At 42.7% G+C, this 72,089-nt stretch overlaps 1 protein-coding gene and 5 long non-coding RNA genes across 10 annotated transcripts; 2 read left to right on the top strand and 4 right to left on the bottom strand.

The window, feature by feature from the left end:
• Positions 1 to 2,118: 2,118 nt before the first annotated feature.
• LOC114881538 lies at positions 2,119 to 4,550 on the top strand. Of its 2 annotated transcripts, none has more exons than XR_006830453.1 (4): positions 2,119 to 2,480; positions 2,545 to 2,876; positions 2,955 to 3,127; positions 3,197 to 4,550. It is a non-coding gene; the product is annotated as an uncharacterized LOC114881538 (long non-coding RNA). The 2 variants fall into 2 exon arrangements; XR_006830454.1 differs by having other exon boundaries at positions 2,120 to 2,480; positions 2,545 to 2,852.
• Positions 4,551 to 12,671: 8,121 nt separating this feature from the next.
• On the bottom strand, positions 12,672 to 14,705 carry LOC114882049. Its single transcript, XM_029198928.2, has 3 exons — positions 13,572 to 14,705; positions 13,341 to 13,466; positions 12,672 to 12,719 (listed from the first exon to the last, which is right to left on the bottom strand). The coding sequence occupies exons 1-3, from the start codon at positions 14,703 to 14,705 to the stop codon at positions 12,672 to 12,674; spliced, it is 1,308 nt and encodes a 435-aa protein (XP_029054761.2).
• Positions 14,706 to 16,897: 2,192 nt separating this feature from the next.
• On the bottom strand, positions 16,898 to 26,382 carry LOC114881841. Of its 4 annotated transcripts, none has more exons than XR_006830460.1 (5): positions 26,265 to 26,382; positions 24,771 to 24,962; positions 22,728 to 23,933; positions 21,615 to 21,803; positions 16,898 to 18,457 (listed from the first exon to the last, which is right to left on the bottom strand). It is a non-coding gene; the product is annotated as an uncharacterized LOC114881841 (long non-coding RNA). The 4 variants fall into 4 exon arrangements; XR_006830458.1 differs by having other exon boundaries at positions 22,728 to 22,923; positions 23,722 to 23,933; positions 24,771 to 26,382; XR_006830459.1 differs by having other exon boundaries at positions 21,708 to 21,803; positions 24,771 to 26,382.
• Positions 26,383 to 40,848: 14,466 nt separating this feature from the next.
• LOC123989120 lies at positions 40,849 to 42,857 on the top strand. Its single transcript, XR_006830456.1, has 4 exons — positions 40,849 to 41,192; positions 41,282 to 42,367; positions 42,441 to 42,562; positions 42,639 to 42,857. It is a non-coding gene; the product is annotated as an uncharacterized LOC123989120 (long non-coding RNA).
• A 25,721-nt stretch (positions 42,858 to 68,578) lies between these two features.
• Positions 68,579 to 69,174, bottom strand: LOC123989121. The gene is made up of 3 exons (XR_006830461.1): positions 69,121 to 69,174; positions 68,839 to 69,035; positions 68,579 to 68,612 (listed from the first exon to the last, which is right to left on the bottom strand). It is a non-coding gene; the product is annotated as an uncharacterized LOC123989121 (long non-coding RNA).
• Positions 69,175 to 70,401: 1,227 nt separating this feature from the next.
• On the bottom strand, positions 70,402 to 71,053 carry LOC123989124. The gene is made up of 3 exons (XR_006830462.1): positions 71,016 to 71,053; positions 70,689 to 70,759; positions 70,402 to 70,621 (listed from the first exon to the last, which is right to left on the bottom strand). It is a non-coding gene; the product is annotated as an uncharacterized LOC123989124 (long non-coding RNA).
• Positions 71,054 to 72,089: the final 1,036 nt, after the last annotated feature.

Below are 72,089 nucleotides of genomic sequence, written 5' to 3' on the forward strand. Positions count from 1 at the left end.
AGCGGCTAATATCACAGGGACAAGGGGTAGCTGATTTCCGCCAAGACAAGATTGGCAACACATGGTTGCGGATCCCAACGCTCCTGAAGCCCTCCAGGTTTATCGACGCACTCAAATTAAGGACGAATACGTTTGGAAACAAGACAACCATGAAGCGAGCACAGCAGTGCGACGATGTAGCATGCAGAAGATGTCGCGCCCAACCAGAAACTCTGGGTCACATTATAGGAGGCTGTATGCATGTCAAGCCAATGCGTATCAGACGACATGACGAAATCAGGGACTTCATCGCAAACAAAGTAAGTCCAGGCCGTACTGTATTTGTAGAACCGACTGTTAATGTTCTAGGTGAGCTTAAAAAGCCGGACCTGGTGATCAAAGACCAGCGAAGGCTCCTCGGCCAGATCATTAACATAAACGGGTTAAACTAACCCATAGGATCAAAATTAAATTCAACAATAAAATAAGCTAGGGCAACAGGCCAACAGGCCAATAGGCTGGCAGCCGAGCTCAAGGTCAAGGTCAATCATAACCAACGCACAATCGTAAACACAATCAAAATCAGCTCAAGATCACATTAAGCCGAATCAAATCGTACGGTACCGAATGAATCAGATCACCATATCGCAGCAAGCAAGATGAATAGGAGAATAGGCAGCAATAATTGAATTGAGATCACATCCACAATTCCACCTAGATTAAATTGTAATAAACCAAGCTAAATCAAATCAAATTAAAGAAAGTAAAGTCTACCGTTGCCAAAGCCAATTCAAGCAGATGCAGTAGCTATCAAAAGTCTTAGCAAATTACCATAGCCATAGTTCCAAGTCATAGCCTTAAACAGCCTAAAACAGCCGTAAGTAATACCCGTAATACTCCAACTCCCAATGTCAGCCCTTCGTTTAAATCATTGCAGCAGCTAGACGCCGTAATTTCGGGATCGGTGGACAGAGCGGTGTCCGCCCACGTCGAGAGGATCCAGCGCGAGACCATGCGCCACGCGGCCGCGGTGGTGCACTTAAGCCAAGCATCATCAGGGCAACGTAACCCGTACCGATGGTCCCGCCGGAGCCAAGGACGCCCATGGCACCCGAGAGCAACCCCGGCAGCACCGCGGCCGCGCAACCCGCGATCACGCAACCAACGGCCACGCAACCGACCACCACCCCCATTGATGGGATTACCGACACATCCTCCAGTCCACCAGTTACCGCAGAACATAAATTATAACAATTCAGCCCATCTCCAACAATACTCCCAACAGCCATCTTACCCACACATATCACATCCACCCCCCATCCATACTCCATATCAACCCGCATCATATTCTTATAACCCCCCATTTACAATTACCTATCCAGCCTCGTACACTCCTCTACCACCCTCACATCCACCACATCCATATCGCAACCAATAATAATAGTTAGGCTAGTATTAAGTTTGTATTGTGTGCTTAGGTTATAAGTTAATAATAATAATGATAGATAGATTGCTAAATTATTAGATTGTAGCTTGTCAATGCAAGTAAGCATAAGACGTAGGTGTAAGCTAGAATGTAAGAAAAGAATAATTATAATTGTTATTGTAAGCAAATCAAATATACATATACATCAATGCATGATCAATTCAGTCAATTAACAATTGCAGTCCCCAGTCATATCACCGCATTATCGCGCATTATTATGCGTTATCGCGTCCCACCACTACTCAAGATATATTACGCATTGCCAATATGATGAAGATCAAGATCAATCATCCATAATCCAGATCCGACTCCGAGTCTGCGTCCACATTGATCATCCCAACAAATCAACGAATAGCCAGATGGACAGATAGCAACTAAGAAGTGATAAATTATTTAGTAAGATACTCGGCCATATCATTCAGACCAGTCAATCACTCGAACCAAGGGGAAAACGTATTACCTCCTACTGCCCCATGAAAACATGACGCATGATCAACAAGCAATAAACGTCACAGTATAACTATCAAACAGCCTAATTTTCAAGCAGTTTATGAATTCCAAACAGTTAATTGGATATGAATATGCAAGTGAATCACCATGCCGATATTCTCTGGGACATTATTATTATAATAATTATATTGTGTTAATAAAGAGCGAATATGTAGGTTGAGAAAAGAAGTAAAGAAAGAACCCGATTTACCAGTTGAAACAATCAATAAACCAGATCCCAGACAATCGCATCAAACTTACTTAGTCGAACGATCGAATAATCGAATAATCGAATAATCGAATTATATTTCCGAAAACAACCGATAGAGCGCACGTCCAACATTAAATCAATCAATTAAGGCGCGTTAAGGAGCGATGTGCAAAACCAATAGTTGTCATATAAACGTAATAGCCATTCAACACCAATCGAGCATTAAACAAACAACAAATGATACTAGCCATAGAAGCTTAAAACAGACAGAAGAAAACATACCAACAAGAAGGCCCCGATTAGGTCTGAAAATAGGTTAGCGTAGGGTAGATTATGCTCAATCATAGATTCAGATTAATTAAATTAAATTAAATTTAAGGGCTGAAGAATAATTAAGGGCTGAAGAACAACCCGTGCAACCCATGCAACCGTCACCCCGGTATATTATCGGCAAGAAAACAGGAAAACAGGGAAACATCAAGAAAAACATCAAACCCAGCCTAATGCAGCCTAATGGTGACAATTGCAGCAACCTTGTTCACCTTGGTAATTTCAATATATATTAAGAAATTAAGAGGATAATTGAAGCGTTGAGGCACCCAGTAATGGCAATAAGCTGGTCAACCAATTATACCATGCGGAATCGAGTGGAGAAAGGCCCCACAATTCGGCCGGCATCTGTAGCAGGTCAGGGGTATGTATAAAATATAGGTATGTAACGTATATAACGGTGCTCAGCGAAAAATAAAATACAAGGGTGTTTATCACAAACAAGAATGTTTATCACAGAAATCATGACCGACTCTGTGTCCAACGTGACTTAATGCAAACACATCAGGAATGAAGACTGCCATGACAACTCGGCCCCCATCAGCAAAACAGAAGACAGGAGACTACAAAACGAGAGCCTGATATAACAGTTGTAACGCCCATGGAGGCAAACATCAAGATCACATAGGAAGGTATAGCTCACTGTGTTCCATTAACAAGCACTGCGAGCCGCAGCCAATAACTAAATCAAATCATTAAAGGAAAGAGGAAAGCTAACATGAAATTGATATGACTCAACTGGACCATGATGCTGCTGGCGTCAGTCCAGGGATCCAGCAGCGGCCAAAGGATTTCATCCAGACAAGCAGAAATGCTACTTACTGAAAATTTATGAAGTTTACAAGACTAAGGGTAGCAGGCACATTGACTGGCAACCTGAGTCCGACCGAGCCGCCAGATGGGCATATCAGTTTGCAAGAAATAATCAATAATGTCAATATTTCAGCGCGATACTTGAAATGGAGTGCAACAAAATGTTTAACCATTATAAATAAAATAAAGCTAAATAGATAGATAACTAATGGACAAGGAATCATTAAATACTCAGCCGCAATGAATGACCAAACCTAGGCCTCGTATGGGATTCCGCCAAGAAATGTACCCATCAAGAGGACCAAAGGTCGACAACACAAAGTAGGATAATAATAGGACATTAATATAACAGTAACACTGATGATGCCGACCGTTAACAGAACACGTCATAGGCATTACTCATGGGGTGAACTTAACTTAAAACCATATACTAAACCACCACTTATCACCAACTAACAATCAATCAGTTACAGAGAATGCCCGCGACAGCCAAAAGAACGAAGTGAAACCATAAAGGATGGCCGATTACCCGTTCATAGATGCAGGAAGACGCACTGCCAGCTGCAAGAAGTCCCCTGTCAGCGACAGAACGCCACCGGTACACCATGAAATATAAGTTCAAGAAATTTAAGAGAGATAGATGGATCAGACCAAAAGCAGCAACCTTGCCCGTTTGCGTCCCCAACCAACCGAGAGACACTCATACGAGTCCGCATTATGACGATAACAGCTCGCATAACAATTAATCCGACAAAATCGAACTCACAACCCAAAAGCTCATGCACTTATGGACCCATAAACCTATAATTAATAAATTAATAAATCAAAATTAACAAGTTCGCAGATTCAGTGCACTAATCGCATTGCAGCAGGCAGCACACTGATACCAAGCTGTAACCCCGCTTGTTACATTTAGTAATGAAATAAATAAATAAATAAATAACAGACCAGGCAAGCAACTGACTATTCGAAATTAAATACAGTACAATGGCAGGAAGAGCCAAGCCGCACACTCCCAAGACCAGCGACAAGCTACAATCAACGATGCCTCAAGCGCATCATCAAATACGCAACACATATCACACATCCAATAACACAATGCATACAAACATGCAGCACGCGCGCGAACATAAGCATGCACACCCGTACGCATAGGGCCAGCAAGGAGAGGGTACCCAACTGAGATGTCACAGCAGGTAATCCCAGGCTGGCATAGAAAGTGACAGATAAACCATGGCAAACTCAGGTGGCAATGAAGTCAGTCAACCAGACCGTCAAGGTAACCAACTCAGTCAGGCTCAAAACGAATCATATTACTATCCGCGGTCCGAAACCCAAGTCTAGAATCTTGACCCATGAATCCCGACCACGAGAACCGAAATCAACTCCGAATTACAGCTAGAAATCACGAACTACAGGCCTTAAATTTCCATATGGACTTAAATTTTAATTTGAACCTTAACTTACCCGCCGCCAGTGAACAGTGCCCGCTGCCAGCGAACAGTGCCCGTCGCCAGCGAACAGTGAACAGTGAGCAACGTAAGCAAGTAGCGTAAGCCATGTTATCGTTACAGGGTTGAAGGCCCCGGAGAGCGCAGAAAACGCAGAAACAAAAGCCGCCTTAATCACGCAAGCAGCGCCGGCGATAACACACCTCTAAATATCGACAGCCAAGGAATCCACTGCAACAGAATCACCCATGATGCAGTGCATCAAGAGACGGCAATAGATACCTGCAGAAGCAAGCACCTATCCACTATTGTATCCCCTAATATCTTGCCTTCTAACAAGTAAATTAAATAAATTACGCTAAAATTAAATTACATAATTAACAACCTTAACGATCTTAGCAATTTAACAATCCTACAGACAATCTTGTGAACACAGTGAGCAATTAAATATCAGCAAAAGACATGTTATTTATTTTGTTGAAGTTGTTAAATCCGAGCAATCTGGGCAGAATCCATTCGTCTGCAAACTACAACCGGCCGCCATATAAATAAATATAAATGTGAAAAGTAACTGTAAGATGTAAGATGTAGCAGCATTAATAAAATGTAAAACGCAAATGCGATAATGCGATAGCGATCATGATAATTGGATAACAGTTGAGAAGGGAGAAACGCACTCAACATATCAGGATCATAATCCCGCCTACAGCATTTGTCGCTCCCCACCCATACTTCCCACCACCATAACTGAGCTTAATACAGCAGCCAATCCCGTCTCAGAAACAAGGACCGAGCTGCGTCGCCTAACCATCTTATACAGCCTCAATGGTTGATAATCCATCGATCAGCCATAACAGAAATCAAACGTACCGAATTGAACAACCCAAAAAATTTATCTCAGGTAAGAAAATCAATAATAGTGATAATCACGTCTACTGATTATGATTAGCATCCGTAAATCACAATCAGTAGCCAGCAAATTGGACTGCACACACTGCATCCCTAGCGTTCAATTTCCAACCTCAATTACCCCACAACCCGCCCATCCAATCGTGGCCAGTAAAGCACTCACCAAACCCCAAACCCTAAAATGCAGAATGCAAATCGCTAATAACCAATATGCAAATTGCCCACAAGCGCACAACGGGAACGAGATTACTGACAAAAAACGAGATTACTATAAAGAAGACAAAGACAGAGACGAAGGGAAGAGAGAGGAAAGCAGGAGAAGAGAAAGCCGGAGAAGAAGAAAGAGCAGAAGAAGAGACAGGGCGACGAAGAAGCACAAGAGCAAGAGAGCAGAGGATAACAGACAAATTCTGGTCCCTATTTAAAGTAAGCAATTTCAAGTTACCTAGATAATTAGTCCGTTAGTCGTCAATCATATTAGAATAATCATCGCGACCATCTTGATGGCAACTAATGTCATTGTTCGGCTGAAAGCAAATTGCAACAATCTTGCAACAACAGAGCCAACCTAGTAAAGCAGACATAGAATACACAGTCAACCAATCCGCCGAAACTAATACCATAATTCGCTCAACAGGAACAGCCATGTCCGCCTTCACGGTACTACAAGCAAACCTGAACCACTGCCGCGCCGCCCAGGACATTCTTTGGCAGGCCGTGCACGACTTTCGAGCCGACATTGTGGTAATAAGTGAGCCCCACAATCCACGACCCGAGTGGTACACCGATCCCAGCGGGACCCTTAGCATATGGCACGTGCAGGGACCATCGCCGGCCGCCGAACTCGGGACAATCCGTAAGATACATAGCTCTGATGGCTGCATAGGCCTAGAAACTCGGGACTTTGTCATTTTTGGGTGCTATTTTTCCCCCTCACTTACAATGGCCACCTATGGTGGCCAATTAGACAATTTGTTAACCGGGATCGTTTCATCTAGCAAGCCCTCGATCATAGCCGGAGATTTCAACGCGCGTTCCGTGCAATGGGGGTCCGACCGAACCGACGCGCGCGGATATCGATTGCTTCGCATCTGCGAGCAAACCGGCTTAATACCTGTTAATAGCAGAGGCGGCCCCTCCTTTATCCGCAATCGCCAGCAGTCCCGCATTGATTTAATGGCGTGCCATCGTGAATTAAGAACCCGCCTAAGTCGCTCAGTTGTATCAACAAAGTATACCGGCTCTGATCACAACTACCTAATACACCGCTTCACCGCCACCACCGCCTTCACCAATTCTTCCATGAATTCAGAATGGAATATCCAAAGCAGCCCGCCCAGCATGGAAGAGTGGGCTACCATAATAACCACTAATTTAGCCCTACCGCCAGAAACACCCTCCTGGATTCGTGAACGGACCATTTTTATATTCGAAAGCCGGAACGATATAGACAATGCCATATCTGAATTAGAATCATGGTATGAAACCGCGCGGGTACCAAGGACATTAAAGAAAAGAAAATTTGTTTCCTGGTGGAACAAAGAATTAACAAAGCTTAGACTGGCCGCGGCACGGTCTCGCATAAAATGGCAACACGCGGTCCCGCATGTAACGAACGTTCTCGAGCACCCCCTCCGCAGACGCATGTTATCCGATCGTCGTGCATTAGTCAAGGCCATTCGTAAAAGCAAGGACACTTCCTGGTCCGAAATGATCAGTGAAGTGGCCCGATATCCATGGAGCAAGCCTTACAAAGCCGTGATGAAACGATTAAAAGGAGGCTCCCAACAAATACGTCTCAACGAAACTGAATTTAGAGCAGCCGTGTCACAGTTGTTTATAACTGAACCCCCAGTAGTCGAAAGGAACGAGCCAGCCTCCCCCCTCGCGCCTGCCAGTCCCGACAATGCACCTGCCACCATCATTGTACAGGATAGGCCTTCCAGCCCCCAACCCGGGCCCAGCAACGCCCATCCGAAGCGTCGAGCTACTGCTCCGCCCAATAATGAACCCACCGCAACAACGAGAATGAACCCCATTTCACGCGACGATGTACCGAATCAACAAAGAGTCCCAGAAGACCCACATGAACCCTATCCATTCAGTGTCCTTGACGTTACCATGGCCCTCGGTAAAGTATCTAGGGGGAAAGCACCCGGACGCGACGGGATAACCGGGGAGGCCCTTCGCCCCATTTACAAACTGGCACCAGAATGGGTTCGTGACCTATTTAATGCATGCTATAGATTATCATATTTTCCCGCCTCCTGGAAAGTCGGCCGATTGGTGTTAATACCGAAGCCCGGGAAGCCCTTTAATACGTATTCAGACCTGCGCCCCCTCTGCATGCTATCAAACCTCGGCAAAGGCTTCGAGTACGCCCTAAAAGAACATTTGGAGGATGCCCTAAAGGATTCTGGGGATTTGTCCCCTCGCCAATACGGTTTCCGTCGGAAGCGGTCAACGTTACAGGCAATGAAAGTAGTAATATCGGAGTGGGATCGCGCACGTAACTCCGGATACCATTGCCTATTAATTGGGCTAGACGTGAAGAACGCCTTTAACACCGTTCAATGGAGAAATATCATCTCTGCCGCTCGCCGTCGCAATTTCCCGCCCCCACTGATAGCGATGCTGGAAGATTACTTAGACAACAGATTTATAGGTACCACGATGCCCGACGGCACGTGGATAGAACAAGCGGTGTACGCCGGAGTTCCACAAGGATCAGTCCTGGGACCACTCCTATGGAACTTGGCATACGACTCGATACTAGAAGTCACATTACCCCGGAACGTAATGACCATTGCATTTGCAGACGATCTAGCCCTAATTATACTAGGCCCCCTGAGCAGTTTACGCGAAATAGCTGAGCTAGCATTACGACAGCTAAGCGAATGGTATCGTCAGAATAGCCTAACCCTAGCCACCCAGAAAACCGAAGCCGTCCTCCTGACAGGTCGACGAGTTCGCGGCGGTCTGACCCTTCAGCATGAAACCTCCGTGATCCAGACTGTTTCCTCAATGCGATATCTAGGTGTAATGTTCAGCAACACCCGAAGCTTCCGCAGTCACATAGTGAAGGTTACCGACAAAGCCTGCAGGGTCGCCCAGCACCTAGCCTGGCTTCTGCCGAATCTACGCGGAGGAGGACGTAAACCTCGAATGCTCTATTACCGTGTCACTGAATCAATTGTACTATACGCTGCACCGGTTTGGCACGAGACCGTGAAGTTCAAAACCGTGACTCGCATTATGTTATCAACTCAAAAACTAGGTTTAATACGCGTAGCCTATTCCTATTATACAGTCTCGCACGATGCCCTAACCGTCCTGACCGGTTGTATGCCCTGGAACTTGCTAATACAGATCCGTCAACAGTTATTTGGGCTTGAAATCGACAATGTGGACGAATACAACAGGTATGTAGCCGCCATACGAGAACAAGCCCAGGCCAGCTGGCAACACCATTGGGAAAACACACGCTATGGCGCGTGGACCCGACGCCTGATACCCGATATAGGACATTGGATAAAGAAAAACGGTCCCCTACATTTAAACTACTATTTAACCCAGATTTTAACCAATCACGGGTGTTTCAACTCATTCTTGCATCGAATCAAGCGCAGCAGCACACCAAACTGCTGGTTCTGTGACCCACCCGTAGTTGACGACGCAGAACACACCATGTTCCATTGCCCTAGATGGGCAGCCGAGCGCACACGCGTAATAATGGAAGTAGGGGTATTATATCCGGAAACCTTGGTGGACTGCGTCCTTGATGAAAATCGCCGAGCCCCTTTACTGACATTCATTACAGAGATTCTAAAGAAAAAGGAAAGTATAGAGCGCGCACGACAGCGCGGTGGACTAGCTCCAGTCCGACAATAGGTCCGACGCCGAGTTAGACGGCGACTAGCATAATTAGCATAACTAGCACAATTCAACAATCAAGTCAGCGCAAAGTACCTATGGCCGCACGAAATAGAGCAGACATACCTCGCACGACATGCATTTGAGCGAAAGAAGGAGTCTGCAATCAACTTAAATTATGCTAAATCAATCAAATTAGATCAATAAATGCGATTATTAACTCTCCCACAAATAGTCAATTATTTATCACCTCCTAGCCGAAGCCGAAGACCCCATCTCCTCTCCAAGGTCCTATCCCCACACATCAAGCTAGATCGGTCAGTGGACAACAACCAGAGCCCCGGAAGAAACAAGCAGGAAACAGACAGTGAGCATGTACAGATGAAAAAAAGGGGGGGGTGAGGAACATAACAGAGATGGCTAAATGATTGCTGTATTAAATAAATAATAATAAAATAAATTAGACAAATTGAATGAATTGAATGAAATGAATAGGTAGGTATGCAGGTAAGTAGTCAGGCACATGTATTGTACCCGTAAGCTTAAAACGTAGACAAAGTAGGAAAAGCAAGAAACTATAATAACTATAATAGATTAATAGACTAGCAGTTAATAGACAGCAACCTGCAACAGTGGATAACTAGCAGCTATATAAGGTCAGCCTCAGTCAACCCCGGTCGGAATCCAACCGGCTAATAACGCTGACAGACAAAGCGGGGCAAATCAAATAAACCGAACTCAGTGATCGAGTAAGGATTGGGAGGCAGACAGCCAGGAAAACGTAGCGGCCAGAGACGAATGCAAATCAGAAACGAATGCAAATCAGTGATATTTACTGGTAAAGTCTTCCAAGCATAACAGTCAACGTAATTGAAACAGTGAGTAAGTCGTTCAGTTAGCCCAACAACAGCCCACAGACCTGCTGCGGATAGATAGGACAAGCAGGGTAGCAGAAATTATGCCCCGACACAGACCACCCAAGGCCTACTCCCAATCGTCCAGAGCAATCTGAGTTATTCCAGGTAAAGAGGAGCAAAAACCCAACTCGCCCAGGCCAGTTAAATATCTGATGGAATAAGATGAAATCAGCAACAAATGGGAGCAGCACCCAATCAAACACCAGACCACCAACAACCCTGGTACTGATTCTAAATAAATAAATAAATAAATAAATAAATAAATAATTAATAATTTAATAAATAATAAATAATAAATAAGAAGACAAAGTGCAGGTAAGTTAATTAAGTACTAATTAAGTGATAATAATAATTCAGCAAAAGATAATTACAGGCAGATTGACCGACAAACAACACAGAGTGGACAGGAGCAAATTCCCATCGAATTCTTAACCCGCCCGTCCTATTGAATTGAGATGAAATGATAACCAGACCACAAACCACACCCGTCCAGCCTCCTTGGTGACCATGGTGGAGGATACATTAGAATTATGTAGTCAATGAAGCTGCTGTGAGGTGAGAAATCAAAGGCCCGAAGTGAGAACGACGAGATTAACTGAATTAGGAACGATGAAAGTAAGGTAAGGTAGGTTGTAATGAATTATGTCAAGTTGGGATAACAGCACGGGCACCAGCCCGAGCTGAATCAAATGCTGACTAAATCAAAGAATGTTTCAGTCAACCGTTAACAGTGCGGTCAAATGAGGATAGAAGGTAGATGATAGTCACCCAAATTGAATTCACGCCAGTTGCCAATCAAATCAAGAGGCACAAGGCCACTGCAAGATTAAATCAGTCCGTGTCAGGGTGGGAAAGCTGCAATTAATGTCAAGAGTAACAGTCCACCGTCAAAGCAGAACCAACTTAACCAGTTTCAACCGTTGCTAGTATAAAATTAGGTTCATAAGTGAACAAGCAGTAAGTCAGTGATTGAGTCAATCAATATTAAGTCATTTAAGAATAAACGCAACGCTATAACGGTTACCACCCCAATGTCTCAATACTTTTAGTCCCAGCCCAGGGAACCCAAATGAGAAGGGAAGAGAAGATGATGATGTGTCACTTAGCACCCTTATCACAGTCAATATGAAAGGCAAGGAGGAATGATATTTAGTGGGATGGTAATCAATAAAGAGCTTGGAATCAATGGCAACCGTAATTGATGGTCAGTAGTTAGCCATGAGGCAGTAAAATAACTAAATAACTGTAATAACTGTTGCTGTTGTTTGCTTAGCATTCAATGGTACAGTGCCGCTCGTCTGTGCGTCGCACCGATAAGTGTCTAGGAGAGGACATGTAATGCGTGTAATGTGTTGTCAAGGGCGTGGAATGCAGAAGGAACAGGGGTGTCAATCAGAATTGGATCGTCAGGCGGGGCTGCAGCGCTAACGTTTAACTTCCCTCGCCCAGATGGGCAAGGAGTGGCAAAGTGGCAGAGTTGCATGTTCGGGCCAGGCACAAGCACTCAAAGTGAGGATAAAACGGTAATGACGGAGAAGATAATAACGGTTAATACGATCAATATTTATGATATGCAATAGCGACCCAAGGGCACATAGTTTATTAGCCAACGAGCCCGGCATTAAGGCGGGACTGTAACACAGAACCAATACACAGACGCCGCAAGTAAGACAAGCGCAGTATAACAAGTAACACCAGGCCGGAGTGCACTGGCAGAAATCATCGGCGTTACCCGTAATATAGTAGCGTAAAATATAACAAATATAGTCTATAATAATGAAATAATAAAATGATAAAGTAAGGACAATGTAATACAATTGCAACGCAATGCGCCAATAGTGTAACAACGATAAAATATCATATGATAACAATTAGGAAAAAATAGAATACGAATATACTAATATAACAAATATAATATAGCAATAATTAGCAGTAAAATTAACAAAAAGTAAAATGGCAAGAAGCTATAACATGATATGTAGCAATAAGTGTCAGATAAGATAAAATAAAATAGATAAAATACAATAAAAGAAGTAAATGAAGTAAATGAAGTAAATGAAGTAAATGAGTAAATGAGTAAATGAGACAGCCAAAATACTCAAGATAGTTATATAATCCTAACAGCCACCAGCAACAAGAAACCAGAACCACCCAGCGTTGGACATATCACGCTAATCCCCCCTAAGCATCCTGTATCAAATTAGCATCCTGTATCAAATTATCAAACTATCAAAGCCACCGAACTCCATACAGATGGCAAACTGTAATTGACAAAACAAAACAGTTAGCCGGCTTCCGGTTGTATTGCCGGTAGTTAACCCTCAAACCGACCCATACCTATACCTCATCGCCCCCCCCCTTCTCGGGCCCGTCGCAGCCCCTACGTCATTCTCCCCCCTGTACCGATCGCAAATCCGCAACCGCGCCATGCTCCACCCAATCTGGAGCTTATCCAGGCCAGAGACCTGGCTGTATAGCTCAGTCGAGCACTCCAACTTGGCCCGAAGCCTGCCGACCCGGTCCATTCCCGAAGAAATGAGTCGGATGGCATGGTTGTCATTGTCAGCCTCAGCGCCGATCGCACGACTAACAGCCCGAACCACTTCATTGGCCCCGACCGTGGGGTCAATTTCAGAAACATCTATGATCATAGATTTTCTAACTATCCAGGCTCTCCACCCTGTACCGAGCCGAGTATTAATCCGGTTGGCAAAAACCTCGGCCAGATCCCTTTTACCATCCGCAAAAACAAAAAGAATTGACCCGTCCTGCATACGGCGAATACCCACTACCTGGTTTTCCCCCACACACCCACCGACCTGCCCCTTTATCCTTCTCACAGATTCAATATAGTTATATCCCCCAGTGCAAACGACCTGTACCTCAGTTTCCCCCCCGTAACCGCGACGCAGCTGCTGTCGTTGTTGTTGCTGTGACTGCAGCGATAGCGGCTGTTGTTGTTGTCGTTGTTGCTGTTGATCTTGTTGTTCTTGTTGTTGTTGCTGCTGCTGTTGTTGTTGTTGTTGTTGTTGTTGCTGCAGCTCCTCCTGCTGCTGCTGCTCCACAACTGCTCGGCCCTCAGTAGGATTAGTAGGATTAGGTGATACCGCTACCCGAGGAAGAATGGGTGCAGGCTTCTTGTTGAGCGCAGGCTTCTTCTTGTTGCTAGGCCTCTTCTTCTTAATAATGCTTACTGCATTTGTATTTGCAATTGTACTTGCATTTGCATCCCTATCTTCGTCATCGGAAATCTCTACAATGAGAGTAGATTCGTCAGCCGATTCATATACTACCTGCCCCTTTTGTGCCCTGATCCGTCTAAGGCCTCGGTTCGTCTGCCCACCAGAGCCTGCAGCCAGCAAGCCACCGGCTGGGCCAACCTGAACGTAGGGCTCCTGAACATGAGGCTCCTGAGTCTCCGGGGTCTCCGGGATCACGACTGAATCAGCATTAGTGAGGGTCCTTGATGCTCTAGCCAAGGCAGGCGCCAACACCCCCGGGGTCGGCACCATCGCGGGATTCGTCGACGGCGCGGCTCCAGGTATCACGTATCCCGGCAGAGTCCTCAACTCCCTCAGAATGGATTCCGTCAGCACTGGCCGCGGGCGTGCTACGGTCCCTGTTTGGCCGCTTTTGGTACCGGTTTGGCCGCTTCCACGCTTGCCGGCTGCATTGTCAGAGGTTCCAGGTCGCCACAAGGTTTGCAGCGCATCGCACCTCCGTACCAGCGGGCCAAAGATTCTCTTCTCTCCTTTGGGGAACGTAGGAGTCCTGGCCAGCCCCCGCGGTTCATCCCGAGAGGACACGCTATGTCCAGCATTCACCTTGACCTCACGGGGCCGGGCCTGAGCATGAACATGCCCAGCTGCTCCGAGCATTCCATGTCCATTCTTGCTATTAGTCTTACTCTCGAGCTTAGGCCTAGGCTTAGGCTTAGGTTGTCTACCGCCTCCCTCCGAGCTGCCATAGCCACGGCGAAGAGCCGAGGGCCCCGAGGTAGCCGGGCAGGGAACATTACTTATCGCTTCCTTTGTATCAATTGGCCCGGACGCCTTTGCGCTTTCAGTACATCTAATGCCTCCAGTATTGCCGATAATCCCACTGGGTATATTAGTGGCAGGCTGGGGGGAGCAAGGAATTATTCCAGCCCCTGAGTCACTTCCACTTCCACTTCCAGACCCTGACCATTCTGTCGTACAGATCTCTAGGAGATCCCTCTTTAATTGCTCGGTGAGCTGGACGGCCATACTAACGATGCTGTTGTTGTTGGACGTCAATCATTAATTATTAATTATTAATGGTCGTTGATGGTTGTTAATGGCGAGCTTGTCGTGCTACCCGTACTGCACCGTGCCAACCACGCTACAAGGGCACGCAATAATAAATAATACGTCAGAAAGTAAATGAAACCGGGATCAAGATCAGAATCAAAATTAGAATTAGAGTTACTTACAGTGATTTATGCACTGAACGTACCTTTCAACTCAAAGAAGAATAAATGTAAGTCCAAATCCAAACACGATTAAATCAAAACCAAATTGGGGAAGAAGAACAATCTAATCTATCTATAAATGGTAGTAGGGGGTTCTAACAATCAGAGAGCTAAAAATTTGGAGATCACCAGGCTACAGAAAAATTAGACAGAACTAAACAGGCAAGGGTAAAGTAATCTAAAGAACTAAAGGGCTAGGAACTAAAAAGTGAAACAATGAAGACGGCGAACACTTGTGCATACTTGTGTTAATACAGCATCAATGTCAAAATCCAAAAATCCGCAAATTAATAAAAGTACCCTAGTTTAAAACGTAAGATTAAGCATAGTTCGAATTCAGAATTGAGTGTGTGGGCTCGAGAGCAATGATCAGAACAGAACTGTGAGCTCCCAAATTCGAAATTCGATTCAAATCAGTCTGTCTGAAGCAGCATGATCATACGCGCCATTACACACAGCCCCCGGCCATAGATACGGTAGCTCCGGCCACAAATTCCCCACTCCCATTAGAAAGCAACCAATCAGAACACAATTATTCCTAGTCCTTTTTCACCATGACTGACCGAGATGGCAACACAGCCAGATACGCACGGCCGTCCGTGCGGCAACGCAGGAAGCACCATTGATCACGCGCGCAGGCGCTAATCGCCCATCAAGTCATTGGATCAAATTTGAATAATATAAATAGACAGTATGGCTGCAATAATATGAATGAATGAGTAATAATTGGGAAACTATTGAGGAACGCAGATGAGTGCGAACAGAGGCCAGCCAGGTCAAATCGGTGCCTAGTCAAGACCAAGCTAGAACCCAAGTTAATGTGAATGTAAAATAGGGTTAAGCAAAATCACGGCCAGGATCACAAAGAAGTCGCAATAACTGCACAACTGAGTTGGAAAATAGAATCGAATCCCAGTTTACCCGGTCAATGTCGTATCGAGTCGAAATCAACGAATCATGATCGAATCGGGGTCAAGTCGAGTAGAACAAATTAATTGATTAAATTGAGTAAGGGTAAAAATCAGAACAGAATTGAAATGAAGCGAACAAGTAGCGTTTAGATAAACACTCATAGGCATTAACAAACAACTTGGCACGATCAGTTATATATCGCACATCAATACGATACAGTCAACGAGCATAGGCCCATGTGCATCATGGGGCAATTATATTGACACTTATCCTTTAACCCTCTTGGGTATCAAGCCAAAGAATTCCCTTCCCAGGCAAATACTGTATACCAATTTCAATCCCCGGTCTATCCCGTACCTTTAACTTCTCTCCTTGATCTAAGTGAGCATTGTCAGGCACCCGGGGCGAAGTAAGGCTAAGCCGAGACCCGGGCCGTAGTCATCAATATGTATCCCGCTACTCAATGATTAGCAAGCGAGCTGAATCATGGACATGACCGTGTTAAGCCGGTCACGAATGTTAATAATAATTTGCTATAACAGCCCAACCGACGGATGCAAAGCCAATAAAGTCAATAAGTCAAGTCAAGCTAATACGGTAGCCAGTGAGCACAACAACCCCCCCCCCCCAACCCACAGGACTGAACGGGCATTGACAGGTGACTGAACGGGCATTGACAGGTGCCGCGCCGTTCCGAGCACCAGCATAGGCGCCCAGCCGAGTGATGAAGCAAAATGAATGAGACAGCACACGGGGCCATCTATGAATGCGCACGTCAAAGACATCGACGGCATCAGATTAACCCGTCCCACCACTAGGTGCAAGCGGACAGCCCCCCCCCCCCCCCCCCGCAAGACGGCCGCTAGTCTTATGAGTAGAACACACGGCGCCACCCGGCAGTGGCGACCGCAATTGATAATGACAGCAACCACCAAATCCTCCCACCAGGCCACGCCAAGGTCGTCGATCCGACTGCAGTTCAGTCAACGCGTTTAAATTAGATGGCCAAATAAGTAAATAATAAATAAATAAATAAATAGTTAGTTAGTTAGCTAATTAGTTAGTGAGCAATAAAATTAGGTTAATATAACTAATAAATAAATTAATAATAAGTTACTAGATGGATATCGTAGTAAATTGAAATAAACGATTTGGCATATCAGGCGGATGAACCGTGATTCGTCCGACGAATCAGTCGCTGAGTGCATAAGGGTGTGAATAAGGGGGGGTCGCCAGACCACAATCAGTCCAGTCCAGCCAACCCACCCGCGTCACCCACATCAAGATCATCAACGGCACCGGCGATCAGGAAACTACAACCGGCAATGGAGAACCCGTTAGCGTTAATCAATTGTTAAACTAAATAAACTATATAAACTAATGAAATGAATAAAGCCGTGAGATTAATAGTAGTATCAGTATCAGTATAAGTAATGAGACCAAGGTAAATCGACTATACCCTCACAACCCATGTTCCCGGAGGCCGCCAAGGACCATGTACAGTCACGGGGAAACCAGAAGCCAGTGTCACGATTGCAATCACGTCCAAACCCCATCCCACATCATGAATATAATCAATGTCATCGCTAGCGCAGAATAAGTAAGAGCTAAAGGGTAAAAGTAGCAGCTAAATTAGTTAGCTAGAACAGCCTATTATTAATAGGAAATAGTCATCCCGGCATTGTAAGCAATGAGAATCGCGTAAGACCCTATTATATTGGATAATTAATGACCAGGTGACCAATGTAAGACCCCCCGACTGCGCAAAAGAATAAGCGAGGGAGCACAGCCCTAGATAATCGATATGGACAATTAGACAGCTAGGATCAACGTCACTTAACACTTAGCCAACCGAATGGGGAGATTTCCCCGCTTTAAAGCAAGTCGCTGCATAACCGATCGGGGAGATCTCCCCACTTTAAAGCAAGTCGTTGCCTGAACGATCGGGGAGATCTCCTATTTTGACCGTAGCAACGCGTTTTCTTTTTTTTTATTATTATTAGTTATTGTTGATGTGGAATTGTACTGAATTAATTGCGGACTTTTTCTGTTTATATAAAGTACAGTATATAATAAAATACACCAATTTAGTAGGCTTATCCGAACGCGGTGAGAAAAGTATAGTTCGCTGTGGCGCGTGCGGTTGGCGAAGTGTTAACATAATATAATCATTTAATTATAAGTTTCCTCGACTCGCTGCGGCCAGCGGTAAGAACTCCCGCAGACACAGCGAACCAAGACACCATACATATTACAACAGTAATTGCGTATAATATAACACAACAATGCATCATTAGTGTAGCTTAATTTAGCGTCAAATATAAACTAAATATGGATTAAATTAATATAAGTCGAAATATAATCGATACCAATAACAAAGTGTCAAGACATAACCAAATAAAAGCATAAAATACCACCATCAATAGCGACATAGGTCGTCCGGCAACACCATGCCCACTGCAGCATGTTACCCGTAAATAGGGATTCACATAATTAGTGGATAAATCAGTTGGATCCCTCAATAATAATAGCTTAACCAATCCGGTCCAATTTGTAATCCTTAACCACTTGATATGCCAACCGGGCACAGGACACCTGTGAAAGCAAAGCAACAATATAGTCAACGAGTATTGTGACAAACGAAGGGAACAAAACATATGTGAGCCTCGATAAGTGGCAGCACGTATCAAAGAAAGTAATGGAACGCAACATGCAAAATGCAAAATGCATAAAATAATTTTTAACAAAAAAAAAAATCCGACTTCAAAATGCACTAAAAAGTATAAAATAATTTCCATTTCATTTATATCTGTATTCCACAGCTATTAATACAATCTACTTAATCATTAAATAGGATACTAAATATATTTCAAAGTTTTCGGAGGCGGCGCAAAATTAAAAACTTTTCCTCTACTGGGAAGATCCTAGTTCAGGTGTCGGCAACCAGTGACAAATGACCCATTTGATAATTTCAAGTAAACAATATTCAGTGGGAATCAATATACCCATTACGAATTAACTATACTGCAGTTCACGAGTGACCGCACTTAAGTCGCGCAGCTAGTGACCTACTGAGGTCTAGGGAAATTTTTAATAGTGCGTGTGATTCCCCTTTACAGCTTGCTTCTAACTTTGCGTTCACATCATTTTTTTCCGGAAAATAATAGAATTTTCATTGCATCGTGAAACTTTACAATATCATCACCGCTTTTCAATTATCGTACGTCATATATTTCTGCCCACCATTTATATGATCGCAAGGTATAATAAGAAGCAAGCTGGAGAGGGGAATAACACACGTCATTAAAAATCTCTCTAGACCTAGTGAGCGGCACGAGTTAAGTATGGTCTCTTGTAAACTGCAGTATAGTGCATGTCCATCAGGAGTGCTGACAATTTCTCATACAATCGTTACAATTACAAATGTTTTCAACCGGACCTATAATTTTGCTCTTACGACTTATTAATTACCAAGTTTGCCATACCACAATCAAATCGTTATTGGCAGCACCGTTTGTTCGGGTATTTTTAATTTTGCGCCGCCTCCGAAAACTTTGAAATATATTTAGTATCCTATTTAATGATTAAGTAGATTGTATTAATAGCTGTGGAATACAGATATAAATGAAATGGAAATTATTTTATACTTTTTAGTGCATTTTGAAGTCGGATTTTTTTTTTTTGTTAAAAATTATTTTATTTCACACTTTTTAGTGGAACGAGCAGTATTCGAAGTTTACTTGCAGGGACAAGTTTGAAAAATCGCGATCGGTATATTCCTTGGAGGGTAACCCTAAAGAATAGGCTTTTTATTATAATAACAATAGTTATTAACAATAAGAAGTTAAATAAATTTTGGGAAATGGAATCATCGTGGAATGATCTACGAAATGTGAAATCTTTCATCGCAATCGGTGCATTCCTTGAACCAGAACGTATTTTGCAATAATGAAAACCGTTCGAAATAAAAAAATGCGAAATGTTTTTATAATGGGAACAATCGGAAGACATATCCTACAAGACGCAAAAGATTTCATTCCGATTGGTCCATCCGTCTCGGAGTAATCAGCGAACGCACATTTACAAAAAAAGGTCGTTAGAAATAAAAAAATGCAAAATATTTTTTTTACGGGACCAATGGGGAATTGTACTGTACAAGATGCAAAAAGTTTCATTCCAATTGATCCATCCATATCAGAATAATCGGTGAACATACACCGCACGTACATGAAATAGTACGTTTTTTGCAATAAAAACCGTTCGGAATGAAAAAATATAGAATGTTTTTTTAACGGGACCAATCGGGGGACATACTTTAGAAGACGCAAAAGGTTTCGTTCCAATTGGTCCATCCGTCTCGGAATAATCGGCGAACAAAGGCAGAAAAAATAACAATAGTTTTTCACGAATATCTCGAAAACTAAAGGTTTCCGTTAATTATGCATAATGAAAAAGTTGTTCAGAATCATGCTCCCGACAATATATTAAAGGATCATTGAAGTCATTTTATGTTGAGATTACAAACTTCCCGTTTTTATTTTGCAATAATGAAAACCGTTCGGAATAAAAAAATGCGAAATGTTTTTACAACGGGACCAATGGGAAAACATATCCTACAAGACGCAAAAGATTTCATTCCGATTGGTCCATCCGTCTCGGAGTAATCAGCGAACGTACTTTTAGAAAAAAAAATCGATAGGAATAAAAAAATGCAAAATATTTTTTTAACGGGACCAATGGGGAATTGTACTGTACAAGATGCAAAAGTTTCATTCCGATTGGTCCATCCGCCTCGGAGTAATCGGTGAACATAAACTGCACGTACATGAAATAGCACGTTTTTTTGCAATAAAAAGCGTTCGGAATGAAAAAATGCAAAATGTTTTTTCAACGGGACCAATCGGAAGACATATCCTACAAGATGCAAAAGGTTTCGTTCCGATTGGTCCATCCGTCTCGGCGTAATCGGTGAACAAAGCCAGAAAAAAAAAAAAAAAAAAAAATATACTCATCGAATTGAGTATCCTCCTCCTTTTCGAAGTCGGATAAAAATGCAAATGTAACAATGTAATAAATTAATAAAATAAAGTAAAGCGCATGAATCAATCAGGGCCATGGAGATCGGCCAAAGCCAAGTTTGACCCTGTTGCGAGACCAAATCAATCAAAGAGGATCATCTCCAGCTGCGTTAACGAAGATGAAGATCGTAGTCAGGGTAAAACCCGACCTATCACATGAACAGTATCAATCAATCAATAACGCTAACAGAGGAGGATGCAATTTGGAAAATTGAAAATAAAAGTTGTAGCAATTGCAAGAAAGTCAGCTGAGATACCCTACAAGAAGATAATATAATGAAGGGTGGGCACGCATAACAGCGCTCAATATTGCAATCAATAAGACCGCGCAGGACCCTGTAGCATTTAATAGATAATTAATTAAGTAGATAATACAGAATACGAGACCCAGCCACTTGAACAAGGAAGGAGTGTTACTCAGACAATTGGTCAGAACACTTAGATAACCAAGGTCCAGAAATATTCAGTCGATGATCCCCTCCCAGTCCGCTGCATTCCCACTGAGCAATTTCAACGTCAGCAGCAAACCGGGATACAGAAACATATCGGCACGTATATATATAGCCGTATGTACAAACTAATAACCTAATGGCCCGACAATTAGTAGTCATGCACATACTCAGAATGTAAGAATAAAGAGTAAAATAAAGAATAAAGATATTAAAAGATATTACCGTGGCTAGTGATACAAGCCGTCTTGCGGCACAATGCAATAGAAATTGCAACAGGTTACCCGTATCCTAGAGTCACGGGATTACTGGACAGACCTATAATTCAATCGATCAAGCCACCCTAATCCGGTCCAACCAGATCAATTCCATTTCCCTTAACCGTCCCTCACATGTCAAATGGGCACCCGGCACCTGTGGAAGCGAAGCAACAATGTAGTCAACGAATGTCTGAGAGAGGAAGGAAACACATAAATGGATCTCGATGAGTAGCAGCGCGCATGGAAAACAAAGTAAATGGAACACAGCATGCAGAATAGATGAAATTCAATGAAATGAAAATAAAATAAAGCGGAAATAAAACACAATGGGTTAGGGCCATAAGGATCGACTAAGGTCAAATATATAATCCCACTGCGAAACGGGATTCCCGCGCCGGTCAGGGAAGACCATTCACAAGTTGTATCAGATTCAAATCAACACCAAAATCACGATTGCAATCAGAGTGAGACCCCAATCTGTCAAATGATCCGAAAATTAGTATTAACATCGAGAGCAAATTAGGGAGGATACTAAATAAGAGTTATAGCAGTAGCAAGGAGGTTGCATAGCTAGAAAACTCTATTACTCTATTAAATAGAATAACTATAATAAGAGGTACGCGCATAACACGGATAACAGTGTACCGATGCTATAAACAATAGAACCACGCAAACCCTGCGCAATTGCAGCATTGGGTAGAAGGTTAATTAAATAATAAATAAATGAATAAATAATACAAAACCCAACCGCTTGAGTAAATTAAAATTGTCGATAAAAGAGGAAGAAGCATAGCCTTAGACAATTGATAAAAGATTTAAAAACCATAAGGTCAAAACATACACTCCTTAATTCCCCCCCCCCCCCCCCCCCCCCCTCGGTTCGCTGCCTTTCACTGAACAATCTCGCGGCTAACAGCGAACCGAGATATCGAGCAAATTACGAGCACCGCATATACCGCATATGTGAACCGTGCATAAATTAACAATTCCCCAATTAAACAGCTTAATAATTAATTATTATAATCGTGCTCATAGTCAGAATGTAAGAATCAGAGATATTAGGTATATTAGGTATTACCGTAACTGGCGACACAAGCCATCCCGTGGCACAATGCAACAAATACCACAGCGGGTTGCCCATATCATAAAGATTCACGGGATTATTGGACAAATCCACTGGCTCCATCAAACAACAGTCCATCCCAATCTAGTTCAGATCAATCCAATTGAAACTCCTCCAATCATTCTTCAGATGTCAACCGGGCGCCCGACACCTGTGGAAGCCGCAAACAACAATGTAGTCAACAAGTAGCAGCATGCATCAAGGAGGTGACACAGCATGCAGCAATATTGATGAATGAATTCAATAAAGCAAGATGAGACGGAACAAAACAAACGCCGTGGGCTAAACCACAGGCATGCGGCCAGAGTCAAATCTTGATCCCGTCGCCCGACCGAATCCCGTAATGACCCGAAAAGAGACCACACTCCGGCCGCATACAAAATCACGGTCGCAGTAAGAATGGGTCCTCACCCCGCCACCCGACCAGAAATCCGTACAACTTCGACGACGAGGCAATTAAGAGAGAACGAATCAAGGTTATAAGAGTAGCGGGAAGTTAAATGACTAACATGCCCCAACGGAGTGAATAATCATGATAGAGGACGGGCGCGAATAACAGTTTCCAATTGTTTTAATAACAGAACCGTGCAAACTCTGCAGCATTGAATAGAAACTAATTAACAATAATACATAAATACACAGCCTAACCACTCTAGTAACCTTAAGAAAAAGAATGAGAGGAGTGCCACCCTAGGCAAACAGCAAAACATCCGATCAATGGTCAAATATTCAGCCATTAATACCTAGTTTACTGCATTTCATTTCTACTGAACAACCTCAAGGCTAACAGCGAAACAAGAGACAAGTACTTCACAAACGTCGTATATAAATCAGTAAGCCGCGCATAAATGATTAAGTAATTTAGTAATTAGCAATTTAATAATTAGTATAATCAAATTCAAAATCAAAATGTAGAAGTATAAGGAATATAAAGAATCAAAGACATCACCGTAGTCAACGACACAGCCGTCTTGTGGTCTAATGCAACAAAATTGCACAAGTAACAAGTTTCCAGGTTCCCGCATCATAACGGTTCACGTGATTACTGGTCAAATCTATTGGTATCGTCGACCAGCAGCTCGCCCCAATCCAGTCCAATTCCAATTCAAATCAAATCCAACACCTCCAACCATCCTTCAATGTCAACCGGGCACCCGGTACCTGTAGAAGCAGAACAACAATGTAGCCAACAAGTATCGTGTTAAGAACAAAAGCGTTCGCATAAATGAATCTCAATAGTAGCAGCATGCATCAGAAAAATGGACGCAACATGCGACAACATTAATGAATCAATAAGCAAAATGACGAAACGCAACAAAACGCAGTGAGTTAAGCCACAAAAATGCGGTCAAGGTCAAATTTAACCCTGCTGTGCAACCAAGTCCCGCAATGCTCAGAGAAGGCCACACTTCAGTCGCACTAGGGTTCAATATCAAGTCGCAGTTAAGGTGGATCCCACCCCCCCATCACATGAACAAAAAACAGCCCAACGTTGATGTCGGGGGCAAATTTAAAGGAAAGAGCCGGACTAAAGTTATAAGAGTAGAAGGAAGTAGAACAGCCAGCATACCCTGTCAAAGTGAACCATGACAGGATAAGTGAGGCTGACAGTGTTCCGATGTCATAGTCAGTAAAAACAGTGCAACTCCACAGCATTGAGCAAAACTTAATTAATAATAAGTAAGTAATGCAGAACTCAATCGCTCAGACAGATATTAAAAGAGTACGTGGGAAGAAGTGTCGCCCTAGGCAACCAGCAAAACATTTAAGCGATCCAGACCAAAATATTCCGTAACTAGTTTCCCAGCTCGCTGCTTTTCCCCTGAGAAATTTCAAGGTACACACCGAACTGGGATACCCAAACATTAAAGACATCGCATATAAATAAGCCACATGAAGACTAATAGTTCAATAACCAATGTAGTCAATGTAGTCAATGTAGTCATGCTCGCAATCAAAATGTAAAAATATAGAAAATAAAAGAATAAGTGATATTACCATAGCTAACAGCACAAGCCATCTTGTGGTACAGTGTAACCAAGACTGCAACAAATTACCCGTATCATAAAGATACCCGGGATCATTGAACAAATCCATTGCCTCGACTGATCAAATCACCCCACTACATTCCCAATCATGTCTAGTTCGACTTCTTCAACCATCCCCACATGTCAGCCAGACACCCGGCACCTAATAAGGTAGAATAAGAAAATGAGTGAAAGTTGCATCACTGCGCATAAATGCAACTTTGCCAATTCTGAAATGAACAACAGCATTATACGTCCAACAATATTAACAAATCATAAATCGTCCAGAACAACACCAAAGTAGTGTGTAAACATGTTAATAGCATTTAATAAAATAAGTAGCAAATGAGGAAATAAGTGAGATAAGGCGACAAGTGCGCGCCGTACGCTGTAATACAGATAATAAAATTATAATAAAATTATAATAAAATTGTGAACGTAGTTGAACCGAATTGAATGAGCAACATCAAAACCCAACTATAAATGAGCTTCCGATTGCAAACAAATAAATAGATTATTTCCCAGTCATGAAAAGACCGGGATCATGATCACAATTGTAATCATACTAGGTTGAACTAAAATAATATAAGAGCAAGAATAAGTTAAGTAGACGTCAGGAGTATAACAGAGAACTGATAACTAAAGTACTTTATGAAAGTAGTTAAAGTCAAGGAATCCTTGAAGGAAACATTGAGGTACAGCCCCCAATCATACTAATAACTTGATGTAAATCAATTAGAACCGTGCAGACCTCCGTTGCACTGAGCAAGAAATGAACAATAATTAACTACTAGAAACCGTACCCAGCCAATCAGGTGAAAATGCAAATGACAAAGCAAGTTACGACTTAAGTTATTTGCAATAGCAATTAAGATCAAAACAACAATTGGCTATCTCAATTTACTGTAATTGACACTGGACAATCCCAGATTACCAGGAAATTGAAAACCAGACACTACATTGAAAGGCTTGTGAATAAACTGGTTAACGATAAGTATAATACCGGTATGAATTTACTTAGAGTATAAAATCAATTGAATAATTAAATTCAAATTCAAATTAGAACAAATTAGAACAAATTAGAACAAGAGATATCACCGCTAATGGCCATCAATGGCCATCAATGGCCATCAATAGCAACACAGCACAGAGCACAGTCGTCCAACATCACAATGCGACGGAAATCACACAGGTTACGCACTCCAAAAGGGGTTAGTAGGATGAACGGCTACAATAATCTGAGGGTAAATAATAAACAGTTAACACATGAATTAAATCAATTAATTAATAGCTATTGTAATTGTAGTTGAATTCCAACAATAAATAAATTAATTAAGAATGAACTAAGAAGCCGCACAATTCTCTCCACCGCCTCGAGCATCATGAACATGTACGAAACGGAGCGTACAACAAACATAACCAGTGAACCAAGAATGCACAAGATAGAAGACCCGAATATACGAACCGAATCGAGTCGAAGATGATAGGCAGCGACTCACAGCAGAGCGGTGAATCGGCGAACCAGTATGGCCGCGAGCCATAGATTATATAATCCGCCATGTTGAAGTTCAAAATCTCAAACTCCAGATGTACACTGAGTTGCAATGAACTTGTCGCAGTGAAGTTGGCTCCAGATTTACTGACACATTCACGCCGCGTCGGTGAGACGATGGGCGAGATCGACTCACCGACGCGGCGTGAATGTGTCAGTAAATCTGGAGCCAACTTCACTGCGACAAGTTCATTGCAACTCAGTGTACACCCACCCCACATTTACCTGTTCCGTTTATCTATTTAGAAGATATGACTATTAACAGAATTAAATGAGATTGATAATAAAATAAATAAAATAAGCAAAATAAACAAACAAAAACATACTTCGCTCCAAATGCACACCAACATTGTATATAACACACCAAAATGCAGTGTCCCATGAGAGGAAGTCTCAGTCAATCAAATCAGGCACTGATGTGCCACAGACATAATTAAGCCCAATTAAACTTAATTAAACTTAATTAGCACTATCACTATCATGAAACCATCGATTGTTCACCTCAGAAATCTATAGGAACCCCAGAATAAATGTGCAAGGCAAGGCCAGAATGAGAGCAATAATATATGATGAACATAAAATGTTGCTAAAACTGAGTGTATCAGTATCCGATCAGTTCAAATTCAAAGTGTAAACACCATAGACCATACATTCCAAATTACTATTTCCTCGAGCCAACTTAATGTATAAATAAATAAAGTAGAATAAGAGAATGAATAAACGTCGCACTACTGCGCATAAATGCAACTTTACAAATTCTGAAATGAACGAACAGCAGCATTAGCATTATGTGCCCGACAATATTAACAGATCAACAGATCAGATATCATCAGAACAATACCAAACAAGTAGTGTGTAAAGACGTTAATGGAATTCAATAAGATAAATAATTAACGAATGGAAGAATAGAAGAATAAGCGAGATAAAGTGACGAGTGCAATACACTGTTATACAAATAATAAACAGTAATAGTGGTGAACGTAGCTGAATTGAATTGAATGGGTAATACTAAGAAACTAGCTACAGGTAAGCTTCCGGTTGCAATCAGATAGATTATTCCCAATTATGAGAAGACCGGGATCATGATCATAATTCAAATCAAACTAAATTGTGCTAAAATAAGATAAGAGAGAGAGTAAAGTGAAGTTAACGTCAGGGGCACAATAACAGAAAGACGGTCAACAAGATACTCATGAAAAATGGCTAAAGTCAAAGAACCCCTAACCTTGAAGGAAACATTGAAGTACAGCCCCCAAATTATACCAGTAACGTAATAACGTAAAGTAAAGTACATCAATTAGAACCGTGCAGACCTCCGTCGCACTGAGCAAGAAATGAACAATAATTAACTACTAGAAACCGTACCCAGCCAATCAGGTGAAAATGCCAGTGACAAAGCAAGTTACGACTTCAGTTATTTGCAATAGCAATTAAGATCAAAACAACCATTGGCTATCTCAATTTACTGTAATTGACACTGAACAATCCCAGATTACCAGGGAATTGAAAAACCAGACACTACATTGAAAGGGTTGTGAATAAACTGGTTAACAAGAAGTATAATACCGGTATGAATTTACTTAGAGTATAAAATCAATTGAATAATTAAATTTAAATTCAAATTAGAACAGATTAGAACAAGAGATATCACCGTTAATGGCCATCAATAGCAACACAGTCGTCTAGCATCACAATGCGACGGAAATCACACAGGTTACGCACTCCAAAAGGGTTAGCAGGACGAGCGGCTACAATAATAAACAGTTTAACACATGGATTAAATCAATTAATCAATAGCTATTGTAATTATAGTTGAACTCGGACAATAAGTTAATTAATTAAGAATGAACTAAGAAGCCGCACAATCCTCTCCACCGCCTCGGGCATCATGAGCATGTACGAAACGGAGCGCACAACAAGCATAACCAGCGGGTGCGAGAATACACAAAATAGAAGACCCGAATATCCGAATCGAATCGAGTCGAAGTTGAAGTTGACAGGCAGCGACTCACAGCAGAGTGGTGAATCGGCGAACAAGTATGGCCGCGAGCCATTGATTATATAATCCGCCATCTTGAAGTTCAAAATCTCAAACCCCAGATCTACACCGATCCCATATTTGTTTATAGAAGATATCCACTATTAATAACTGAACTGAACAATTAATCAATTAATCAATTAATGAGATTAAGAGAACAGAGTATAAATAAATAAAATAAAGTAAAGTTCACCCTGTTCACAAATAATGCCCATTGATATTGACTTTGATTTATAACACACCATACCATATTGTAGTGTCACATGAAAGGAGGTCTCAATCAATCAGACAGTCCCAATTAGATCAAACATTGATCAAACGTTGATATGTAACAAACACCATTGAACCAACTAGCATTCTCATGGAACCATCATTCGCTCACCTCAGAAATGACACTCAAGGACTCAAGGACAAACCAACAACAACAAAACCATGCATCATCCATGCATTTGAATGGACAGAACCGCCCGTCAGCAAAGAGGAAAGAATGAAATTAGAAATTATGAAATTATGAAATTATGAAATTATGAAATTATGAAATTAGTGTAAAACAGATCAAGTCCTTTGACCACAATCAGATGAATAAGCAGCAAACAAAGAATGAATGAATAAATGAATGAATATGAATGCAACCATGACAGTTATAAAGATTAGGAAAAGAAACCAGGATATAGAGCGAAATGTTATGCTAACACACCCAGCAATGTACTGTAATACAAGATAGAATAACACCATAAAATTGATTTAACTTTAAATTTAAATTTAAATTCCACTGAACACTGAAACATGACAGCGCGCTTGTTGGCTCCATCGCCACTAATTTGTAAATTATATTATACATTGAGAGTGATTGCATCCATACAAATGCGAATAAATGTGAATAGGAGTAGAGATTACAACTGAAAACTGAATAGTGTGTAAAGATATATTAAATAGGAGCGGTAAATAAATCAGATCAATTGTAAGGTGCGTGGTTCAATTAAACACTGGCTACCGTATAGTATAAGAATAAAGAATAAATCAATAAATAATAAGTAAATATCTAAAATGATAAAATGATATTTAGAATGATACTTAAATGATAATTAATAATAGAAACCACGCACCATCAATATGCTTGAATAGACAGACAAATCTCTTGTCAGCACAGTAGAAGGAACAAAATTGGAGTAAATTAGAATAAGATAAAGATAAATCAATCATTTAACTATATTCAGAATGGATAAGCACTAAATAAGAATGAATGAATAATACATAATAAATGAACGAACGAATAACGAATGCGAGCATACCAGTAGTAAAATTAAATTGAGAAAATAAAATAAAGAAAAGAAAAGAAAAGAAAAGAAAGGAAAAGTGGAATGTTGCAACCAAACAAACACAAAACCAAACACAAACACACACACACACACAAACACAATCAACACAGTGCACCATAATATAAATAAATAGAATCAACAGAATCAACACCATATAATGAATTAAATTTTACTGAAACATAACCGCACGCTTATTGGCTCTGTCACCATTACTTTGTAAATTATAATTATGAATTGTGAATTGTGAGTAATTATGTTCATGTTCATATGTTCATACAAATGCAAATAGAAGTAAAAGTTGACAACTAGAGCTGAAAAATGTGTAAGGATATAAAATACAAACGACAATAGATCAAATCAAATGTAAGGTGCGTGGTTCAATTAGACACAATCTACTGTATAATATGAATAAATAAGTCAACAATAAGATATCTAAAAGATATCTAAAATGGTATTTAATGATATACATTATAAACTAATAGCAGAAACCACGTACCATCAAAGCACTGAATAAGCAGAATTACTTCACTTGTCAACACGAAGGAGGAAAAAAGAGGAAAATCAGAAGAATCAAATCCGTTACTTTACCTTAACCTTAACCAATCAGTAACAATGAAGGAATAACTAATGAAGTAAATAATGAAGAATGAATGAGTGAATGAACGAATGAATGAATGGATGACTGAATGAATGAATAAGTGCAAGCACAACAGTTATATGAATAGATAAATAATTAATAATTAAGCAAGCAACCAAGTGAATATTTAAGCAATCAATCAATTAATTAATTAATCAATTAATTAATTAATCAATTAATTAATTGATTGATTGCTTAAATATTCACTTGGTTGCTTGCTTAATTATTAATTATTTATCTATTCATATAACTGTTGTGCTTGCACTTATTCATTCATTCAGTCATCCATTCATTCATTCGTTCATTCACTCATTCATTCTTCATTATTTACTTCATTAGTTATTCCTTCATTGTTACTGATTGGTTAAGGTTAAGGTAAAGTAACGGATTTGATTCTTCTGATTTTCCTCTTTTTTCCTCCTTCGTGTTGACAAGTGAAGTAATTCTGCTAATTAATCAATTAATTAATTAATTAAGTAGTTAAGAAAGGAAATGAGAGTGTGAATAACAATGAGATCAAAATGCAATGTAAAAGAGTAAAAGGATAAAGGAAGGAAGGAATTTAAAGAAGAGAAGTTAAGTTAAGAATGAATAAATAAAGAATAGCAGGCCAACACGTCCCACAAATGAACGACACCTATCATTAATCCCACATCGCACAGTATCATAAAAACAAGTACACTGAAACCTGGAACAAAACTAAAACACCACTGGAACAGACTGAAACTGAAACTGAAACTGAAACTGGAACTGTAAAGGAAGAATTTAAATTAATGGAACACATGATGAATGAATCACATAACCCGAATTGCCAATTTATTCATTTAACACATTACATTGCTGTATCGTCGCGAATAGGAAAATTTAATAAAAACACAGAGTATTAAAACAAACGTGAATTGAGTTAAATTGAGTTAAATATAGATAGCAAGATAAGGATAATTTCAGCGAAACGAACTAAAACACGGTAATATGTATAAATCGCGCAGACATTAAGACACGAGGTACGAGGTACCATTAACAATGAAACGATGAGAATGGTAATTAAACTGAAGATGCAATACGATACGATAATGAGTGAAACTAAATGAAGCTAATAAATCTAGACAGGATGATAAAAGGCTACACGAATTATTAAACACACGTTAAAGTGCAGAGCCGATGCACATAGCAACTGAATTAAATAAATAAAATAAATAAAATAAAATAAAATAAAATAAATAGATAGATAAATACAGTACCGCACCGTAAATAACATGAAATGACATAAAATAACATGAGATATAGTATATGGATATGGATAAATGATGAAAAAATAAAATAAATAGGATAGGATAAAATAATATAAAAGATAGGATATGATAAAATAAATAAAATAGATTATCATGAAATGGAATGAAATAAATAAAATGGGATGAAATAAAATAAGTAACCACGATGGAAAATAAAATATGGAATATAATAATATATGAACTATAGACTAAGGCTGAAATATGCAATATAAGAAACGAAAATACGAAATATGTAGTAAATCATACGACGAAGCAGCAATATTGCAATGTAACAGCGCGAACTAATACACTATACCACCGATAATGTAATAAAATAATGTAGAATACCGGCGAATATAATAATACGATAAATAAATTGAACAATTAACAATAAACTATAAATTACTAATTAAATTAAATCGCGTAACGATACACAAGTTGCGCAGATTTATTAAACACATTATAAACTATAGGCAAAGGAAAATAATATATAAAACACAGGATAATCAAACAACCAGAAAATAATTTATATGAATTAGATTAAATAACACAGTAAAATACTGACAAGATAAGAAAATGAGAAATACAATAGATAAATAAACGAAAAAACTATACCGCGAACAAACACCGGAACCGGGTGATCGAATAATCGACTAATAATCGACTAATTACTACGTTAATAAATAACTAATAATTAAATTAAATTAAATAGGACAAAAGAATAACGTGTCGGTCAAACATATGTCACGAGATAGCAGTAATAAAGTAAGTTAGTTAAATTAATAAAGTAAAGTAAACTGATATCATGAACACAATTATAAAACATCGAAGATATCGAAAAATATCGAAAAATAACAATGCACTTCACACAAGAACACTTAATACACTTAATAAATCGGCGCAACAGACATAAAATGGAAATAAAAGAATAAAACAAAACAATAAAACTAGTACGTCACCGAACCGTTGACCCAATTTCACATCGTCTGTCCTCTTCTATCCAAGGCCCAGGCCGCGCGTGCAGCCGTCTGTCCTTCTTCCACTACGGCGGCCATCTTGAAAACCTGTCAGTTCTTGCACGCACTTCCTTATCCAAATTAATCACGAAATCACTAAAACGCGGAATGAAACGTTCATAAAACATTCATAATTAATAAAATTGTCCTTAAATACTGTCAAATGATCATAATTAGCGTCACGAACACGTGGAACACGGCATCGAAATACCGCGTAACACGCACACCACGTTTTTAACGATTATTAATAAATTAATATAATATTTAATTGAAAAAACGACACATCAGCACTTCCGAACAAACGACAAAAATGATTTTAACAAAAAACGCGCATATCTAAGCAAATATCTACCGCGTTGCAAATCCAACCGCCAACCTAACCTAACCTAACCTAACCTAACCTTTTTTTTTTTTTTTTTTTTAGTTTGACAGCAAGAAAATACATTTGCGTACGCGAGGGACCCGTCGGGTTAGGAGGGGTCTCGGGCAGTGTAGGACTCGAAGGTACATACCAACACAGGTTTCCCTGAGTTGGATCGTTACAGTACCCTAATACCCACTAAAAACTTGCTCCGTATCAGCCACAGACACCTCCGGCAACCCCAAAGGGCCTTGATGGAGAGCATACTGTGTAGCCACGATGTTGCTTACCCATCGACCCCCTCGGACGACCTAAAGGCGTTCAGTCGCCCAAGAACGTCGCGGATAAACCCCATCGCACCTCCGCTCATGGCGCAGGCTCGTTTTGGCCGACGGTGATTTCATTTAGCCACAGAAGGTACAGAATGCATTAGGTGGGCACCCTGCAGCCGCTGTGCGTACACACCGCCGACAGTGTGAAATTTTCCTTGAAGAATTGTTTCCCTAACCGTGTTTTTGCTACGCAGGAAATGGGTGGGATAGCTGAGTCGCTTGGTCATCAGAGGCCGCAACGCACATTTGGGCGAGCTAAGCCTCTCAATGGGCGAGTCTCAGCCTGGAAGAGGTCACGACAACGCAGGAGAACTCGCGAAATTGCGAGACAAGGAGAACCTGAGCCGCCTGGTCACCAGCGACCGCACCACACATTTGGGTGAGCTAAGCCTCTCGATGAGCGGAATTCAGGTCGGGAATTGGTTACGCGCACTAGGAAATGCACGCATAAGAGCGAGCGAAAGGAAGGCTTGGGTTGCCTGGACACCAGCGACCGCTACGCACATTTGGGCGAGCTAAGTCTCTTAATGGGCAAATACCAAGCATAGGTGGACTCGCGAAAGGGCACTGCTCGCACGCAACGATGCCCTTCAAAACGCGTACCGAACCGACCTGGATCGCCTGGACATCTGCGGCCAAAACACAATTTTGGGTCGATGGACGAGTTCCAGGTTAAGGATAAACGCGTAGGGTGATTCGTCTCCGTGGGAAGCTCGTGTGAGCTCGCGGCAGGTAACGCCGGATCGCCTGGACATCAGAGGCAGCAGCACCGGGTTAAGTGAGCTGTCCTCTTAATGGGCGAAATCCGATTTCAGGAATGGAAGCGTAAGGTACCGCGTGATCGGAGGATTGTCGATGCGCGAGGGTTCCGGGTCGCCTGGACGCCAGTGACAGCAGCACTCGTGAGAGTGAGCTGGACCACCCGGCGGGCGAGTTCCAGATGAAGGAGGGGATGTGAAGCGTAACGCGTTAACGGGGGAGTGCTCGTGAGAGCCCGCGGATGGGGGGTGCCCGGGTCGCTTGGACACCTTTGATCGCAACACGCATTTGGGTGAGCTAAGTCTCTCGATGAGCGAATTCCGGGCGTGGGAGAGGACGCGAAAACTTTTCGAGCGAGGGGATGCTCATGCGAGAGCACGCGGTAGCACTCGGTAGGCTCGTGTCGTTTGTCGCAAGCGTTCATTCATTCATTCAACTTCTATTCGTTTGATTCTATGCTACGCGTATGTAAGGGTACCGATTCAATTCTATACTACACGTAATTCAATTCTATACTACACGTATGTAAGGGTACCGTAAGCGGGATGCTACGTATAGTACGTACGCAGTCGGAGAATCTGTGGAGAAGAACGGGTAGGGTCGTGGTTCGCTACGAGTCGGCCGGCGAGGAGAAGGATCAGGCCGGCCGGTCTCGATCCACTGTCAACGGGCACGGCGAGAGGGACCGTTCATGCCCGGGATGCTGCGAGGAGCGAGCGCAGAGGATCAAAGAAGAAGCCGCGGATTCAACAACCGGAGGAGTGCCGAGACGCGAGCACAATCCGGGATTCAAGGTCGCCGCTTGGGAATCGCGCGTGCGAAAAATTAAAATTTTAATTAGATTAATAAAATGTAATTTGAGATTTGGGAAGTATAATAAAGCTCAAAATTATCAGAATCTGGGTGTTATCAGGAGGCTAGAATTGATGATTTGTGGTTGAAAGCCTCGTTGAAATTGTAAATGAGAATTAATATGTATCGTAACTGACTCTGAAATTGTCATGATGATTAAATGGAAATTAGTACTAAAGGTAATTTAAAAATGGTTTTCGCGAAGTAAAGTTGGTGCGGGTTGTTTCCAGAATTCTATCAAAGGGAGAAGTAGGTATTCGGACAATAAAGCATAAATTAATTTGGTTTTCAAAGTTTGAATTTTAGAACCGGAGTGGCAGTTTTGAAGTTTTGACGTCTCGTTGAGTGGGTGGGAGTCGCGTGCGAGCGGGCGATGCACGGATTGCGTCACCCGCTCGCAGGTAGTGGCCAGAACTGGGTCAATAGATCAGCCATCGGCCGATATCCGGAGGGTTGCGGACGAGCCGCGTTCGTGTACGACGGGTACGTCGTTCTCTACCTGAAGGGGCTACGCGCGCGGTTCCTTTTTTAGTCGCCTTTTACGACAAGCCAAGGCGGCTGGAGACGTATTCTGAACCCCCCGTCTCCAGGGAAAATTCAATTCTATACTACACGTATGTAAGGGTACCGTAAGCGGGATGCTACGTATAGTACGTACGCAGTCGGAGAATCTGTGGAGAAGAACGGGTAGGGTCGCGGTTCGCTAAGAGTCGGCCGGCGAGGAGAAGGATCAGGCCGGCCGGTCTCGATCCACTGTCAACGGGCACGGCGAGAGGGACCGTTCATGCCCGGGATGCTGCGAGGAGCGAGCGCAGAGGATCAAAGATGAAGCCGCGGATTCAACAACCGAAGGAGTGCCGAGACGCGAGCACAATCCGGGATTCAAGGTCGCCGCTTGGGAATCGCGCGTGCGAAATTAAAATTTTAATTAGATTAATAAAATGTAATTTGAGATTTGGGAAGTATAATAAAGCTCAAAATTATCAGAATCTGGAAGTTATCAGGAGGCTAGAATTGATGATTTGTGGTTGAAAACCTCGTTGAAATTATAAATGAGAATTGATATGTATCGTAACTGACTCTGAAATTGTCATGATGATTAATGGAAATTAGTACTAAAGGTAATTAAAAAATGGTTTTCGCGAAGTAAAGTTGGTGCGGGTTGTTTCCAAAATTCTATCAAAGGGAGAAGTAGGTATTCGGACAATAAAGCATAAATTAATTTGGTTTTCAAAGTTTGAATTTTAGAACCGGAGTGGCAGTTTTGAAGTTTTGACGTCTCGTTGAGTGGGTGGGAGTCGCGTGCGAGCGGGCGATGCACGGATTGCGTCACCCGCTCGCAGGTAGTGGCCAGAACTGGGTCAATAGATCAGCCATCGGCCGATATCCGAAGGGTTGCGGACGAGCCGCGTTCGTGTACGACGGGTACGTCGTTCTCTACCTGAAGGGGCTACGCGCGCGGTTCCTTTTTTAGTCGCCTTTTACGACAAGCCAAGGCGGCTGGAGACGTATTCTGAACCCCCCGTCTCCAGGGAAAATTCAATTCTATACTACACGTATGTAAGGGTACCGTAAGCGGGATGCTACGTATAGTACGTACGCAGTCGGAGAATCTGTGGAGAAGAACGGGTAGGGTCGCGGTTCGCTAAGAGTCGGCCGGCGAGGAGAAGGATCAGGCCGGCCGGTCTCGATCCACTGTCAACGGGCACGGCGAGAGGGACCGTTCATGCCCGGGATGCTGCGAGGAGCGAGCGCAGAGGATCAAAGATGAAGCCGCGGATTCAACAACCGAAGGAGTGCCGAGACGCGAGCACAATCCGGGATTCAAGGTCGCCGCTTGGGAATCGCGCGTGCGAAATTAAAATTTTAATTAGATTAATAAAATGTAATTTGAGATTTGGGAAGTATAATAAAGCTCAAAATTATCAGAATCTGGAAGTTATCAGGAGGCTAGAATTGATGATTTGTGGTTGAAAACCTCGTTGAAATTATAAATGAGAATTGATATGTATCGTAACTGACTCTGAAATTGTCATGATGATTAAATGGAAATTAGTACTAAAGGTAATTAAAAAATGGTTTTCGCGAAGTAAAGTTGGTGCGGGTTGTTTCCAAAATTCTATCAAAGGGAGAAGTAGGTATTCGGACAATAAAGCATAAATTAATTTGGTTTTCAAAGTTTGAATTTTAGAACCGGAGTGGCAGTTTTGAAGTTTTGACGTCTCGTTGAGTGGGTGGGAGTCGCGTGCGAGCGGGCGATGCACGGATTGCGTCACCCGCTCGCAGGTAGTGGCCAGAACTGGGTCAATAGATCAGCCATCGGCCGATATCCGAAGGGTTGCGGACGAGCCGCGTTCGTGTACGACGGGTACGTCGTTCTCTACCTGAAGGGGCTACGCGCGCGGTTCCTTTTTTTAGTCGCCTTTTACGACAAGCCAAGGCGGCTGGAGACGTATTCTGAACCCCCCGTCTCCAGGGGAAATTCAATTCTATACTACACGTATGTAAGGGTACCGTAAGCGGGATGCTACGTATAGTACGTACGCAGTCGGAGAATCTGTGGAGAAGAACGGGTAGGGTCGCGGTTCGCTAAGAGTCGGCCGGCGAGGAGAAGGATCAGGCCGGCCGGTCTCGATCCACTGTCAACGGGCACGGCGAGAGGGACCGTTCATGCCCGGGATGCTGCGAGGAGCGAGCGCAGAGGATCAAAGATGAAGCCGCGGATTCAACAACCGAAGGAGTGCCGAGACGCGAGCACAATCCGGGATTCAAGGTCGCCGCTTGGGAATCGCGCGTGCGAAATTAAAATTTTAATTAGATTAATAAAATGTAATTTGAGATTTGGGAAGTATAATAAAGCTCAAAATTATCAGAATCTGGAAGTTATCAGGAGGCTAGAATTGATGATTTGTGGTTGAAAACCTCGTTGAAATTATAAATGAGAATTGATATGTATCGTAACTGACTCTGAAATTGTCATGATGATTAAATGGAAATTAGTACTAAAGGTAATTAAAAAATGGTTTTCGCGAAGTAAAGTTGGTGCGGGTTGTTTCCAAAATTCTATCAAAGGGAGAAGTAGGTATTCGGACAATAAAGCATAAATTAATTTGGTTTTCAAAGTTTGAATTTTAGAACCGGAGTGGCAGTTTTGAAGTTTTGACGTCTCGTTGAGTGGGTGGGAGTCGCGTGCGAGCGGGCGATGCACGGATTGCGTCACCCGCTCGCAGGTAGTGGCCAGAACTGGGTCAATAGATCAGCCATCGGCCGATATCCGAAGGGTTGCGGACGAGCCGCGTTCGTGTACGACGGGTACGTCGTTCTCTACCTGAAGGGGCTACGCGCGCGGTTCCTTTTTTAGTCGCCTTTTACGACAAGCCAAGGCGGCTGGAGACGTATTCTGAACCCCCCGTCTCCAGGGGAAATTCAATTCTATACTACACGTATGTAAGGGTACCGTAAGCGGGATGCTACGTATAGTACGTACGCAGTCGGAGAATCTGTGGAGAAGAACGGGTAGGGTCGCGGTTCGCTAAGAGTCGGCCGGCGAGGAGAAGGATCAGGCCGGCCGGTCTCGATCCACTGTCAACGGGCACGGCGAGAGGGACCGTTCATGCCCGGGATGCTGCGAGGAGCGAGCGCAGAGGATCAAAGATGAAGCCGCGGATTCAACAACCGAAGGAGTGCCGAGACGCGAGCACAATCCGGGATTCAAGGTCGCCGCTTGGGAATCGCGCGTGCGAAATTAAAATTTTAATTAGATTAATAAAATGTAATTTGAGATTTGGGAAGTATAATAAAGCTCAAAATTATCAGAATCTGGAAGTTATCAGGAGGCTAGAATTGATGATTTGTGGTTGAAAACCTCGTTGAAATTATAAATGAGAATTGATATGTATCGTAACTGACTCTGAAATTGTCATGATGATTAAATGGAAATTAGTACTAAAGGTAATTAAAAAATGGTTTTCGCGAAGTAAAGTTGGTGCGGGTTGTTTCCAAAATTCTATCAAAGGGAGAAGTAGGTATTCGGACAATAAAGCATAAATTAATTTGGTTTTCAAAGTTTGAATTTTAGAACCGGAGTGGCAGTTTTGAAGTTTTGACGTCTCGTTGAGTGGGTGGGAGTCGCGTGCGAGCGGGCGATGCACGGATTGCGTCACCCGCTCGCAGGTAGTGGCCAGAACTGGGTCAATAGATCAGCCATCGGCCGATATCCGAAGGGTTGCGGACGAGCCGCGTTCGTGTACGACGGGTACGTCGTTCTCTACCTGAAGGGGCTACGCGCGCGGTTCCTTTTTTTTAGTCGCCTTTTACGACAAGCCAAGGCGGCTGGAGACGTATTCTGAACCCCCCGTCTCCAGGGGAAAACCTAACCTAACCTAACCTAACCTAACCCCCTTTTTTTTTTTTTTTTGTTATAAGAGAGGAAATGCATTTGCGCACGCGCGGGTTGTTCCCTCATTCACTCTATTCGGCTGGTGAGGGCCCGGGCAGTGTGGGACTCATACCCGCCCTGAGGGGGCAGCCTGGCGCCCGTTTGGTGGAGGCAAACCCAAAGAGGCAACCCCAGAAGGGGGCAACCTGGCAACCCGACCCCGAAGGGTGGGGTTTAGCCCAAGAGTAGGTCACAGCCCAGAAGGGGCGACCTTGAGCAGGTAGTCCAGAGGGGACAGTCCTGCGGCTGGATATACTACCCACTAAAACCTCTCCCCTGTGTGGGCCGCCAGTACCTATACCTATCCTTTGGGATATCAAACAGGTTACCAACGTAGCCACAACGGCGTTTTGGCAATTCAATGCATTTCGCATTATTCCGTCCTCCCGCAAAAACGCCATGTAACATGGGGCATCTGCGGATCCACGCCGTTGCACCTCCGATCTAGCGGTAAGGACATTTTAAACCTGAGAAATACACGCAGGAATTTTTCTTCAGCAACGGCCGGCACCGGGGCATCCTCCAGGATCGCGCCTTCCCGGCGTGACCGCGCCACTCTTCGCCTGCCTAGCATTGCCAGGACAGGGGTTGTACTTCAGCACGGCCAGGACAGGGACATCGTATCTCCACAGTTGACCGTGCCCCTCTTCGTCCTCCTGGTGGGTTGATATTGATGATGTGGCTTTTCCTAGATGTCATCACGCCCACCTGACCTGCCACGAGGACAGGCCGTTTTTCTTCAGCAACGATCGGCACCGGGGCATCCTCCAGGATCGCGCCTTCCCGGCGTGACCGCGCCACCTCTTCGCCTACCTAGCACTAATGCCAGGACAGGGGTTGTACTTCAGCACGGCCAGGACAGGGACATCGTATCTCCACAGTTGGCCGTGCCCCCTCTTCGTCCACCTGGTAGGTTGCTGATGATGTGCCTTATCCCTGAGGTCATCACGCCGACCTGCAGAGGCAGGAACATATTTTTCTTCGACAACGGTCGGCACCGGGGGGATATCCTCAAGGATCACACCATCCCGGCGTGACCGCGCCACCTCTTCGTACGCTGCAACCCTCGATGACATGTCCCATACATGCTTTACACTCACACACAAACACTCAAATGCTCACTCACTCATGATAAGCATGCTTTGAATGTAAATGCGACAATCCATCTATCTAACTACAGTGAATGATGGATAATAACCCATGAGCCCACGGGGCCCATGAAGCCCATGATTAGAACATCCCATAAACAATAAGTAAATAACAGCTGAAAGCTAAAGGCAAACGCTAAAAGCTAAAAGCTAAAAGCTAAAAGCTAAAAACTAAAAATAAAGTAAAGTAAAGTAAAGTAACAGCTGACAGATGAATACAATAGTGAATAATAAACAGTAAATAATAGTCAATAATAGTAAATAATAATCAATAATAATAAACGTAATAACATAATTAAACGCGATTAAGGTGATTAAATAATAAAGGAGAATTGAGGAATTAAGAAAATAAGAATAAAGAATTTAAAATAAAGAAAGAAATAAAGAAAGAAAGAATGAAATACCGTGAAGGTATAGTATAGATACAATGAAATGAATTTCAAAATAATATAACCACAGATAATATAAACCATAAAATAGACACCTTCAAGATGTCGGGTGACAGAATATATACAGAGATATAACCTTAACCCTAACCCCTAATGTGTCAAAACAAGGATTGTCAACAGGAAGCAAGAACAGTGTAAGAAGACTCGTTAAGAATGGGAACAAGAACAAGATTACCTACTAAAAAGCCTGATAGTCAACTCAGAAAAAGGAAACAAGCAAGGTAAGATAATAATTACAATAATTGTAACAACGCATCATAAAATAAACAGGAATAGCACAACTTAATAACATGCATATTAATTCCCACAGAAAAGCACACTGTCACCCTATTACGACAGAACTATAAAATAACAATACCAGAGATAGACATCATGAATTAATTGAATTAAAGAATATCAAAGAAGAATCAGAATATCCAAGGATATAACAGGCGACAACCAAGGAAACGACAGTAAAATAAAATAAATAGTGATAAACAGTGATAACGCGGCACAAATAACTAAATATAAAATATAAGTATATTGAATATAGAATAACCGCATCAAAGCAAACCATAAATATATTAATTTAATCTACAACACTTTGTACCACCATAAATATAAAATTAAACTAAATCGTAACAGTAACTTTAATTCAGTTAATACAGAATGAATGAACAATAACGGAGTGAAAGAATGAACGAATTATCAGTGAAGTTATTAATAAAGAAATTAAAGAGAATGAAGTGAATAGGAAGCGTAAAGTATAAAGTGAAAGCCACGACCAGCATAATGTAATAATATAGGGTAAAGCAACACAGTGTAATATAATGCAATGTAATATAATAATGTAAAACAAATGATATATAATAAAATAAAGTAGAATATAAAATACAAGAAGTGGACTCAAAATATAACCGTAAAGCTTATTAACTAAATACTCTATTTCTTTACCAAAGTAAATTATATGTTAAATGGTAAATGGTGGATGATAAGTGATCGTGTCAATGCAAATGTACATAGAACCAATTATTTCATGACATTTCAAAATAAGGAAATAAACAACATGTAAATAAATCAAATCAAATGTAAACTGTGTAATTCAGTTAAACACTATGCTACTGCATAGTGTAAGAATAAATCAATCAATCAATCAATAAGTAAAGTATTTTAAACTAATATTTAAAGTGGTGAAATTAAACAGAACCCGCGCAGCATGAAAGCATTTGAATAGACAAAACCACTCATCATCACAGAAGAATAGCAAAATTAATTAAGATAAATCAAATCAAATCACCAACCTCAACTGATCAGAATAAATAATGAATGAATAACGAATAATGAATAAGTGAATGAATGAATAAATGAATAAATCAAGGAAGAGAGAAACAACAGAATACCAGCAAGTACGAGTAAGGTAAAGTAAAATAAACCATTGAAAAGTAAAATTCAGAGATGAGATAACAAAGACAAATGACAATTATTTTAAGCAAACCCTAATGTGCCAGAGCCACGGTGTCAAAACTAGCATGCAAGGACTAGTTAAAAGGAACGACATTGAATAAGAGAACTGAATTGCAACTGAAAAGGAAAAGAAAAGAAAGGAAACAAGGTAAGGTAATGCAACATACTATAAAACAACAGAAATTACCCATACTGGTGACATGACTATTAAATTTAAATTACAGAAACAGCCCACCATCATGGAAGAGCAACATTATGACCAGAGAGAGACATCATGAATAAATTGAATTAACTAATATCAAAAGAACATCAAAACGTCAACGAATATCAAGGATGCACAGGAAAATCAAGAACCAAATCAAGAGGCGATAATGAAATAAAATAAATATCAATAACAGCGATAACGTGTCATAATAAACTAGAATATATAAATATAAATATACTAAAATATAAAATATAGAATAAAGAATAACCGTATGGAAACAAATCATAAATATATTAATACAATCTACAGAACTTTGTACAATCAAGAGTTAAATAAACTAAATCATAATAATTATTTTAATCATAATAATTACTTTAATTCAATACAATTCAGTTCAGAATGAATGACAGTGATAGAATGAAAGAATGAACAACTGAACAATAGAGTAATCAATTAAAGATACTAATGAACGAGTTAAATAAGGTAAATAGTTATAAGTCATAAAGTATAAAGTGAAGGTAGTAACCAACATAATGTAAATAGTGTAAATACTGTAATGTCACGTAATATAATGTAAAACATAATGAATTATACTAAAATAGAATACAAAATAAAATACAAGAAGTGAATAAAATATAATACAACCGTACAGATTATTAGCTACAATACTTTATTTCTTTCCCAAAATAGCCCATAAGTTAAATTATAAATTATAAATGGCAAACGATAAACGATGAATGATTATGTCAATGCAAATGCAAATAGAACTTACTGTTAAATGTTGTATCAAAATAAACTAACTGAAACGACAATAATCAAATCAAATATAAAGTACGCAGTTCAATAAACACTGCACCAGTATATAGACTGAATAAATAATTAAATAAATGAGTAAATAAATAAGGATACTTAAATAACAAGATTATAATAAAACCACGCACAATCAAAGCATTTGAATTGACAAAACCACCCATCATCACAGAGAGAGCAAAACCAAAGTAAAACCAAAGTAAAATAAATGTAAAATAAATCATATTCATTAACTTTAATTGATCAGAATGAATGAGTGAATGAATAATGAATGAATGAATATATGGAACCATTAAGAAAGTAAGATTAAGAAAGCTAAAGGTTAAGAAAAATAAAGAAGGTAAGGCGTGAGTGAAAACAAGAAGCAGGAATGTATCAGAACGAATGAACAATGATAGAATGGAAGAATGAACGACTGAACAGTGAAGTAATCAATTAAAGATATCAAAGAAGAATGAGGTAAATTATAGAGTAAATAATAAGGCATAAAATATAAAGTGAAGACCGTAACCAATATAATGTAAATAATGTAATGAATGTAAAGTAATGTAATGTAATATACTGTAAAACAAATGAAATATACTAAATAGAATACAAAATACAAGAAATGAATTCAATAAAATATAACCGTAAAGATTATTAACTACAACACTCTATTTCCTCAGCAAGATAGATTATAAGTTAAATTATAAATATAGACTGGAATACATAAATATATAAGTAAATAAATAATAAGGATACTTAAATTATAAGATTATAACAAACCGCGCACAATCAATCAACACATTTGGATGGACAAAACAACCCGTCATCATAAAGAAAGCAAAACTAAGATAGAATAAAATAAAATAAATAAAATAAATCATATTCACTAACTAACTTTAATTGACCACAATGACTGAGTGAATGAATGAATGAATGAATGGAACGATTAAAGAAATTGAAGATTAAGGAAAGGAAAGAAGGTGAATGAATGAAAGCAAGCAAGAAAGCTAATGTAATACAATATTATAAGTAAAGGAAGGAAGGAATGAACACCCACCACCCACCAATAAACCACACAAAACAAACTACACCAAGAGCACAAAAGCAATCAATCACTCATCACACGACACCATTAAAACAAGCATACTAAAGCTGAAATAAAACTAAAACAAAACTGAAACTAAAAGAAAACAGTTAATAACACAACCCGGATTGTCCAATTCATTCATTTAAGCATATTACACTGCTGCATCGTTACAAATATAAAATGAAATGAAAATAAAAGAAAATGAAAATGAAATATGACAAAAATGAAATGATAATGAGAAGAACTTGAACTAATCAACGAAACAGCAGTGCAAGTCACGTAAACCATAAACACACATTATACACTGATATAAACCATTGATAACCGATGAGATTCACAAAACACAGTGAAAAACAACAACAACGGTAAATGCAATGAAACAAATGGAACGATAAATGAATTGAACAATGAAATCACGTACAAGGCGTAGATTGCGCAGATTTATTAAGCACATTGTACAATTATATCGTTGCGAATAAATAAATAATAAATAAAATAAACTTAAACTTAAACTTAAATGAGACAAAATAGAAATACAATAATAGGCAATAATCAATATTACGCGAGTTGCATAAATCATCAAGGCATATTACCCCACTGCATTTCAATAAATAAATAAATAAATAAACGAAACAAATGACACAGAATAACATAAAACAGAAATATAAATATATAATGAACGGCGAACGGCGAAGGAAGAGTAAAATAGATATAGAACACCATAAACAATAAAATAATAAGAGGAAACATGAAAATAAAATGAAAATAAAATAAAATAGATGTATATAGAATAACACGTTAAAATGACAATAGAAAAATAAGTGGAAGGCTATGCCGCGAACAATCACCGAATAAACAAGATAATATAACAATCGATTAATCGAATAATCGAATGTGTTAATAAATGGAAATAATTAAATAATACAGCGGGGTAACGTGCCAGTCAAACACATGCAACCAAATAGTAATAATAAAGTGAATTAATATTAATAATACTAATAATAACAAAATATCGAAAAATATCGAAAAATATCGATGCACTTTCACACAAATCACTTAATAAACGTAAAACAAATGAATAAAAACGCAATAAAGGAATAAAAGTAATACGTCACCGAACCGTTGACCTAATTTCACATCGTCTGTCCTCTTCTATCCAAGGCCCTGGCCGCGCGTGCAGCCGTCTGTCCTTCTTCAACTACGGCGGCCATCTTGAAAACCTGTCAATTCTTGCACGCACTTCCTTAACCAAATTAATCACAAAATCACTCAAAAAACGCGGAATTACACTACGAAACGTTAATAATTAATTAGAATTATCTTTAAATAATGTCAAATGTTTATAATTAGCACCACGAACACCGGAAACACGGCATCGAAATACCGCGTAACACGCACACCACGTTTTTAACGATTATTAATAAATTAATACAATATTTAATTGAAAAACGACACATTAGTACTTCCGAACAAACAATAAAAATGATTTTAACAAAAAACGCGAATATCTAAGCAACTATCCACCGCGTTGCAAATCTGACCGCGGAGCGACCACGAAACACGTCCGCTCTCCTCGACGCGTCGAGCGGGAATCCACCCAACCCTAACCTAACCTAACCTAACCTTACCCAACCCAACCCAACCTAACCTAACCCAACCCAACCTAACCTAACCTAACCTAACCTAACCTTTTTTTTTTTTTTTTTTAACGAGATGGGAAAAAATGCATTTATGCAGACCGGGCAAGATGTTGTGGGCCCGGTACTGTGGGACTCCCAATTATGGTCTACCCACTAAAAAAAAAAACCCACCTCGGTTTCTCTTTCTTGGAGCCTAGGCCTGAAGAAAACTCCGCCCCCGGAACCGCTTTGATCATAGATCTGTAGCATTACTTCAGGAACGGGCGGCACAGCAAGGCTACTAATAATCTGTTTCACCCATTAGGCGGGCGTCAGCTTCAATTCACTGGTGCGTCCAAAGCACCGCCACCAACTGGTGCAGTTCACTGGTTATGTCCGTCCCGTAATACATTGTCCTTCTCATCTAGTCAGTGGTATAAAAACTAATAGGTCATTGTCAATATAAAAATCACGCGAGGAGTGTCATCTTGTCAAACATATGTGTCCGTCCGGCTATTAAAATAGAGTATCCGTGTCAGTATCATTAAATAAAATAGCGAAAGTCCCATGCGTAAACTCGCCGACTCATTCTATGCTTCTGGTCCAATGAAATAAAATCAAATCAGAGTAAAGTAAAATAAAACGTAAAATAAATAAATAAATAGAAGTCAGTCAATTTACATAAAATAAAACATCCCATCAGTTTCACTAACTAAAACAAAGACCCGGTGTGTGAACACACCAGTCATATCTTTATATTCTTCGGCTCCATTAGGTTCCACGGACCTGGCCAATTGTACAGGCTGGGCGGGGAGGTGATACCCCGACGTGGCGCGTCCCCAGGTGGCGGATAGGGGAATGCTCGCCATGCACTTGTCGGAGTGCACGGAGGGTAGGAGTGAAATAAAATAGCTCCCGCGGACCAAACACCGAGGGAAGGAAAACCCTTCAAAACCTCCCCTGTGACTGGGGGACAGAATGCAGAAACGGTAACCCCTGCCTGTCGTAGGAGGCGACTGAAAGGGGGACGCTCGCTGCCGCTGGAACAGCCTCAATGAGGACTTGGGGCGATGCCGGCGGGGTCCTTGGGCTACGGCCCCTGGACCCTGGAAGGTACTACCATGCCGGTAAGGTCCAGGTGTGAGAGGCGATGAAGGTTGCAACGGCGTCGGTGAGTTCTCCAGGGGCCAGTCTGCGTGACAGTCTGGTGCGGGTAGCGAACCCGGAGTGCCCTAGCAATTATACCGTAATCCAGTGGTCACGTTTCGCTGGAACGGGAGGCTTACCTTAACTGGCCGGCCTGCGAGGATGACAACCTCTTCAAAAATCCCTAGCCCCAAGCTGCGGCACGCGGTGAGGAGGGTGCTCCTGGAGTCAACGCCAGGGGTGGCTGGTGGGTGCACCAGTCGCTAGCGACCAACCCCGGGGTACCTGGCGACCCCCTGGGTGTATCTGCCTTACCCAGGTAAGGCGGCTCTGCCTGGGCGGACCTACGTTCCCACCAACTCGTGGGATGAATATGGCAAATTCTATGGAAGATACGTTGGGACTACAGTCGGTAAATGAGGAAGACAATATCTTTGTGAGGAAACCAAGATTGAGCAGAACACCCCCTAGTGCGAGAAGCAGGGACTCTAGACAACCTCTCGGGAGGCTGGAATTTGTGGGTCTGACCGGGGATGAAACAGTGGAAGAGGACAACGCACCCAAGCAGAAGTGCACTAAGGGTAATACAATAGTTGAGGTATCTCACCAGATAAGAAGAGAGAGCCTCACCCTGGAAGAGAAGATGGATATCAGCCTGAGGGCTATCGAGAAGATCCTTGAGGCGATCAGTGGCCATAATATGGTTTTCGACAATCTAATCCTGAAAAAGGAGGGGGAGATTGACCCTATAATAACCAACACCTATGTATCAATGAAAAACTGCTTGGAAGAGGTTGCGGTTGCGGTGGATGGCCTTAGAAATGTACATACCAAGCACACCGAAAAGTCGAAGGGTGCGGGAGCCTACCGCAGTGCGAAGAGAACCCAGACGACAGCACTGGCGAATATAGATCGGGTACCTGAAAAAGAAAAAAGAAGCATTAGCACTCAAACGGAGGAAGAGACTGGGGATGATTTCCCTCCCCTTCCGGCTGTGAGACAGCAGAAAAGGAAAGAAATCACGCCCCCCACAGATAAAAGTGGGAAGAGAACGAGATTTGCCAGGAACACGGACGAGCTACCTACGGAAGGAACAAATAGGGAGGAAGAATTGGTACCCGGACAGGGTAGAGGGGAAGTAAACGGGGAGCAGGAATGGTTAGTGAAAGGAAAAAGAAGACGAAGAAAGGAGGTGGAGGTGGGTGTCAACAGAACAAACGAGACCCCGAACAAGAAGGAGGGAGCCAGGTTGGCGAGTGGCAGAGAGGGGGGAAGGAACATCCCTAGGAAAAATGTTAAACCTCAGGCAATAGCTGTGCGCTTCGGTAAAGATAAGTCCTTCGCGGAAATACTGAAAAAAGTGAAAGGAGCCGCGGGCAAGACACCTGAGGGTATCAGGGCAGTAAAGCAGACCAGAGCCGGGAACCTGCTTATAGAATTTTCCCCTGGTGCGGATCTTGAGAGCCTCAGGAAGAACTTAGACGGTAGGCTGGGACCAGACGTAGAGGTGGCAAAGCTGCAGACGATGGTAGATATAGAAATACGAGGAATAGACCCCACCGTGGAAAAAGAAGAGGTTATAGAAGCCATCAAGAACGAAATTGGTCATGAAGCTAAGGGGGTCAGAGTCAAAATCCTTCGGACAGACCCCAGACAAAATAAAGTTGCGGTTATCGAAGGCCCTGCGGTGGATATGAATCGACTGCTTAGAGGGGATAGAATCAAAATTGGATGGACCATGGTAACAGCGAGGGAAATACCGCGACTACTACGCTGCTACAAGTGCCATGGTATGGGACATATGGCAACTAATTGTAAGGTCACTGAAGAAGCAGGTGGAATATGCAGAAAGTGTGGCGATACCGGGCATCATATGAGAGATTGCGTAAAGGAGCCTAGGTGTAGACTCTGTGTGGCCGACGGACTCCCAAACGAGCAGACTGGCCACGTTGCAGCTTCAGTGAGATGCCCTAAATATAAGGAGGCTCTTAAAAATAAAAGGCAAGGATAATGTCAACATATTACAAGTGAACCTCAACCACTGCAGGCTCGCGCATGACCTGCTGTATGCGAGTGTGAGCGAACAAGAGGCAGATTTGGTGGTAGTGGCGGAACCCTACGTCACGCCTGATAACTGGTACACAGATACCACGGGTAGGGCTGCGATCTTTGTCACTGGTACAGGCATGGCAAAGGGCAATAAGATAACGATAGTAAGTAGGGATAAAGGATATGTAGGGATTAGCTACAATGAAATGTACATTGTAAGTGTTTACGCTTCCCCAAATGAGAATATCCAGGATTTCGAAACCCAATTGTCGACGTTGGAAGTTTTCCTAAAAGGTCTAAGTGACTATCAGCCCAAAATCCTAGTTCTAGGAGATTTTAACGCTAAGTCCCCGTTATGGGGGTCGAACCTAACCTAACCTAACCTAACCCTAACCTAACCTAACCTAACCTAACCTAACCTTTTTTTTTTTTTTTTTAACGAGGGGGAAAAATGCATTACGCACGCCGAGCTGGTGGTCGCTCGGGAGTGTGGGACTGCTATGGTTGTAGCCTACCCACTAAAAAACCCACCTCGATTTCCCGTTCCTGGTGCCGGTCTTAAAAGACTCCTCCCCCGGAACCGCTAGTCCAGCATTACTTCGGGGGGGGGGGGCGACATATCGGCTATTTCGAAAAAAAAAATACATCGCCCTCTACTGTTAATTTATACCTTCCGTCACCCCAGTAGTGTTATCACTACACCTGGTCAGTTCATTTAAATATCAGAGGGTTAACGGCCCTTAGTCTAGTTTCGTTTAAAAATTTTTGCATTTGCTTGCGTCAAAATATAAAAAACATAGAATTTCAAGATTGATAAAACATATAAATAAAATAATTCAATAAATAGATAATAAAACTCCGTAACATCTGCGATAAAATAGGTTAAAATTACATATCGAATAATCTTTCACCAAAAAGTACTCCAAATAGTACTGTATATAGTGCACATCCACCATTTTTCGTAATAATTTATCTTTTCTACTCTTCGTATCTTCTACTTCTCCTTTTCTTTTGTCTGTTTGTCTATGTCTACCTCTCCTTACTACCTCAAAATTACGTCCTATTTCCTGTCGTTATTATTGACCTTTGTCTCACTCTCTCCATTTCTTCTTTTTCTTTTAGAGCCTTTGTAACGTACCCTATTACCGTGTTTCTAGTCTCTTCTTTCTTCAGGAGTTTCATAAAATTTTCTTTGTTGAAATCTTCCTGTAAGATGATGTCCAGTTCTCTTCTCTCTGGTGTCCACCTGTCGCACTCGAACAGGAAATGCACAGTGTCATCCACAATTCCTGGGCAGAAAACGCAAAATGCTGACTCCTTTTTTTTAATCTTGTTTAGGTATACTTCAAAGCAACCATGTCCCGTTAAAATCTGCGTTAGGTGAAAACTTAAAATACTTGGACCCCACGTAATCCAGTCTGCAATTTTTGGGATCAGGTCATGTGTCCACCTGCCTTTTTCCGAGCTGTCCCATCTTTCCTGCCACACCTCCATGGTAAAAGCACGGGCATCTTTTTTCATCCTGTCTACTCCTACCTCCTCTTCTTTCTCTTTTGCACTAGTTTCTCGTTTGTTAAACAGGTATTCCCTTTCTCTAACCACCAGGTCTAATGGTACCTGCCCCGTCAAAACACACAGTGCATCAGCTGATACCGATATATATGCATGGGCGACCCTGAGTAGCGCTGTTCTCTGAACGCTTGTTAGGATGCCAACGTTCCCTTTAAAATCCATCCCTATTGCCCAAATCGGCGCCGCGTATAGGATCACGGACTCAATTACCCTATAATACAATTTCCTGGCCGTAAACCCCGCACCCCGCATATTTGGCATCAGCAGCGCCAAGGAGTTTGCATATTTGAGTGCCTTGTTGCACACCGTGATTATGTGCTTTTTATACGCCCTGTTCATCTCTAGTGTGACACCAAGGTATTTTACCTCCTTTGACGGCTTGATGTCCACTTGCCCGCACTTAATCTTTAGCCCCCCGGCCACCTTTCTGCCAGTCAGAAGGATGGCCTCCGTTTTATGGTGTGCGAGACTTAAACCCTCTTTCTCGTACCAGGTTGCCATGTCCCTTATCGTCAACTCCGCTACTCTTTTCATTTCTCTTAAATCATAGTCTACTACCACCACCCCTATATCATCGGTGTACCCTACAAGGTGAACGTTTCCCATCGTGTTCATCCTAAGAAGGCCGTCGTATACCATATTCCATAACAACGGGCCGATCACAGAACCCTGTGGTATTCCTCCGAATACCTGGTATTTTGTTTCTTTATCTTTTCCCCTGTAAATGATCCATCGATCCTGTAAATAACTACGTACGATGTTTATTAATTCTGGTGGGAAGCCTCTTTCTTTCAGATTTCTTATAATACTGTCCCACCTAACAGTATTAAAGGCGTTCTTAACGTCAAGTAAAACCAGTAGGCAATGCCTCCCGAATTTCCTTGCCTTCTGGCAATGCTCCATGACCAGTTTCATCGCATCCAATGTGGACCTCCCCTTGCGGAAACCAAATTGATTTGGGGCAAAATCATTTCCCTCAAGTGCCAGTAGCAGTTTGTCTTTTACTGCATGCTCAAACATTTTTGCTATGCAGGAGATTATTGTCAGAGGTCTGTATTCCTTTTCCGACATGTTGGTCGTTTTCCCTTTAGGCAATAGTACCAGTCTACCGGTCTTCCACGCGGTAGGCCAGTACCCTCTTTTGTAGCATATATTAAAAATATGCGCTAACCACCTTGGCGCGTTTAATCCTATCTTTTTGGCGGCTGCCGATGTGATACCATCCGGCCCCGGTGCCTTCTTTGCTGACATCTTTTTCGCTATTTTAATGACATCTTCCTGTGTTATATACCTGCGGTATACAGACAGTGTGGGTTCCTCTTGTTCCTGTCTCCCCATCTGTATCTCTTCTGTGGTGCTGTCTTCTGCTTCGTTTGTTGTGTCCACCAGGCTCGGCCTTAGGATGAACAGCTTGGCTACCACACCATCCACTTCCTCCGAGGATAGTACATCCGGCTTGGTTACTTTACCCTTAACTGTCCTCATGATTAGTTTATAAGGCCTTCCCCATATATCCTTATCGACCTCTTGTAATAGATTTGCCCAGCTATTCTTTTTCGCCTTCCTGATCTCCGTATTGAGGTCCTTTTTGCACTTTTTGTATACCCTTGTGGCCTCCTCTATGGTTTCATGGTCCATTCCAGCCCTATCTCTCGTAAGTCTTCTTCTCGCTTTTTGTGCTAGTTTTCTTTTTTCAGCTATCTCCTTATTCCACCATGGAACGGGCGTGCGTTTATTGTTTGGTCCGCCGTACCTGGTGTACCTGTTCACTAATCCGCTTACTTCTACCAGGAACTTGTCTACTTCCAGGGTGGTGTGTGTCCGTGGTCGCTTATCCAAGTTTTCATCCCCGAATTTCTTTAGGAAGGCTTCAACGAAACCTTCCTCATCGAGCTTACCCTTTTCTATCTCAAACGGTGAAACTCTTACCCCTTTATACTGGGTCGGCTGAAACGTGTGCAGTACATATTTATGGTCAGACGCCGAGTACTCCTCCACGACTACCGATTCTGCCAGGTCCTGTAATGCTCTCCTATTGCAAGACATTATGTCTATCTTCGTGCCTCGTCCTCTGTCACATGTAGCTCCTCCCTTCGTAACTACGGGGAAAAGGTCTACCGTATTGCAAAACTCGAACAGCTTTCTCCCCCTGCTACACCATGTGTCCGCGCCCCATAGAGGTGATTTTGCGTTCAAATCGCCCATAACGTTCTTCTCATCTGTCTTTTCTTTTAGAGTATTCAATTCCTCAGCTAGCGAGTCCAATAGGTCCTCATACTCTTGTGCAGTACTATTTGGTGATGCGTATACACTAACAATATACATATCGTTATATCTAACGATAACAAAACCGTTCCCACTTTTAATTAAGGAGATATTTCTTCCAACGGTTATACCCTTGTTTGTTATAAAGGTTGCCGCTCTACCCGTATTATCCACGAACCAGTTCTCCGGAACCCGGTATGGTTCAGATACTACCACAAGGTCCACCCCGTAACTATCCGCGGTAGTCATTAGTAAGTCGTGGGCAGCACTGCAATGATTCAGGTTTATTTGTAATATTTTAACTTTGCCATTTAACTCTTAAGGCCTCCTTATATCTACGGCACTTCACTGAGGCCGCCACGTGGCACACGTTTTCTTCCGGGAGTCTGTCGGCCACACAGAGCCTGCATCTGGGCGCGTTGACACATTCCCTCATCTGATGTCCAATCACCCCGCATTTCCTACAAAAGCCACCTTCTTCACTGCTCTTGCAGTTTATGGCCAGTGTCCTAAATCGTGACACCGGAAACGCGGAGCAGGCGTGGGATCTCTTTAACCAGCACTATAGTCCAACCGATCTTTATCCTACCCTTTCTAATCAAGTTTGTCATATCCGGCGCAGGGCCCTCTATCACCGCAATCTTGTTTTGTCTCGGGTCCACCCGTAAGACCTTAATCCTAATATCCAGGGCCTCATGACCCAGTTCCCTTCTAATCGCCTCTATCACCTCTTCTTTTTCTACCGAGGGGTCTATTCCCCTTAATTCCACATCTACCTTTTGTTGTAGCCTAGCTACTTCCACCTCCGGACCTAGTTTGCCATCTATTTTCCTCTTAAAATCGTCCAGGTCCGCACCAGGGGTGAATTCTATGAGTAGATTTCCTGCCCTCGTCTGTTTGACAGTCTTTACCCCTTCAGGAGAGGGGTCAGCCACCCCTTTAACCTTCCTCAGTATGTCCGCAAAAGACGTCTCCTTGTTAAACCTTACCGCTATAGCTTGCGGCTTTGCAGGTCCAGGTTAACCTAACCTAACCTAACCTAACCTAACCTAACCTAACCTAACCCTTTTTTTTTTTTTTTTTTTGGAGTTGATGGAAGAGGAAAATGCCTTTACGCACGCGCGGGCTACCCTCTGTTCGCACTATTCGGCTAGAGAGGACCCGGGCAGTGTGGGACTCGTATCCCCTGAAGGGGGGCCTGGCGCCCATTGGTGGGAGCAAACCCAAAGAGGCAACCCAGAAGGGGCAACCTGATAGCCCTACCCTAAAGGGTAGGCTCAAAAGATAGGGTCACAGCCCGGAAGGGGCGACCCGGCGGTACCCAGAAGGGGCGTCCGCGGCCTGATACACTACCCACTAAAAACCCCTCCTCTGACGTAGGCCGCCGGAACCGTTTCATCCTTTGAGGATATCCCACATGAACACAGCGATAGCCGCAACGGCGCTTCGGCTCCCTAGCTTTCATGACGCTTTCGTCCACCCTCAATCCGCCATGCGCATATCAAGCTATAAGGGATTGAGGATCCACGCCGTTACACCTCCGATCAAGCGGTAGGACATTTCAACCTGTACGGTAAGGCACAGGATTTTTCTTCGGCCACGATCAGGACACCGGAGGAACTTCCCGCTCAACGGGTGATCGGCGCCATGTGTCACCTGCCTGGCCTTGCCAGGACAGGAGCTTCTTCTTCGACCACGGCCAAGACCGGGACATCTTGCCTCCCGTTGACCGTGCCGTGTCTTGGTCCACCTTGTAGATGCTGAAGATGTGCATTATCCCTGAGGTCATCTCTCCCACCTGACCTTCCACGAGGACAGGCCATTTTTCTTCGACTACGACCAGGAACCGGAGGATTCCCATTCAACGGTTGGTCGCGCCATGTCTTCGCCTGCCTAGCTCTTGCCAGGTCAGGGGTTCCTCTTCGACCACGGCTAGGACCGGGGACATCTTGCCTCCCGTTGACCGTGCCATGTCTTGGTCCACCTTGTAGGATGCTGAAGATGTGCATTATCCCTGAGGTCATCTCTCCCACCCTGACCTTCCACGAGGACAGGCCATTTTTCTTCGACTACGACCAGGAACCGGAGGAATTCCCATTCAACGGTTGGTCGCGCCATGTCTTCGCCTGCCTAGCTCTTGCCAGGTCAGGGGTCCTCTTCGACCACGGCTAGGACCGGGACATCTATGCCTCCCGTTGACCGTGCCATGTCTTGGTCCACCTTGTAGGATGCTGAAGATGTGCATTATCCCTGAGGTCATCTCTCCCACCTGACCTTCCACGAGGACAGGCCATTTTTCTGCGGACTACGACCAGGAACCGGAGGATTCCCATTCAACGGTTGGTCGCGCCATGTCTTCACCTGCCTAGCTCTTGCCAGGACAGGGGTTCCTCTTCGACCACGGCCAGGACCGGGACATCTTGTCTCCCGTTGACCGCGCCATGTCTTGGTCCCACCTTGTAGGATGCTGAAGATGGCATTATCCCTGATGTCATCTCTCCCACCTGACCTTCCACGAGGACAGGCCATTTTTCTTCAGCGACGATCGGCACCGGGGGGACATCCTCAAGGATCGCACCATCCCCGACGTGACCGGCGCCACCTCTTCTAAGGCTGCAATCCTCGATGACCTGTTCCACGCACACCTAGCCCACACCTCGCGCCTTCTCACAAGATCTCAAAGCACACAAAATAAATAATTAAGTATATTAATAAATAACGAAATTCACCCGTGTTCTGCATCACCCCTTCAGAGCGTCCTATTCCCACTGCAGCGCCCCAACCACGACTGTCCTTGTCCTCTTCGCTGTCTTCCATCTGTCACTGCCCCCTTTTAGTCGCCTCTTATGACATGCAGGGTTACCGTGGCTGTATTCTAAAACCCCACCAGCCAGGGATGAACTAACCTAACCTAACCCTAACCTAACCTTTTTTTTTTTTTTTTTTTACGAGGGGGAAAAATGCTTTACGCACGCCGAGCTGGTGTTCACTCGGGAGTGTGGGACTGCTATCCATAGCTTACCCACTAAAAAACCCACCTCGATTTCACCCTCATGGGTGCCGGTCAGGACCTCACCCCCGGGACCGCTAATCGAGCATTACTTCGAGGGGGGGGCGACATATCGGCTGTTTCGATGTATTAATCCTCCTCTACTGGAGCGGTTTATTCTTCCACTACCCCATCCATTAGGTGTCATAACACCTAGTCCATACATATAAATGTCAGGGATTTGAACCCTCAGTCTGGTTACTTATAAAGCTTTGCATTAGCTTGCGTCCAAAGTATCAAATATAAATCTCCACATTGTTAAAATAGATAAAATAAAATAATATACTATGTCAATAAATAAATAAATAAATAGGTAAAACTCCGTAATATTATGTTAAAATTGTTTTAAAATAAGGTAAAATTTTTACAATTAACGTCATAAGTGGTACACTCAATAGACTAAAGTGCACATCCACCATTGTACAGTTGTCTCTTCTTACTTTTCTTATTTTCTTCATCTTTTCTATGTCTACGTTCTATTTCCTGTTGTTAATATTGCTCTTTGCCTCACTCTTCCATTTCTTCTTTTTCTTTTAGAGCCTTCGTCACATAACCTATTACCGAGCTTCTGGTCTCTTCTGTCTTCAGGAGTTTCATAAAGCTTTCCTTGGAGAACTCTTCCTGAAGTGTGGCATTTAGTTCTCCCCTATCCGACGCCCACCTGTCGCACTCAAAAAGGAGTGTGCAGTGTCGTCAACAGTTCCTGGACAAAATAGCAGTTTGCCGACTCCCTTTTTTTCATCTTATTTAGATATGCTTCAAAGCATCCATGCCCTGTTAGGACCTGCGTTAGGTGGAAGCTTAGGGTACTCGGGCCCCACGTTATCCATTCCGTAATTTTCGGGATCAGCTCGTACGTCCACCTACCTTTTTCTGAGCTGTCCCATCTTTCCTACCAGGCATCCATGGTAAGAGCCCTAGCCTCTGTTTTGAGTCTGTCCTCTGGTACCTATCTTCATCATCAGTTCCCCTACTTTCTTTCTTGTTGTACAGATATTCTCTTTCTTTGGCAACCAGGTCTAGTGGAATCTGGCCAGGTCAGCACACATAGTGCTTCCGCTGATACAGATCTATACGCGTGCGCTACCCTCAGGCAAACGCCGTTCTCTGCACACTTGTCAAAATATTTACGTTCCCTTTGAATTTTAACCCTATTGCCCATATCGGTGCTGCATACAGTATCACAGACTCAATGACCCTATAATATAGCCTTCTGGCCGTATACCCGCACCCCGCATGTTCGGCATCAGTAACGCCAGCGAGTTTGCAAATTTAAGGGCTTTATTACCACCGTGATTAATGTTTTTTGAACGCCATATTCATCTCCAGCGTGACCCCGAGGTATTTAGCATCCCTTGCCGTCTTTATATCCGCTTGTCCGCACTTAAACTTCAGGCCCCCTGACACCTTTCTGCCAGTCAGAATAATGGCCTCTGTTTTCTGTTGCGCAAGGCTTAGTCCCTCATTCTCGTACCAGGTTGCCTTATCCCTTATTGTCCTTTCCACAAACCTTTTCATTTCCTTTAGATTATGGTCTATCACAACAACCCCTATGTCATCTGCATACCCTATCAGGTGCACATTACTCATCGTCTTCATCCTCAGGAGCCCATCATATACCAGGTTCCATAGCAAAGGGCCTATCACGGAGCCCTGTGGTACCCCTCCGAAAACCTGGTATTTCTTCTCACGGTCTTTCTCATTGTAGATGATCCAGCGGTCCTGTAGATAGCTTCTCACGATGTTTACTAATTCCGGTGGGAAACCTCTTTCTTTCAAATTCCGTATGATACTGTTCCACCTGACCGTATTAAGGCATTTTTCACATCCAGTAAGGACGAGGAGGCAATGTCTTCCGAACCTCCTTGCCTTCTGGCAATGCTCCATAACCAACTTCGTTGCGTCCAAAGTGGATCTCCCTTACGAAAACCAAACTGGTTTGGGGCAAAATCATTGTCTTTTAATGCCAGCAACAGTTTATCTTTAACTGCATGTTCAAATATCTTCGCTAAACAGGAGATAATCGTCAGCAGTCTGTAGGCCTTTTCCGAGGGGTTTTTCGCTTTCCCTTTTGGTAGCAGAACCAATCTACCGGTTTTCCACGCGGTAGGCCAGTACCCGCTTCTATAGCATATATTAAAAATATATGCTAGCCATCTAGACGCATTTAGACCTATCTTTTTAGCAGCTGCAGACGTAATGCCGTCCGGTTCCCGGTGCCTTCTTAGCCGACATTTTTTTAGCTATCTGGCGACATCTTCCCTGTGTGATATCACCTCTTATATACCAACGTACAGGTTCACCTTGGTCCTGGTTTCCCCTATGTGCCTCCTCTATTGGTGCTATCTCCGGTATCGCTTGTTCCATCCACCCAAACTTGGCCTTAGAATGAACAGTTTGTTTACCACTTCGTCCACCTCCCCTGTGGATAAAACGTCCGGCTTGTTTCTTTTGTCCTTAACTGTCCTCATTATTACTTTATATGGCCTTGCCCCAGATGTCTCTATCAACCTCCTGTAAAAGGTTTGCCCAGCTGCTCCTCTTCGCCTTCCTAATTTCATTATTGAGGTCCATCTTGCACTTCTTGTATTCCCTTGCTGCCTCCTCTATAGCTACGTGGTTCATCCCCGCCCTAACCCTCGTGAGCTTCCTCCTAGCTTTCTGAGTCAGTTTCCTTTTCTCCTCTATCTCTTTATTCCACCCATGGTACAGGCGTACGATTGCTCTTCAGGCCTCCGTACCTGGTGAACCTATTTACCAGCCCATTCACCTCTTCGATAAAACCTATCCACTTCCAGTGTGGTGTTTGTACGAGGTCGTTCATCGAATTTTTCGTTCCCGAATTTCTTTAAACGGCTACAACAAGCCTTCTTCATCGAGCTTGCCTTTCTCTAGCTCGAACGGTGAGGCTCTTATACCCTTCAACTGAGCCGGCTGAAAGAGTATGCAGAACATACCTGTGGTCGGACGCCGAGTAATCATCCACAACCACCGATTCTGCCAGATCACGTAATGCCCTTTTATTACATGACATAATTCTATTTTTGTACCTCGACCGGTCACATGTAGCTCCTCCCTTTGTAATCACAGGAAAAAGTTCTACTGTACTGCAGAACTCAAACAGCTTTTTTCCCCTGCTGCAACATGTGTCCGCACCCCATAGGGGGGATTTTGCATTAAATCACCCATAATGATCTTCTCATCTGTATCACCTTTTAGTGACCTCATTTCCACGGCCAATGCGTCCAGCAGTTCTTCATTACTCCTGTGCAGGTTGTTAGGCGAATGCATACACACTAACTACATACATATTGTTGTATTTAATGCTAACAAAGCCGTCCCCACTTTTAATTAGGGGATGTTTTTTCCCGAGGTTATTCCCTTATTGTTACCGAATTGCCGCTCTACCTGAGTTGTCCACAAAACCAGGTTTTCTGGGACCCGGTATGGCTCCGACACCACCACGAGGTCCACTTTCATATTTGTCCGCAGTACTGAACAGCATATCATGGGCGGTTCTGCAGTGATTCAAATTACTATATGTAGAATTTTAATTTTGCCTTTTGATTTTTAGGGCCTCCTTATATCTGCGCACCTCACTGATGCTGCTACGTGGCACACCATTTCTTCCGGCAGTTTGTCGTGCTACACAAACCTGCATCTAGGGGCTTGACACATTCCCTCATCTGGTGTCCCGTCTCTCCACATTCCTGACAAAGCCCCCACATTCTTTGCCGCTCTTGCAGTTTATTGCCACATGCCCTAATTCGTGGCATCGGAAACAGCGGAGTAGACGTGGGATCTCTTTCACCAAAAACTAATGGTCCAGCCTACCTATTTATCTTGCCCTTCCGTATCAGCTTTATCATGTCCGGTGCTTGGGCCCTCGACCACCGCAATCTTATTTTTCCTCGGGTCTACACGAAGGACCTTATCCTTATATCGGGTCCTCATGACCCAATTCCTGCTGATTGCCTCTAGTACTTCTTCCTTTTCCACCGAGGGGTCTATTCCCCTTAATTCCACGTCTACCTTTTGTTGTAGCCTGGCTACCTCCACATCCGGCCCTAGTTTCCCGTCTATACTCCTCTTGAACCCGTCAAGGTCCGCTCCAGGTGTGAATTCTATCAGTAGATTTCCTGCCCTTGTCTGTTTTACCGTCTTCACACCCTCAGGTGAGGGACCCGCTGCCCCTTTCACCTTCCTCAGGATGTCTGCAAAAGACGTGTCCTTATTGAACCTAACCGCGATAGCTTGGGGCTTTGCCGGTATCGGTCTTTCTTCTTTTTGGCGTACCCCTTACCCTGTGGAGTCCCCTCTTGTCTTCCCATCTACCTTTTTCCCGTCCTCTTCCATTTTTTCTTTATGCGACCCTTTATCGCTTCTCCTCCTCCTATTTGGACCAGTTCCCAGTTCTGTTCAGTAGGAGCCCCCTCCTTATTTTGGGTTTCTTCCTTGCCCCTCCTCCTCGTCGCATTTACCTCCGGAGTCCCTTCTACACTAGAGAGGAAAAACCTCGTTTTTTTCCCCACATTCTCCGTGGGAGGGGTGATCTCTTTCCTCTTATGTCTGTTGCTCGGCAGGGGTGGGAAGTCCCTATCCAACTCGTCCTGAGTCTGCGTCGCCATGTTTCTAAGCTTCCTTTTCGATTTTAATTCTTTTTCTTTTTCAGGTACAGTGACAGGGGACTCATCGAGGTCCGTCCCCGTCGCCGCCGATTCGGAATCCATCTCTTCACCCTCGCAGGTAGGTGTATCTAGATACTCTCTTCTATTTTTACCCTTACCTGCCCTCTTCTCTATCTTTTGTCCGGTGTGGTCTTCCTTTATCCCCTCCACCGCATCCGTCACATCCTCCAGGCAACTCCCCATAGCTATGTATGCCTCCTTCACTTCCGGGTCCACATCACTGTTCCTTAGGATAAACTCTTTGATCACCATGTTGTGACCCTTAATCAGTTCCAGCATCTTTGATATTGTGTTGATGCTGGCGTCGAGTTTCTCCTCCAGTGTCATCCCCTTCCTCTTGGGCTTACTACATTTACCTTTATCCTTATTGGTCCTCGTAATTTCCTGTGGGGTAGCTTCATCCTCGTCTCCGGTGAGGTCCACCGATTCCAGACGGGCTGGTGGGGATGTTATATTCCTGTTAAATGCGCCCAGACCGGGGGGTGATCTCGATACCCTGGGTTTTCTTGAGAAGATATCATCCTTCCCAGCCGCACTCAACCATACTTCCATATCATCGCCAGTAGCACTTACCTTCACAGCGGCCTGGCGGTCTACCGTCTGTGATGTACAGTCGTCAGATAACGACGCGGTGGGGCCTGCACACGCACCCACATCCGCGCCGGTACTGGAGCCACCGAGAACTCCTGCACCGTAACCTTTCATCTTTTCAACTTTGTGGTTTCCATTTTGCTTAAAATTTTTGTAGAGTAGTCCTTTAGCGTAGCCATAGTCGTCATTTTCCTATCTAGATGTAACCTTGTCCGTTAGCTTTGCCATATCGTCATTAGTAAAGAAAAACCGACCGTTATCACACCGCTATACATATCTAGTACCTATACACTTGCCAAATTCGTCATAAACATCCAGTCCAGTACGAACACCAAGATAAATAAAAAATAAAGCCATAAATAGAAATAGACACAAAAAGGTGGGGGCGGGGCACCCCAGGCATACCCCTCTGTCACATAGTCTTTACATTTGCTAGTCTTATCATCTGGTTTCTTTCATAGCCATCGAAAAACTCTTATTCACTTTTCCCGGGTTTCTACGGCCCCTGTATCAGGTATATCCTTCCTACACAGGGTTCTGCAAGGCCCAGCCCCTTAAATAGTGTGACCCTCCCCACATATGGGTTCTTTTGTACCTTAGCCCCTTATGTATGTGGGACATCCCAACATGGGTTCTTCAGGACCCCAGCCCCTTAATCAAGCGGGCCCTATACACACTGGGCTCCTCAGGACCCCAGCCCCTTAATCAAGCGGGCCCTATATACACTGGGTTCCTCAGAATCCCAGCCCCTTAATCAAATAGACCTTATATACACTGGGTTTCCTAGGCCCCCAATGGGTCATCGTGGACCCCCGGCAAAGGTAAATTTAGACTTCTGACCTCAGAATTTTATTTCCATCACGCATCTCTTTTGCGCATGTCGTCAGTACCGCGTCACGGGGCTTCTAAGACCCCGTGGGGCCCTCACCCGGGGTCTCCAGGCACCCTGGGTCATTTTGACCCTCGGGTCACCAAGGACCCCGGAAATATATTAGTGCAAATCTGCAATAAAAATTTTGAACACCAAAATATCGCAGCCTACTATAGTGCACAATTTTCGGGGACCTACTGTATCCGCTCATCCTGCGCAACGGCTCTCGCGTCGATGACGTCACTATCTTGCTCACTTTGTTTCCGCGGTACTGAGGTGCCTAGTCAAAATCGGAGTTTAAGAAGGGAGGTGTGCCCCTTTCTTTGCACGGCTATAGGAATATAAAAATTTCTCACCACAGCCTCCATAGAGTGTTACTGACTGTTCATTACATTAAACCCGTCACGTTCAATCGTTTCATAATGGGCAAATTGCTCTGAAGCGGCCTTCGAGTTTTCCGTGAAACCTTTCCTATACCCTGGGCACTTGGGAGGCTAGATACTTTGGCTGGTCTTCTTCCGTGCGGCCTTAGAGCGCGCAGACGCTACGGGCTCGACGCAATCTAATTGGTTGGAAAATTAATTCGCACATGCGTACGGCCGCGACAACTTGTAGATTGACGCGTGTCCGTTTCCGGATGTCTCATTGTCGTTTCCAGCTATCTTCCTCGTGCCCGTATTTCACGGTAACATCGTCCTGGTATTTTATGTTAAAAATGTAATTTAACAACTCACCTGGTGTTGTCTTGTGTAGTGTGGATTGTGTAAAATACCGTGCGCCTCCTGTTGCTGTGTAAAACCGTCCTCTATTTTGTCCTATCGTGCTAGACGTCTGAAAGTGCCGTTCTCCACGTGTTCGTCTCCATCTTGGTTCTTTCACCTCTCGTAGTATAAACTGTCCTGTGGCGTAAACCCTTCACGACTGCCTGAATTTGAACTTACCACTGGACACCTTTACACCTTTTCATCCCTTTCCCGGTTAATTTATATCGTGCAGTGCTTATTAAATAAACATTCGCGAGTGCCTACTGTTCCACCTGTCACATTTCAACCATCTTTACTCAGTCTTTCTTCGTTTTTCCAAATTTTATTCCCTAATCCTCGTTCAGCTTGTGGTATTTATAAAATATGACCACCCTTAATAATTGTTTCACCATCCTATATAGAAAAAATATTTTTACCACTCACTTTTACCGCTTTTCCCGGGTATAACGCCGGAGCGGACCCGGCACACGTCCGCTCGCCACGACGTCCCGCACTGCAACCTCAACCTAACCTAACCTAACCTAACCCTAACCTAACTAACCTAACCTAACCCTAACCTTTTTTTTTTGCGGGGAGGGGGAAAATGCATTTAGGCACACCAGGAGGGGGAAACCCAACTGGTAGTGTGGGACTCTCAACCTGTGTCGCCTACCCACTAAAAAAAAAAAAAAAAAACCCCTCCCCGGCTTTCCTGTTTCAGATTGGGACAGGATATGGCCGGGACCGCCTTTCGGCACTACTTCAGCCCATCCTTCTTGTCTCCCTCATTTTCACCTTTATTGGTGCCATTTTAGTTACCTAATTTTTCTTTTTTGTTCTTCGTGTTCAATCTTTATTTTTCATTGTTTTATTTCACACGTTTCCGTTTGTTTAATACTTTATCTTGTCCTCATATCTAATCTTTCTATATACCAAATCCTATATTTTTCTTTCATTATCGGTTCCATGGAAGCCCTTCCTTTCTACATATATGTAAATATATATATATTGTAACGTGAAACGTATCACATGAATATGTTTAGAATGGTATGGCGACACTGCCATGGGAATATTTATCGATAGTCTGTAGTATCGATATGTCTCGAGTATCAATCGAGGACCTTTTGTATCGATGGTTATAAATCAAGAGCGAAATTCAAACACCATCTGCGCGAATGTACACTTATATAAATAGACAAAGCCCAAGTTGTAAACCCCTCGACATGGGTGATCGAGCTGAGAGAAGGCCGGAAATCCAGAGAATGGGATAGTTTTACTTCTAAAAATCCTGAAAGGCTAATTTATGATAGACCATAGCAAATTCGTGTTTCGACCAAGTCACGGAGGTCCTTAAAGGATACGAAGTCTTTTCCGATATCCTGTCTTTTCATGCACTCTAAGAGGGTCGTAATTTCCTCAAGAGTTGCCTTTGGCAAGTACAAGGTCTGTCTTTTCCTATTTTCTCTGGGTCCCACGCTTTCTCGTAGCACATGTGCGCTGCAACGTTCTAGCGTCTTGGCGGAGCGCCTCCACTTCCACGCGCCATGAGGGTGGACCACAGCCAGGAGAGGGGCCCACGCGAGACGGGGTGGACTCCTCACCATTGGACGAGGATGATCCTGAGGGAGGATCCAGGATCCACGAAGGAAGGGGCATCGACGGACAGCGCGCGAAGATCTCCTCCGCCAAGCGTTGAACGTTCAGAATGATTTTGTCAACCAAATTAGACGGATCTTTTCTCACGAGTAATTATAACGCATCCTGAAATCAGAGTCTTCAAGTCTGCTTCAAATAAAGAGTTCAAGTTAAAATCGTAAACAACAGTGAACGATAGATTATTTTGTTTTATTCTCGCGCCTTGCGAGCGGAGCGCCTCCGCGCTCCACGAATCACCTTACCTGCGCCTAATTCCCAGAAATCCCTATACACCGTGAACGGACACGCAACATATTTGGTGACAGCGGTGGGATAATTCAAAAGGGGATAGTTTAAAAGTGGGGATAAACATTTAAAAGGTGATAAACATTCAAAAGGTGACAATTTAAAAGGTGATAACCAGGAGAAAACAGTTTAAACAGTGAAGTAACTGAATAGTTAAATAAAGTGTTTGTGATAAACTTATGTACACTTAAATTATTTTATCAGCTCGCGGGTGTGAATTAAACAATTAATCAAATACTTTATACACTATTTTATTGAACATTATATAAGTGGACAAGGTTTAGTGCAACTTCTCCCTCTTGGGTTTTGGCACGGTTTCCCCAGGAGCGAAGGGTAATACCGGAGACAGGTGATTTCGGCTGCCGTGCAAGCCATCCACCGAAATCACGCGCACCTCGGTCCACGATATCACCGGATCATTCTTGGAATCTGGATATAAGAAAGGGACCTGAGCGGACTTCTTACGGAGCTGAGGCCTACCTGAAGCAGCTGATCGCAGACGGATTTTATTGGAGTACCTGTTGCGGAGGCTGGAGACCATTGATCCAGAGTACCTGAGGACCTGCTCATAAACCGGGGTCAAACTGCTCAACGGGTCGCCGACGGATAGGACCGTACACCTGCAAAGAGAAGGTTTAATTTAGCAAAAACTTTAAAGTGACTTTTTTGCGAATACTAATTGATTCGTCGCAACAAACTGTAAGTCTAAATTATAACCGATTACATTATAGAATATTAGTTATAATCAGTATATTTGAATCGACAAAATGCCGCCGTTAGCAAAGAAGTTAGTAAAAGCCAGAAGGAGGAAGAGTCGCAAAAATAGTCTGCGTGGTGTTAATGTTATGTATATCGAGGATGTTAAGGGAGAATCTCCTAGCATAGGGTCTTCTTTTTCCTTGCACAATACTGAAACACAGTTGCAGAAGTCACTTCCTGTTCCCGAACAGACTACCATACAGAGCTGGGGTGCGACAGGTGATATATCAAATCTTGCCAGTAGCACGGTGAATAATACGCCAGTTTTATTTGGGGCAACAACTTCCAACGCGTTTCCCTCTTCTTCACGCGGTGTCGACAACCAATTAAATATTTCCGATTGCAGTACCTGTCCAACCTTGTATTACAACCTTTGGGTAAGATATACCCGAAAATCCAGTAATGACGCTACCTGAGTCTTCCGTTTCGTCGCGTGCTCCATATGATTTATTAAGTAAATTCGTACCTCAGTTTGATGGTAAATCCTTCAGTGAACCACTTCATTGCACAGTGTCGACTCGGCTGATTCTTTAGTCAAGCTGGGTGATAAAGTCTATTTGCTCGCGTTGATCCAAAGTCGGAGTGCAGCATCACGTTTATAGAAGTATAGTAGTAAGGCAAGTCCTAAAACTGTAGAGGAGTTGATCAGTTAATTAAATCCGCTTATGCTAGGACTTTCATTTAAACCGATATATTAAATGAAATAAAAACTGTACTCGTAATGAGCGGGGAAACGATAGCGGAATTTGGATTTAGGGTAAACGGAATTCTAGATCACGGGTTACAAGCAGCTAGAGAGAGTTATGATTGGAAAAATTTTTAGGAATTCAAACTTTACTCTTCGGAGAGTGCGGTACACGGTTTTCTGAAGGGATTGCGGAATGATATAATTGCGGGTATCGTTTCTAGGGATCGTCTAAGTGACGTTGTAGCTGCTGCAAAATTAGCAGCGGAAATTGAGGCTCAGATGGACACTCCGCGAACATCTCGGAATCCTAAACCGCTTGATAGTAATCCTAAGGTTTTGACGGCAGAAGTGCGCGGAAATAGATGTTATAATTGTGGAAAAACGGGTCATCTTTCCAGGCAATGTTATGCGCGAAGGGATTATCAACGCGGGGGGCCAAGTCGCGACGCTTCTAGGTGCCGAAGGTGTGGGAAATAGGCCATACGGATTTCCAATGCCGGAGGGGAAATATAAATCGTGGTCACGAAAATATAAATTTAGAACGGGAAAATACTGACCATGGTTGGAGGAAACCGCGATCGCCAATTCCTTCAACTTCTAGGCAACCGGAAAATCCTTTAAACTCAAGGGGGGTTTCGTCGACGGGCGCAGCACGAAGGGAACCCCTTATCTCTCCGCGCCGGATCCACCGCGTCTGCCGCGAAACCAGTTTAAATCAGATCAGACAATCACCATATATTCCTTTAGAACACAAACATTTTCGGATATGTCTCGCTAATTCCTCGTAGATACTGGCTCTCAACTTAACCTAATTAAACGAAGGGAATTAAATCCTGATTTTGTCGATTGACGAAAAATTTAGTTTACCATCTTACCGCATTAGTGCAGGTATAGACCAGACATGGGGTGAGGTAGTTATTAATGTGCATGGCATCCCTGTACATTTTCAAGTGGTGGAAGATAACTTCCTGTTAGGGAGGCCGGAATTTTAGGAATGTCATTTTTGGAAAAAACAGGGCTACTCTGAGGTTTGGGGAGAATTTTCCATGCCTTGTGGAATTTGGTGATGGAAATTTGCGCACTCCTATTTTCTCGTCGTATGAGTTGCCTCCTCGGAACAAAGTTGTTTGATTTCTGTCCAACGAAGGGTGATATTAAATCGGGTTCGTTAGGAGGATTGATGCTGGGTCCTGGTATATTTTTGGGAGAAGTATTGGTTAATCAACAAAACGGCTCAGTCCAAATTATTTGTTATAATACTACATCGGATTACGTTACGCTTACAATACCGCAGATTGAATTGGAAGATTTTGAACTGAAACCCCCTGCATCGCGTTCTTCTCTCGAACAGGAAATCCGAACGCAAATAGATCAGCAGATCAGCACAAAGATTTAGTGCACTACTTAAACTCCTTGGATCGAAGAGTCACCTCAGAAAGGAAAAGGCCAGTATCCTGGAAATTATACATGAGTTTCGTATCAGTTCCATCTTCCTTCAGATAAAACTGAAGGCAGCTAATGTTCCCTCTCACAAAATTACCACAACCGACGAATACCCATACATACCAACAGTATAGGTACCCTCCGATCCATAGAAAGAAATAGAGACGCAGGTGGAATCCTTGCTTAAGGCAAAATTATCCAGCCGTCGGTATCTCCTTACAATTCACCTGTATGGGTAGTCCCGAAAAAAACCTGGTTCATCTGGAAAACCACGATGGAGGATGGTCATCGATTATCGGAAGTTGAATGAAAAAACTGTGGCTGATGCGTACCCTCTTCCGAATATTACCGAAATTTTGGATCAGTTAGGACGGGGCGAAATATTTCAGTACTCTCGATTTAGCTTCTGGTTTCCACCAGATTCCTGTAGATTCTTCATCGAAGTCTAAAACGAACGGCTTTTTCTACTCCTCATGGGCATTATGAGTTCAACAGGATGCCCTTTGGCCTTAAGAATGCTCCAGCTACTTTTCAAAGGGTTATGATTTGATACTATCCGGGTTGCAGGGCATCGAGCTTCTGGTTATATGGATGACATTGTCATTTATGCAGCTTCCATTGACAGAGCATGGGCGTAAGTTGAGAACCCTTTTACTCGGTTACAAAACGCTGGATTAACCCTTCAGCCTGAAAATGTCGTTTTTTACAAAGAAATAATATTTTAGGGCATGTAATCACGAGCGAGGGTGTAAAACCGGATCCCGGAAAAATCAGGCAGTAAAACAGTTTCCCATACCCAAGACAAGAAAGAATATTAAACAGTTCCTGGGTCTTGTAGGCTATTATAGGCGGTTCATTCCCAACATGGCTCGGATTGCCAACCCCTTGACTAGGCTTTTGAAAAAGGACGTACCTTTTTGTTGGACAGCTGACGTGCAAACTTCCTTCGAAACCTTAAGAGATATCATCTGTGCTGAACCTCTATTACAGTTCCCGAATTTTTCGCAGTCATTCCTCGTTACTACGGATGCTTCTAATTATGCCATTGGCGCCATTCTTAGTCAGGGACCAGTGGGAAAAGATCTCCCAGTCGCGTATGCCTCCAGATCACTAAATGACGCAGAAATTAATTACTCAACGATTGAAAAGGAATTGTTGGCGGTTCTTTTTGGTATAGAAACATTTCCGACCCTACCTTTATGGCCGACAATTTACATTGCTCACGGACCATAGACCCTTGGTATGGTTACACATGTCAAGGTCCAACATCTAAAATCATGAGGTGGCGGATTAGGTTGAATGAATATGATTATACTGTGGTATACAAACCTGGAAAGGGTTAAACGCCAACGCCGACGCACTTTCACGAAACCCCGTAGACACCTGCATGAATCCTGTTCCTCAACAAAAAACCGGTACGGTCTGATGTTGATTTAATTCGAATTCACAACGATTGGAAGGGGTGCTCACTTGTACGGGTAAGGTGCCACCTGCAGATACTGAAACAGAGTAAGAGTATGAAACGTTATTATTGGAAATGAAATTCTTGGGGCCTTCTGCTTCTTGGCGCGCGGGAACACAGCGATTCGACTTTATGAGACTACGAATAAAGTTAATGATAGTACGAACTTACGAGTATTGCCCTTGTTGGCTGGGAATTCAACGGATAATGAATTTAGTAAAGGATTGTCCCACTCGAGTACCTCCATGCTCGAGGTGCAACTTGTCGCGGCTTTGTAGGGGTACGTTAACCCCATGTTGTGATGTTCCACGCTTGCCCCCGGGTAACGTAGCTCCGGGAGGGTCAAGTGAGTGAATCCGGCGCCATCCGATTAATAGATCCGATGGTCGCACGATGAGGTCCACTACCAAAAACGGCTTCGCCGGGTGGACGAAAAGCGAGAGTACTTCCTGGAGGGGAAGATGAATGTAAGGAATTGTCGCCTGGGATAAGAAGCCCAGGTGATAGAATGGGAAACGCCATTGTGTCCAGCGCGTCTATGGTTCACAGCTCGTTGGGATGGACTAGTATGTCTTTGACCGTTTCCCAACGTTCGGTGAGCCTGGAATAAGTGCTTGTATGGTTTGAATGTGAAACAACACCGATACGGCCGATACAGCCGGTTGAGAATGAATGTGTTAGGAACTGCACTGGCGAGAGGATCAGGCAGGTAGAGGACAAGATTGCACAGGGAAATCCTGGGGAAAAGGCAACTTTAAAATAGTTTCTATACGTAAAGGTATAATCATGGTTATAATGAAAATGATTGAAAATACAGATAACAGTCAGGGTAGAGTTTTAATTAATAATGCAGATGATACAGTAAACAGACCTGCGGTACATCCTTCTTCCTTACCCACTATTCTCGATGTAAAAGACAACTTATTCATGAGACAAGACAATCTCGTTCATTTTATTCCTTTAAATTGTATTGATACATCTCAAACCACTGTGGGTTTGTTAAATCGAATTGGATTCTCGGTAGGGGAAGTACAACAATATCAATTTGAAATCGGCAATGCCATGGCTTTTCCGCATGATAAACATTCCGTCTTCTTTTTATTTTATAAGAATGAACATCAAAATGAGTTTAATCTCGATTACGTCGAAGCCTCGTTAAAATCACTCAAACCTCTTTTAGACACCTTGGACACGAAAACGTTTAGTATCTTGATAGATCCGGACAGATTCAACCCTACGGAGCGGGGTAATATAATAAATTTAATCAAACAGATTTTCGATAGTTCTGAATATATCATTACCTTGTGCACTGGAGAAATTGTAGTTCCACCGGAATCGAGTCGTCTTCAAATCATTCAGGAGCACCATGAATCTGCAATTGGAGGTCATAGGGGTATTTTTAAATTGCACCAACTTATTCGCGAACGGTTTTATTGGCCGGGTATGGCAAAGGAGATTACAGAATTCGTTCGCACTTGCCCTATTTGTCAGAAGAATAAAAATTACATAGCTGCAATCAAACAACCAATGCAAATCACCGATACACCCCGTCAAGCCTTTGAGAAAATACAAATGGATATAGTTGGACCTCTACCCGTAACTAATAAAGGAAATCAGTATTTACTCACTTTGCAGGATAATTTGACTAAATATTCTGATGCGATTCATTAAGAACCATAGATACAGTAACCGTTGCTCATGCTCTTGCTGAACAGTTTATCAGTAGATTTGGATGTCCACGGGTTATCCATACTGATCAAGGGAGGAACTTCATTAGCCAGGTAATGAAGAATTTCTGCAGGATTTTCAAAATACAGCGAATAACATCCACGGCTTTTCATCCTCAGTCGTTGGGGTTCTCTTGAAAGAGCACATCGTAGTTTTATTAATTATCTCAAACACTATTGCACAAAAACGGATTGGGATGATTGGATATGCTTTGCATTTTTTCATATAATACTTCTGTACACGAGGGCACTGGTTTTACCCCTCACGAATGGTTTTTGGTGTTAAAGCCAACATACCTTCTGAATTTGCCAAGGGAACAAACGCCTCGAACTTTTGCACAGATTTTGATGAGCTTTTCAATAAATCACCACCACACAGACTATGGCTGCGCGAAATCTAGAAAAAGCAAAACGAGAAGTAAGGGTTACGACGATAAGAAATTAAACCCATGTAAATTTAAAGTAGGCGATATGGTATATCTACTCAAGGAGCCTAGAACTTCTAAATTTTGATTGCGACTGGCTGGGTTCTTATAAAATAAGCCGAATGTTGGCGACTTAACAGCGGAATTGGAATTAAAAGAGAATAAATGTAAAATAGTACATACCAACAAAACTAAAATTGGCGTGTATACGGCTAGATGATATTACCGAAGACTGAATTAGATCGTTGTTGCCTTGTAAACTTGCGATATACTCTATTAATATTAGGGCTTATGAATAAACCAGAGACGATTGATAAGTAGATGGAGAATTATGATTTGTTGTATGTTTACATATACGGATTATGCTGGGTGCGAAATTACGAACTATTGAAATGGACTATGAAGTTGTACGACGCGGGACTTTGGAATGAATAGTTTGATCCAGACCTACTTTCACGTTATAAGGAGCAATGTTTTGAATGAAAAAAGCGTTTTATGTAAACACCTTTTGTATAAGGGGGAAGGGTAACGTGAACGTTATCACGTGAAT

The sequence above is a fragment of the Osmia bicornis genome, unplaced genomic scaffold (assembly GCF_907164935.1).
Source record: "Osmia bicornis bicornis unplaced genomic scaffold, iOsmBic2.1, whole genome shotgun sequence".
NCBI classification, from domain to species: Eukaryota; Metazoa; Arthropoda; class Insecta; order Hymenoptera; family Megachilidae; genus Osmia; species Osmia bicornis.

Excerpts from the sequence above, each read along its gene's own strand:
- LOC114882049 (XM_029198928.2), bottom strand. The coding sequence starts at position 14,705 with ATGGCCGTCCAGCTCACCGAGCAATTAAAGAGGGATCTCCTAGAGATC. Across the intron at positions 13,467-13,571 it reads CTGCACCCATTCTTCCTCGG|CAGCAGCAACAACAACAAGA; the intron begins GTAGCGGTATCA and ends CAACAACAACAG. Across the intron at positions 12,720-13,340 it reads GTTACGGGGGGGAAACTGAG|TTTGCCATCTGTATGGAGTT; the intron begins GTACAGGTCGTT and ends TGTCAATTACAG.